The sequence below is a fragment of the Leucopleurus acutus genome, assembly GCF_964270905.1.
Source record: "Leucopleurus acutus genome assembly, chromosome: X".
NCBI classification, from domain to species: Eukaryota; Metazoa; Chordata; class Mammalia; order Artiodactyla; family Delphinidae; genus Leucopleurus; species Leucopleurus acutus.
Window position 1 is genome coordinate 41,601,024 of NC_139148.1, and position 60,979 is coordinate 41,662,002.

General features: G+C 47.4%; 3 protein-coding genes across 5 annotated transcripts; 2 read left to right on the top strand and 1 right to left on the bottom strand.

The window, feature by feature from the left end:
* Positions 1-3,278: 3,278 nt before the first annotated feature.
* ARAF (A-Raf proto-oncogene, serine/threonine kinase) lies at positions 3,279-13,549 on the top strand. Its single transcript, XM_082864893.1, has 16 exons — positions 3,279-3,345; positions 4,684-4,838; positions 4,978-5,081; positions 5,843-5,945; positions 6,035-6,189; positions 6,302-6,400; positions 7,800-7,941; positions 8,046-8,073; positions 8,153-8,298; positions 8,393-8,595; positions 10,319-10,495; positions 10,598-10,644; positions 11,184-11,302; positions 11,541-11,672; positions 12,669-12,803; positions 13,009-13,549. Exons 2-16 carry the CDS (start codon positions 4,743-4,745, stop codon positions 13,141-13,143), a joined length of 1,821 nt encoding a protein of 606 aa, XP_082721019.1. The 5' UTR covers positions 3,279-3,345; positions 4,684-4,742; the 3' UTR covers positions 13,144-13,549.
* Positions 13,550-14,495: 946 nt separating this feature from the next.
* On the bottom strand, positions 14,496-57,161 carry SYN1 (synapsin I; the record flags this gene model as incomplete). Of its 2 annotated transcripts, none has more annotated exons than XM_082864571.1 (13): positions 14,496-14,631; positions 15,592-16,183; positions 16,282-16,369; positions 16,724-16,870; positions 18,182-18,284; positions 18,373-18,447; positions 18,545-18,687; positions 19,976-20,038; positions 43,320-43,409; positions 43,581-43,737; positions 45,623-45,714; positions 45,818-45,875; positions 56,785-57,161. In XM_082864571.1, 13 exons carry the CDS (start codon positions 57,159-57,161, stop codon positions 14,496-14,498), a joined length of 2,121 nt encoding a protein of 706 aa, XP_082720697.1. The 2 variants fall into 2 exon arrangements, with proteins under 2 accessions (XP_082720697.1, XP_082720698.1); XM_082864572.1 differs by having other exon boundaries at positions 14,566-14,593.
* TIMP1 (TIMP metallopeptidase inhibitor 1) lies at positions 24,474-27,995 on the top strand. Of its 2 annotated transcripts, none has more exons than XM_082864158.1 (6): positions 24,474-24,528; positions 25,388-25,516; positions 26,265-26,344; positions 26,528-26,654; positions 26,906-27,030; positions 27,722-27,995. In XM_082864158.1, exons 2-6 carry the CDS (start codon positions 25,396-25,398, stop codon positions 27,890-27,892), a joined length of 624 nt encoding a protein of 207 aa, XP_082720284.1. In that variant the 5' UTR covers positions 24,474-24,528; positions 25,388-25,395; the 3' UTR covers positions 27,893-27,995. The 2 variants fall into 2 exon arrangements, with proteins under 2 accessions (XP_082720284.1, XP_082720285.1); XM_082864159.1 differs by having other exon boundaries at positions 24,509-24,528; positions 25,451-25,516.
* Positions 57,162-60,979: the final 3,818 nt, after the last annotated feature.

Consider the following 60,979-nt stretch of genomic DNA (forward strand, 5'->3'; position numbering starts at 1 on the left):
CAGTAAGGGCAGCCTGAACCTCAATTTGCTCAGCTGTAAAATGGGTAGCCTTACAACAGCAGTTGGTGAACACTTCAGGTTTTGAATGTTTCTCAGAATTTAAAATCAACACTAACAAAAATCAACAACGAGTTTAAAATCTTTTAAAAGTTTAAGGTGGATAATTTCGAGGGTGATGTCTGAAAACCATAATCAGCTAGTTTGGGTTTTAATTTTTGTTTTAATACATGGTGCTTCTGATGATTTTAATGTGATGATGATGATTAAAAACCCAAATTCCTTTAATGGCCTTCATGGCTTGTCAGGTACCTGTGAGGTACATGGCTGAAGTTGTGTTAGTTGGCATGGGTTTTGAGTGAGTCTATGAGTCTTTGGAGAGAACGGATTGCCTTTGAGTGAGCCTCGCCCCCCCCCAATCCCCCATCCCCCCGCCCCATCCTTCCTCTTCTCCACACAGCACTGTGCAGTGAGCTTACCCTGAGATTTTGCTCATCTTTTTATAAACGTTGTGCAAAGGAGTCAGAAATCTGTCTTCAAATACTGCTTAGAAATTAAAGTTTTTAATCAAATTAAATAATATTTAAATGAACTGAAATTTAAAATACACTCTCCCCATCCATGAAATTATTGTTTCTCCTGGTGAGCATTTTGGAGCCCCTCACTGAGCTCCAGCTGGAGTTGTTCCTTACCCCACGTGGCGCTAAGGTGGCCGCCAGGGCTCCTGCACTGGGAGACAGGCATGCCTGGTCCAGGGATCCAATTTCAGAATAGATAATTTGTTTTTTAAATCCTCTAATCAATAAGAATTCATAAGAAATCAAGTATTCAGAATTACGTTTGAAGCCATTTTTTGCCATGCATTTAAAAAATCAAGGTACATTTTACATACAATAAAATATGCCCATTTTCAGTATAGAGTTCAATGAATCTTGACAAATGCATAGAGAACGGCCCAATCAACCTTCAAAATTCCTTCATGCTCATCCCAGTCATTCTCCCCCAAGACAACAACTAGTTTGATTTCCTTCACTACAGATTATTTTTCCTGGCTTAGAATTTCATACAAATGGAAAAATTACAGTATTTCTATTTTGTGTCTGGCTTCTTTCACTCAACCTTGTGCTTATGAACTTCACAAACATATGAAGTAGTTTGTCCCTTTCATTTGCTAAGTAGTATTCCATGATCCCATTGTTGTGTTTCTTTGTCAATTCTTATGTTGTTGGACTCCTGGGATGTTTCCAGTTTTTTTGCTATCATGAAGAAAGCTAATGTGAACATTTGAGCACAAGTTTTTTGTGTGGACATATTGCGGTAGCATGCTATGGCTGGCTCACCAGAGCCAATTTTGCAAATCTCTTCTCAACTCTGGTTCTCTGACGTCATATTAGTACACAGTTTGAAATAAGCCATGATGGGAGTATTTACACCACAGTTGACAATCACTACAAATTAGAGCTTTTTCCCCCCCGGAGAGCTGGTTGGTAAACATTTACCAGCACACCATTGGACATACGTTTTCTTATTTTTTTTTTTTTGGAGTAAATACCTAGGAGTGAGATTGCTGGATTGCATGATATGTCTGTTTACTTTATATGAAGCTGCCAAACTGTTTTCAAAGTGGTGTAACATTTTACACTCCCAGTAGCAACATATGAAAGTTCCAGTTGCTCCACATTCTCATGAATACGTGGTATTGTCAGTCTTTTTAATTTTAGCCATTTAATGAAGATCTGAATAGAAGAGGGGTGATGGGAAATGGAGGTTATATGGCAGCCCAGTAAGCTGTACATTTGTCTCTCTCCTTATAGACAGAGAAAGTCCTCAGTAAATACAAGTTGAAGCATGTTGAGATCCCCTCACATAATGCCCTTTCCCTGATCTTTCCCATTTCATCGCAGAGGAATGCTGAGGCTCCTAATGGGAGAAGGTAGTCACTTCAAGCACAATAGGCCGCGTTCATACTGTTGGGGAATAATTAAAAATAAAATCTTGTGCCAACCCAGTGAATTCGCTCAACAAAGGTAGAAAAGAACGAAATAGTTTTATTGTCGAATAAGCATTAAACCAGCTCGTGATGTGCATCACAAGCAATTCACTGAACAGATTTCAGAGAAGGAAAGAAACCTCATCCTTTTATATAGCCAGGCAGATACAACCCATTGCATACATGTTCTTAAGACAGATGATAACTTGCCCTCAAGAGAACTTGACAGCACCATTTACTACACACAGGTCATCTCAAATTCCCTGGTAATCGGTGTAGCTATCTGCCTTTAGGCAAAGGAAGAATAAAACACATATCTCTTTGACAAGCAGGTGACGACTTGGAACCAGTCTCCTAGGTCAAATTCCTAGGGTCGTGGAGATAGGGCGCTATCTCTGCTGACGTTTACATTTCAAAGAGATGGCTCCCAGGCCCTCAAGAACAACATTCCTGAGTTGTAAAACTGGCAGGAGGCCTATTTAGCTTTTTTTTTTTTTAAAGAGTTACATATATCTTGAAGGTACAGAGAAAAAATTTACACGTTTTCTGAAGGAAATACTCCAAGGGAGGATGGAAAGTCTCTTTCACTTGTGACACCAGGAAAACTTCAACTTTTAAAAACTTTGTGTCTACCCTACGATACTTCCACCCTCTTCCCTGAGTTATGCCCTACTCCAGGTCCACAATTTCCCCTGACCTTCTACTATTAGTCTTTCAAAATCCTTATCAACTCCATTCCTAAAGGAAGCCTCCCCAAACAGCAGGCCGCTACTCCTAGAGCCACAGCCACGGCCACACTAGAGACTCGCTGTTATCAAAGGCTATGACTACAGTCTCTTAGAATTGGAAAACTTTGCAGATATTTGGTCTGATTCTAACCCATTTCAAAGACGGTAAAACTGAGACATAGGAAAATCCCAAATGGGTACTTAGGGCGCTGGGTCACACTGGAGCAAAAAGGACGCTTAAGGATCCTCCGCCCAAATTCGGGGATCCCTAAAGTCAGCCCCAGGTGACCAAAAAAAAAAAACAAAAAAACCACCCTGCTTGATTCCACTACGGCACGATTGGGGTTAAAGCCCATGGAACGCTGGTCTCCTCCCGACTGCGCCTGCGCGAGTCAGGACGTGCGAATTTGCCCTGGACCCTGACGTTTCAGGCAGCCCCTCCTAATGCGGAACACGACCCACATTCCGCCGGTCCTGCCTTGACAGGCATGACCCTAATCCAATAAGAATGGAGGGCTGAGTCCTCCGGAGCCAATAGCCAAAGCCCGAGGGGCGGTGGAGGCGGACTCTGTAAGGAAACAAGAAGACAGGCCCAAGATGGAGGCGGCGGCGGCTGTAGCGGCGTGACAGGTGAGGGCAGGCCCCGCAGGGTTAGGTTTCCGGAGAGACTGCTGGGCTCGGGTAGGGAGCCGGGACCGAAAGCTCAGCTCCAGGATGGCTGCGCCTGGGCCCCGATGCCCCCCGCCCGGAACCGGAGGAGTGGTTTGACCCGGGGTGAGACCATCTTCGACAACGCGGGGGGGGGGGGTAGACTGGAATAGGGGTGCAAGGCTGCGGGGGATGGTTTCGCCCGTCGCGTGGGCAGCGCGCCTGCGCAGAGCTGGAAGGCCCTCGGTGGGCGGGGTCAGGCCGAATGGGGCTTGGGTTGTGGTGTCTTGTCATGTGCAGTCCCTCTTAACCTCCTTAAGGTATCTGATGACCCTTGCTTACCGACAACGGGGAATGCGTGAAGACGAAGCTCACTTCTCGCTTTCCTTATTCTGGATCAATGTCTAGCCCACTTGGAGAATGTTTGAGGATTCCCCCATTCCTCCTCTTTAACCCTCCCCAGCCTCCTTCCATTATCACCAGTAATATAACTGCGACCCTTTCATTAGTTGTCAGGGAGAATTTTGGAGCGCCCTCCGCCCCACCCGCGCCTTACCCCCATTTATCTCACCTCAACCATGTCTGGTGATGCTCCATTACCCTCCTTTCCCCCATGACAGTGTCTGGTGACACCCATTATCCACTCTTCTACCCATTACAGTCCCTAGTGACCCCTGTTACATCTCCCCGCAGCGTAGTGTCTGCTGAGCCTCTATGAACTCCCCATCATAGTCTGGTGACTCCCATTAGCCACCTAACACAGTATCCATGAACCTACCATCATTACAGTTCAGGGCTTTGGGATGCCCACAGTGCCCTTACGAACACTGTTTGGTGCAATTCCCATTTCCCTCAAACTAAGGGCAGTATCTGATGATCCTCTGTTAGTTCCCCATCACCCTATCTGTGACTCACCCCACACCACAGCATCTGAACCCCCTTCTCCATTAGAAAGCCAGGGCAGCCTGTTCATGTCCATTACGTACCTGACAGGCCCCAGTGCAGTGCGTGCTGACTTCCCCGTTAGTCCCTAGCACGGAGACTTACGTGCTCCTGTGCCCTCCGGGACAGTGTGTGTACCTCTCACTATGTCCTACCCCCCACCCCACCCCGCCCTACGCAGTGAATCCGAGACCTTGGCACTTAAGTGTGAGACAGACAACAGGAGCGGCTGAGCAGAGGAGGAACTGGATCCCTTGGGCTGTGTGGAAATTAGGCTACAAGGGGTGACGTGGAGCTGGGAGATTGAATTTTTGTCCCCTGCCACTTTGCTTCCAGAGCATCATTATGGGACCTCTGAATTTTCCCTCTGTCTTCTAGGAGCCCCATGGCACCTGCCCAGCCCCACCTTAGCCCGTCTTGACAAAGTCCTAGGCTCCATGGAGCCACCACGGGGCCCCCCTGCCAACGGGGCCGAGCCATCCCGGGCGGTGGGCACCGTCAAAGTGTACCTGCCCAACAAGCAACGCACGGTGGTGAGTCTGACGGGAGCAAAACTGGCAAGGGGTAGGCATGGACCCGGTTGTAAATCTTGGATCAGAAAGGTGACAAGGGCTGGGAGAGTCAGCTGGGGACTCCACTGAGAGCTGACTCCTCACATCTACACACACACAGGTGACTGTCCGGGATGGCATGAGTGTTTACGACTCATTAGACAAGGCCCTCAAGGTGCGGGGACTCAATCAGGATTGCTGTGTGGTCTACCGGCTCATCAAGGGGTAAGTGTGGCACTGCCACCTCCAACTGGGCGCGCAGCCTTCCAGCCCCTCCTCAGAGTCATGGGACTCTCCACTCTGCTGTGCAGTCTCCGTTAGTCTTCCCTTCATTCGGTGACTCCGTGAGTGCATCCAGCTTTTGTCTCATTACTTCATTAGTTTATTGGCCTGTAAGGTCAGCAGCTCATTTTCGTCTTGCACCCCAAATCCTCACCGTGCTCCGTCATGTCCTCCCGGAATTCATCTGTTTCATCTGTCACTGTTTTATCAATTTGTCAGCCCTCTCCTTCCTCCGTTTCCTTGTTCTCTGTCTGCTGTGTGGGCCTCGCTGACCTTCCATTTATTCCTCTGTTTTAGAGTTCCTTAACTTTTTTGTATTCAATTCACGCATTGCTTTTTATTTGTTATTTCAGTGCCTCACCAGCTGCTTTGTTGGGGGCTTGCTCAGGACTTCTAAGATTTAGTTGTTTCTTCAGTCTCATTTGCTCCTCGTCTTGTGGCTAAGAGCATGGACTCTTCGCACTGTCCTGCCACTTACAATCCCTTGTGGCTCTGGACAAGTCATTTCATCCCCCTGAGCCTCAGTTTCCCCATATGTAAAATGAGGACAAGGATAGTACTAGTTCCTAGAGTTGCTGTACTGAGAATGAAACATGCCATCTATTATTGCATGGATAGCAAGCTTGGAGGGACTTTTGGGGGGTTCCCTTTTTCCCCATGGCCCCATCCACCCTCCCACTCACTCCCTTCCATGCCTTCTGCAGTCGAAAGACAGTCACCGCCTGGGACACAGCCATTGCACCCCTGGATGGCGAGGAGCTCATTGTGGAGGTCCTCGAAGACGTCCCCCTGACCATGCACAATTTTGTGAGTGCAGGGTAGAAAGTGGGGCAGACCGTGGGTGTGGTAGGAGGGTCCCTGACCAGGCCTCAATCTTCTCTACTCTGTGACAGCAGGTACGGAAGACGTTCTTCAGCCTGGCCTTTTGTGACTTCTGCCTTAAGTTTCTGTTCCATGGCTTCCGCTGCCAAACCTGTGGATACAAGTTCCACCAGCATTGTTCCTCCAAGGTCCCCACAGTCTGTGTTGACATGAGTACCAACCGCCGACAGTGAGCCTGGCCTGGGGTGGGCAGGGGGATGGGGAGGGCAGAGGCCCAGCCACAAGGCTCTTACGGACAGCTGACCCATGTTCCCTTGCTTTACACCCTGAATGCCCTCAAGGTTCTACCACAGTGTCCAGGATTTGTCCGGAGGCTCCAGACAGCATGAGGCTCCCTCGAACCACCCCCTGAATGAGCCACTCACCCCTCAGGGTCCCAGGTAGGGAACGCCTTAGCTGAAGGGCTGCTGTCAGAAGAAAAAGATCTGGAGGCCTCTGTAGAGTACAAGCCATACTTAATTCATTTGTTTACTCCATGAACATTTATTTAGCACCTACAAGTGTGAGTAAGGGCATGGAGCTCTGGGGCCTTGGGTGATTCCCCTAATCTCTCTGGGCCTTAGTTTTCTCATCTGTAAAGAGCAGATAATGACCACATAGGGTTCTGGTGAGGATTAAATGAGTTAAGACATGTCCAATGCTTAGAACAAGATCTGGTATAAAATAAGTTCTTATTAATTATAATATATATCTATATATATGCATCTAACTACTTAGTTAATTCTTCCATTATAACCATGCTCAAGCCTGTCCACTTTGAAATACATATTATTTTATCGTAAATTCCCTTTCAATTTCAATGTTGAAATATATTATTGCTCTAATATATCATGTTCATATGATATGCATTTTATATATCTATATTTTATAATGTCAATATTTATATGATATATTTATGCTGTTGTATTATGTGTTATGTTGATAATATTTTCATATAATGTAGAACATCAAACATTTTTATGTAATGTATGAAATAGTAAAGTTAGAGCATTATATTATTTTTAATTATGGGTATATGTGAATAAATTATCTATGAATAGCATTTCAGGATAGTGAAGGGACCATTAAGAAATATTTTTGTAACATTATAATATATTTAGTATATATCATGTATAACAGATGTGTATGTATAACATATAACATTATTATAATATGTGTAAAGCATTGTAATTTTAATATAGATAACATACTGTATGTTATATAATACATAATATATTTGAATAGTACATATAGTTATACAATATTATATATTGCTCTTCCCCCACTATCTGCATGGCTTGCTGTCCTTCCTTTAAGTCTTTGCTCAAATGTCACTTGCTCAGAGAAGCCTTTCCTGACATCACCAGGGACACTTCCTGTCTCCTTATGTTGCTTTAGTTTTTGCTTTATTGCACCTGTCACCATTGGACATATTAAATATTCTTTGTTTTTTATTTCTCTTTTTTCCTGCTGCAGTCAGCCCCATGAGGGCAAGAACCTTTATTTGTTTCTTTGGTTTTTTTTTAATTTTAAAATTTTAGTACAGTTCAAATCAGCATGCGTGTAGAACCTTTATTTGTTTCGTCCACAGTTTTATTTCCACTACCTAGAGTGGTATCTGGCACATGGCAGGCACTCAGTCAATGCTTCTTGAACAAATGCATAATAGTAATGACAGTGGACGTTTACTCTGTGTGAGCTAAACACACACTTAGGACGGGGCGGGGCGTGGGCGGTGGTGGCAGCTCTACTGGTTTTCTCATTCACTCGACAGTGATTTCACAGCCTTTCCCCTGCCAGCTCCTGCACCCAGCACCGCGACCCCAAGCACTTCCCCTTCCCTGCCCCGGCCAACGCCCCCCTCCAGCGCATCCGCTCCACATCCACCCCCAACGTCCACATGGTCAGCACCACGGCCCCCATGGACTCCGGCCTCATCCAGGTTGGTGTCGAGGCGGGAGGTCACAGGGGAGCACCGGGCAGAGGGGAGGGCCATTCCTGTTGTCTTCCATGTCCTCTCTCTGACGCCCAGCCCTCTTCTTCCAGCTCCCTGCCCAGAGTTTCAACACTGACGGTGAGCCCCCCGCTACCTGCACCCTGAGTCCCCCACCCCACCCCACCCGGCTCCACTCACATCCTCTCCGCAACTGCAGCTGCCGGGAATAGAGGTGGTGGCGATGGAACCCCCCGGGGGAGCCCCAGCCCAGCCAGCATGTCCTCGGGGAGGAAGTCCCCACATTCCAAGTCCCCGTCAGAGCAGCGGGAGCGGAAGTCCTTGGCCGATGACAAGAAGAAAGTGGTGAGCTCCAGGGGGCACCTTTGGTGGGGGCACTGCAGGCCGAGTGATGAGGGGTGTGGGCAGGCCCCTGAGATGCCGCCCTTGTGGCCCGCAGAAGAATCTGGGGTACCGGGACTCGGGCTATTACTGGGAGGTGCCACCCAGTGAGGTGCAGCTGCTGAAGAGGATCGGGACGGGCTCGTTTGGGACCGTGTTTCGTGGGCGGTGGCACGGCGATGTGGCCGTGAAGGTGCTCAAGGTGGCCCAACCCACAGCTGAGCAGGCCCAGGCCTTCAAGAACGAGATGCAGGTGCTCAGGTGAGATTGCTCGCGCGCAGGGATGGGGGCAGGGGCGGTGGGCACCGCCTTGGTGCCTCTCTGGGTAAAGGCCGTACTGAAGGCATTTCCTGCACATCCCCTGTGTTTGTGTGGTGTTATAACCATAATGGTAAGTTTCTTCTCTATCAGAGAAGCCCCTTTCCCCTCTGGGAAGGGGTATGTTTGGAGGACCTCTGGTCACATTGGTGTTTGTGTTTGTATAAATACTGATATTAATTAATGGCTCTGCCTCCAAAATGTGGGTCTTTTCAGTTGTCTGCTGTGAAATGGGTATCACCAGTGTTACTGTGGTACTTACATCAATAGCATAATGTGAGTTAACTGCATCACCAGGCAGCCTGGCGTCCTTGCCTCTCGTCTGCTTGTTCTGCATCATTAGTATATGTTTATTGTGTTGCCTTCTTGTTATTAATTATAACAATACTGTACTTTAAAGAACAGTATTAGAACTATAATCAGAACCATAATTTAATCATTGTTTGATTAATGATTGTGGTTGCTCTACCTAATATATCATTCATACTATATTAACTCATTTGTGCTAAGAAACCCTGGCGCTCCCTTTTTGCTACCCTAGTTCCTACCACTCCTGGGGTTGCCAGTGTGGGCTTTCCCCTCTGACAAGTGGCACAATTATGTTGCAGAGTTGACGTTATCATAATTCCTTGTGCTATTTTAATACTCATCCTCATAATGGATGCCACAGTAAGGAAATTTTCAGTCTCTGCTCCTCTCTATGAAATGGCAATGATTTGAGCGGGCTGTGAATTTGCGTTGTGTTCGTATTGAAACTATAACCTAACTGCTGTGAAGAATACTAACGCGCTGTGAGCAAAATTGCAGAGCGTTGTTGATGTTCTTTGCGTGTAAGTTACCATTGTAACTGCAGTTAATACTTCTATAAGGAATGAAAGTTTTCTTCTAAATGAGGGTGGCTCCATTCATACAGGACAGAGTTTCTGTCAGGTAACCTAGGTACCCAGTAGTGATAACAGCAAGGAGAGTGATATTTTCAGGGTGCTTGCTTGTGTTCAGCTGTTCTAATAAGCACCTTACAGGTTATTTACTCACATATTCCTCCCAACACCCCTGTCAGGTAGCTCACAGAATTATCACAGTTTTTCAGTTGAGGAAAATGAGGCACAGAGAAGTTAAGTGTCTTCCCTGAGATTGTACAGTGAGTACCCAGGGAAGCCTGGATTGGAACTTAGGATCTAATTTGAGTCCAAATCCCAAGCTCTTTACCTCTAAGCCTCTCATGGTTAACAGGATATAGTCACACATCACTGATATTTTTACCCAGCATTTATCAATATTATGTTGATATATCACTGATGAAGGTTGGCATTCCACTTTCTCATCTCAAATGGTCACAGGCTCAGGTCATGGTCAGGGTCAGAGGTATGGCAGGTATTGATGATTAAGACACTCCTGGTCAGTAGAGGGTGAGGGGTAATCTCTCCCTCCTGCTTTTGTTGGGAGACTTGGATGAGGAAGCCCAGGACATAAGCGCCCAGCGTGGAATCATAGCCCAGCAAACATGTCTCACAACTTCATTGAATCTGGCCATAGTCTGGCCCTGAGCCTCCTGAAAGCCAGGGTGGGAATGATGGCAGAAGGCAGCAGTGAACAGCGCCATTCCCAATGCTCAGGAAGTTGCTGTTTACCCTCCCTGCCCTGATACCTTCTGCCCTGCCTGCAGGAAGACACGTCACGTCAACATCTTGCTGTTCATGGGCTTCATGACCCGGCCGGGATTTGCTATCATCACACAGTGGTGCGAGGGCTCCAGTCTCTACCACCACCTGCACGTGGCCGACACACGCTTCGACATGGTCCAGCTCATTGATGTGGCCCGGCAGACTGCCCAGGGCATGGAGTGAGCGTCCTGGCCCGGGGACTAGGGAGGGGGCTGGGGGATCTGGGGGTGGGGAGATGAGGTAGCCCCCAGACAGTCTGACACCTGCTTGTACCCCAACAGCTACCTCCATGCCAAGAACATCATCCACCGAGATCTCAAGTCTAACAGTATCTACATGTCCCTCTCTGAGGGCTGGGCTTGGGTGGGGGGCATCAAACAGGATGAGGGCTTAGAGGGATGGCTCTTGTGGGAGGCTTTCTGGGGGCAAACAGGGAGGGGCACATGTGGCATTTCCCTTTGCCAGGTGCCAGAGCTGTGGCTGGTGAGGGGCCTTTAATGGGAGTCTCTTGGTCAGGAGTCAGGGTTTTGACTGGTTCAGGTGCTGTTCTTCGGGACTCTGGCCAGGGTCTGAGGAGCGGCAGCTGTGGAGGGCGTTAGGGGGAGCTCCTGACCAGTGTCACAGGCATGGTGAGTGTGGGTGCCATTAGAGGAGCTTCCTAGTCAGGAGTCACAGGAGGGCCAAGTGTAGGGGGCATTCATTGGAGCTCCCCACCCAAGTCAAGGTTGTGGCTAGTTTGTGTGACATTGCAGGGCTTCTGGTCAGGGTTAGAGGCATGACTGGCGTGGAGGTGTCAACGAGAGCCTCCCAGTCAGGGCGAGAAGCCTGGCTATTGGGAGTCCCTGTAGTGGCCCTTGACCCTGGCGGACATCTTCCTACACGAGGGGCTCACGGTGAAGATCGGGGACTTCGGCCTGGCCACAGTGAAGACGCGGTGGAGTGGGGCCCAGCCTTTGGAGCAGCCTTCGGGCTCTGTGCTATGGATGGTGAGTTGGGCCAGGCTGGACTGGGGGCATATAGGGACATGGGCTGCTGGGCTAGGATGTGGGAGGCCGAGTGGGGCCGGGGATGCCTGCACCCCGAGGTGTGGGTGTCTGGACTGCTCATGCTTCACCCCGTGTGGGTGGCTCTGAGTTACACCCAGTGTGGCTGGTGGGCCCAGGGCCTATGGGCCAGTCATTTGCTGACCTCCACATTCCTCCTGCCCGGTCCGGCCTACTGAAGGCAGCTGAGGTGATCCGTATGCAGGACCCGAACCCCTACAGCTTCCAGTCGGATGTCTACGCCTATGGGGTTGTGCTCTACGAGCTCATGACCGGCTCGCTGCCTTACAGCCACATTGGCAGCCGTGACCAGGTGAGCCCCATGCCTTACACCTGCTATCTCCCAGGCCAAGGTATCCCCTCAGCCTCCAAACCTCAGCTCTCCACCTTTGCATAGACCAAGAACACCACACTTCCCCCAGAAACCCCAGGTTTTCTGAGCTGAGGATTCCCAGATTCCTCTGTGTCTTCCGTAACCAGAATTCCCTCCTTCACCCACATCTACTCCTCTGGGTCCTCAAAGTCCAGAATCTCCTGAATCCCTTATACCCAGAATCCCCCTAGGCCCCCAAAAGCCCAGAAGCCCTCTGGATCCCTAGACACACACAGTCCTCTGGCCTGGTTACTCAAACACTCCAAAGTCCCCAAAGCCCAGAATCCCATTTCTCCCAGAAACAATCCCTTTGTACTTCTGGAATCCTCACAGATACCTACAACCATTCAGGCCTTAGGTATCTGTCAGACTTCAGGGCCCTTGCATCCACAGTACTCTAGGCCCCAGACATTTCTCCAGGTTCAAGGCCTGGGATCTCCCAGACCCTCAGAAACCCAGGATCCTGTAGGCTTCACGTACCAATAGTCTTTGGGTCTTGAGCACTCACAGTCGTACAGACCACGTGGACCCATAGTCCTGTAGGCCCCAGACCTCTACAGAAATACAGACTACTGAGAGCTAGAATCCTTTAGCTTCCTCCAGACGCAGAACTTCATGTTTCCCCCAGACTCAGTACTTTCTAGGCCCCTAAGCCCCCTAGAAACCTGTGGACCCATAATCATCTGGGCCCCGGACACCTACAGTCCTTGACTTCCCCCAAGCTTAAATCCTTCTGTTTCGTAAGCAGAGAATCCTTCTAAGTCCTCAGAGACCCAGAATCTTTAGATCCACAAGATACCCACAATCTTCTGGGCCCCAATACCCAGAATACCCCAGTTCTCCTAAAAGGAGCCCTCCAGGTCCCTCAAGACCCAGAATTACCTGGGCTTCCCAGCCCAGACCCCCAGATCACCCCATTCCTGTCCCCCCTCCCAGATTATCTTTATGGTGGGCCGTGGCTATCTGTCCCCGGACCTCAGCAAAATCTCCAGCAACTGCCCCAAGGCCATGAGGCGCCTGCTGTCTGACTGCCTCAAGTTCCAGCGGGAGGAGCGGCCCCTCTTCCCCCAGGTGGGCCGAGGAGGAGGGCTGGACACCCTGGGGAGGGAGCCTCTGAGGAGAAGGACTCTGAGGTGTGAATGTGAACTGTGTTGTGTTCAAGGCTCCGAGGTGTACAATGTGTGTGAGTGTGCGCTTCCCCATTAGGCTGGGGTCTGGGGGTGTCGGGGTGCCCATGCGGATCTGGACACCCTTCCTCACCCGCCCCTGCCCCCAGATCCTGGCCACGATTGAGCTGCTGCAGCGGTCACTCCCCAAGATTGAGCGGAGTGCCTCCGAACCCTCCTTGCACCGTACCCAGGCTGATGAGTTGCCTGCCTGCCTACTCAGCGCAGCCCGCCTTGTGCCTTAGGTCCCACCCCCAGCCACCAGGGAGCCAATCTCAACCTGCCACGCCAAGGAGCCCTGCCCACCAACCAATCAATGTCTGTCTCTGCCCCGTTACTGCCTCAGGATCCCCCATCCCTGCCCTGGGAGATGAGGGGGTGCCCATGTACTTTTCAAGTTCCTCTGGAATTGGGGGACCCTCGAAGACCGAGACCCCTGCCTCCTCCATAATTCGGTTTCCTCTTGGCTTTGGCGATACTTCTAAATTCGGGAGCTCCTCCATCTCCAACGGCTGGGATTTGTGGCAGGGATTCCACTCAGAACCTCTCTGGAATTTGTGCCTGATGTGCCTTCCACTGGATTTTGGGGTCCCCAGCACCCCATGTGGATTTGGGGGGTCCCCTCTGTCTCCCACCATTCAAGGACTCCCCTCTTTCTTCACCAAGAAGCACAGAATTCTGCTGGGCCTTTGCTTGTTTATTTTTCTTCCCGACTCTTCTCATGGGGTTCAGAGCCGCTGAGGGGTGAGGGTGAGTCCAGGCAAGGGTTGGAGGTTGGGGGGAGGTGCGGACCACACAAACAGCACCACTGCACGCATCACCACAGGCGGCACGATGAACGAGGACCACATATGCCAAGCACGGCACGAGAGGAGGCCACGTCAGTCACAGACACAGACATCACTGCAAAGGTGGGGAAGTGGGGGACCACTGGCCTGTGTGCAAAGGATTCTGGGAGGATGGGTGGAGTTTGCATATTTAAGACAGCTGTCAGGAGAGTGGGGCAGAGGTCCCTGGGGAACTGAGGGGTCCTAGCAGTGGGAGGAGCTCCCAGTGTGTTGAGTGGGGTTGGTTGGGGGGGGTGAAGGGAAATCCTTGGGGAGCTGGGTGGGGGCAGTCGAAGAGGTGGATCTCCAGAGATGGGAGATCCATAGAAAGGGTCTCAAAGGTAGGGGTTTCTTAAGGATTTGGGAAATTTTGATGGGGAACAAGGTGTGCTTGAGAGCTCTGGTACCAGGAGTGGGGTTTTCCAGGAATTTCAGGGCTCCGGGAGGGGTTGCCTGGTGTTTGGGAGAGCTTCCAGAAAGGAAAATGCACTCTGAGGGCACCAGGAGTGGAGGTCTTCAGGGATTTGGAGGTTCTAGAACTGAGAAGTAGGTCTCAGTTTTTGAAAGGACTTGGGAATTCTAAACGTGAGAACTGGATTTAGGACCGGGAGTGAGGTTTCCCCAGGGACTTGGGCATTCTGAGGAGTGAGAAGAGGGATCTTGGCGATCCAGGAGAGGGCTTCTCAAGGGATGAGATTCCAAAAGTGAGAAATAGATTCAGGGCCCAGACAGGGGTTGCCCAGGGATTTGGGGGCTCTCAGGGTGGGGTGTCAGTCGGAGAAGAGGCTGGCGAAAGACTTCCTCAGGCTGCGGATGGTCTCAGCTTTCACCTCGTCCTGGCTAAGGCTGGGCCTGGGCGGGGCTGGCTCTGGAAGGTTGAAGGCATTGGTCAGAGACTGGGATTTGCTAGAGAGAAACAAGGTGGAGGCGTGGGAGGAAGGGGAGAGAGGAAGGGAGGAGGGGGAGAGAAACACAACGTTACCCCAGGCCCGGCCCCAGCCCTGCCCCTCTGGTCCTGGGGCTGTGCCTGTGACCCTCCCACCCCCCAGCACGGGCCTGGACCCTGGAGGGATTCTCAGGACGAATGGAGGAGCCCTGGGCCAGGCTGGGAGGACTTGGATCCAAGGTGAAGAAGCCTGGGATTGATGGGAAGAGTTCTGGGCTGAATCTTCTCTTATAATTCTAGGCTAGATTGGGAGGAGTTTGATATAAAGGTGACGATGGGCAGGGAGGTTTCCAGTCTAAGGGTGAGGAGTCCAGAAAAGGGGGTGGTGGTGCTTGGACCAAGGACAGGCTGGAAGGGGCAAATCTAAGGGGGAGCAGTTGGGTGGGGCAGGACGGACTTCTGAGCTAAGAGAGGAGGTCTGGAATGGACCAGAAGAGGCAGAGAGGATGGCGTGATTTGGGAGGAGACTGAGACGGGCTAGAAGGGAGCCTAGACTGTAGGAAAAGCATGAGGACGACTGGGAAGAGTGAAGTAACATAGGAGGACTGTGGATTGGGCCGGGAGGAGTTTGTGGGTTCGGCTGGGGGAAATCAGGTAGAGCACGAGGAGGATGGGTTTGGCAGGGAAGTACTGAAGGAGGGTCAGCAAGGCGCCTGGGGTGGGCCGAGAGGAGCTGGGCTGGGGGGCTTTCCCAGGGCCTACTGGGAGGATTCTGCACTTCAGAGGGGGTTTCTCTGGGATGGAGGGCAGGAGCCTCTGTGAACTGGGAGGGGTCTGGCCCAGACTGGAACTGGAGAGAGAGCTCTCAGGAGCCATGTACAGGACCTGGGTCTGAGGAGCCTGGGAGCTGGGGCTGCCCTCCAGGTGCAGGAGCGCATTCTGTGAGCAGCAAGGCGAGGGCTGCTGTGGGGTCCCCTTACTTGAGCTGGGGGTGTGGGGGTCCCCCGGCAGCGGCAGTGGCAGGTGGTGGCACATCCTGGCTGGGTTTCTGGGCCAGTTGTGGCTTGGTGGGACGTCCAGCGGGGCCAGAGCCACTGGGTCGCGGCTGCTGCGTGGTGGGTGGCCCAGTGCGGGGCATGGGACCCGCCTGGCTGGCCTGGCGTGTGGGGCCGGCAGGGCCTGGGGGCTTCTGGGGTGGGCCCTGGCGCTGCTGACCACCTGGTGGAGCCCCTGAGGCCTTTGGCGGAGCCTGACCAGAGGCCGATGTCTGACGAGTAGCCTGTGGGGGGCCTGCCTGGCGCTGGGGAGAGGGGGAGGCGGGTGGGCGGGCTGCTGGAGGTGCCCCGGGGCCTCCCGCCACTGGCCGGGATTGGCGGCCTTGACCCTGGGGCAGCGGTGTGGCCTGGGACGCAGGCTGCTGGGGCGCTGATGTGGGACTCGGAAGGCGCTGGGGCAGGGGGCTGCCAGCTGGGGGTCCAAGGCCCGAAAGGTGCTGTTGGCCCTGCGGGGTCGGGCGCTGCTGCAACGGGGGTCCCTGGCGTTGGGGGCCTGGGCCCGGCTGTGGAGGGCCGCCTGAGGGACAGAGAGAAAGTGCACACGTGAGAGCAAGCAAGTGAGAGGTGGGGGGCTGCCGGCGGGGTCGGGGCCGAGGAAGCTGGCCCCTCACTTACCCTGTGGCGGGGGTCGTTGCTGAGCTGGGGGCCCCGCGGGCTGCTGGGAGGTCTGGCGGCCCAAGGGCAGGGCCCCTGGGGATGGAGTCTGCGGCAGAGGAGTGGAGCAGGAGAGGTTAAAAATAGTTACCAGCCGGTGGAACATCAGCCAATCAGAATGACATGGGTTCCCTGTGTGCTGGGTGTTGCCGCATTTGTGGCTGAGCTGAGGGGATGGCAGGTTGTGGGGTGCGGGACTCATTCCCAGGGGAGGGGTCAGGAGGCACTCAGGGAAGTCACGGTAGCAGCTATTTATCATTTTTTAAAATAGTTGGTAACTGCTGCGACACGGGTGCGTCATGGCGATGCCCTTAGCCTTCTGATTATCAGCTCTGTGACACAGTATGACCAAGGGCTGGCCTGCCCACCACTAGCCTCCAAGGGCCAGAGCCAGGGGCCTGACCTGGCTGTGGGAGCCCCTGCCGGGAGAGGCATCCCGCTGCCGCTGCCGGGGCAGGACCTGGGCCATCTTGTTGACCACAAGCTCTACGATGAGTTGCTTGTCTTCATCCTGGTGGTCACCGATGAGCGGCATGGAGGAGCCCACCACCTGGGGGAGGAGAAGGGATCCAGTGAGGAGAAAAGCAGGAAGTGCACGGGAGGGTGACGATGACGAAGTGCTGTAAGTTGGGAAAAGGTATGACTGGCGGCTGCCCAGGAAACCAGCTTCAGTATGAGAAGCACCTATTACGCAGTGTGGGGAAGGCTTGTCTTTTACAAGATACCTTACAGCTTAGGACATACTAGCAGGGGTGAGCTAATGAAGGCCTACCGGCCAAATCCGGCCCAGCACCTGTTTCTGTGCAGCCCCAGGCCCTGGAGCTAAGGATGGGTTTTACATTTTTTAATGATTGAAAAAAAAATCAAAAGATTTCATGACGTGAAAATTACATGAAATTTAAATTTCATTGTCCATAAACCAAGTTTCATGGGAACACAGCCACCCTTACTTTCTTGCCATATTGTCTGTGGCTGCTCTTGCAGATTGAGGAGCTGCAGTAGAGACTGTATGGCCCACAAAGCCTAAAATACGCACCGTCTGGCCTCGACAGAAAACGTTTGCCAATCCCTGCTTTATAGTTTGCTAGGTGCTCTGTGTTTTACAAAGAACTCTGTGGTTTACATGGTACTTTACAGTTTACAAAGCTCCTTGCCCTTTACAAAGGACTGTTACATATATGGTGTGTTTAGACTTTGGAAAGTGCTTTGCAAAGGGCACCACTGTTTACAAGATGCTTTACCATGTATAAAGTGCTACCATTTACCATGCACTCAGAAGTTTTAAGGTATTTTACAGTTTGCAAATTGCTTTACTGTTTACCGGGGACACTGCTGCTTATAAAGAGCTTTAGAATTTTGAAAGCGCTTTGCTTCAATAACGAGGATTTCCCAGTTTACAGAGCTCCTCTTTAAAATAATTTTATAAAGTACTTTGCTGTTCACCAAGCAGTACCTTCCTAAGGTTCTTTACAGTTTACAGAATGCTTTAGTATCAACCGCCACTCTCTATAAAGTTCTTTATAGCTTACAAAGTACTTTGCTGTTGGCCAAGTACAAATTCACAGAACACTTTAAAGATTACTAAGTGCTTGGTCACTCACCAGAGTGTCTCAGTTCACAGAGGACGTTATACCTTAACAAGTGTTTTGCCCTTCACTAAAGATGTCCAAGTTCACAGAGCAGTTTAGAATTTATTAAGTATTTTGCCATTTGCCAGGGATGTCCTGGTTCACAAGGCACTTTACAGTTTTACATTTTGCCGTTCGCTGAGGGCTTTCTAGGCCCTGGCGTGCTTCACAGTGTTGCTGCCCTGCACCTGCTCCCCCCTCTGTGCCCCCACAAAATTCTGGGGTGCTCCTACCTCAATGATGTGATCCCTTCCGTCCTTGCCATGCAGTGCTTCCACTGCGCAGATGTCCAGTCCCCCAAAGATCTCTGAGCACGTGTCCACCCACAGCTTGTACCTGCCAAGACACAAGGCAAGGCAGCCCGTCAGTGCCTGGTCTGGGCGGCCACACTTCTACCGCCCACCCCCGAGTTCAGGCCGCCCACCTGTCAGACATGGCAATCTGCTCAAGCATCGCAGAGCCGGTGTTGGTCTTCCAGTTTCCTGACACTGACGTCCTCCTGGAGAGTAAGAGGAGACAGGAGAGAGGCTTGGGGGGCCTGGGCTGCACAAGGCAGGGCAGGGGACCCCTACCCAGGCCTTGGTCTCCTTACGCACATGTAGGCCTTGTAGTTCTGCCCAATCTTCTGGACGCGCACATCGTATTTGGCATCAATGAAGGGCTCGGCAGTGGCATATGTCTTGGTCAGTGCCACGACACTTGCGATGTCCTGGAAGTCGTGCTGGTTGTCCACCTTGACCTGTGGGAGTGGGGTGGGGAGCAGGGCCCGGTCAGGAGGGGGCGGCAGTTGGGGTGCCTTAGGGCAAATGACACAGGTGAGGTGAGTGCACAGAAGTTCGGTGGACACCCCAAGGCACTCAAGCATGCATTAATTCTGGGTCTCCTGGTTTTTACATGTACACACAGACACCAAATTGGGTGTCTACAACTCTGTGAACACACAAAACCCGATTTTTAGACTTGTTTACTTTAAATGGTTAAGTTGTATGGTATGTGAATTATATCTCAATAAAGCTGTGGGAAAAATTGTGTGTATATACAGTATATGCATGTGGGCACCCATACAAAATCAATTGTACACACAATATATAAACATACAGAAGCATGGGCACACTCAAACATACAAATTACAAGCCTTCTTTCTATGGACATACAGACAAAATCGGATGGACAGCATACAGGACCCCGAGACCCTTGAATGTAAAAGATGACGTAGTGTGTGTTCAACGCAGAGGCCTGCCTATATACAGACACAGTGCTGGATACACTAACAAAATAACAGGACACACAAAACTGGCTGAAAATGGAAAATTGGGCCACCAAAATGTAAGAATATGAGGAAAAATACAAATAGATAAAGGACACACAATTATACAGCATTATTGTGTGCACTGAATACACAATATACTTCTAACAGGCATACCTTCTCGGAGATACTGTGGGTTCAGTTCCAGACCACCGCAATAAAGCGAAGGTCACAATAAAGCAAGTCACACAAATTTTTTGGTTTCCCAGTGCGTATAAAAGTTATGTTTATACTGTAATCTGTTAAGTGTGCAATACATCTAAGTGTCTAAGAAAAACAATGTACATACCTTAATTTAAAAATACTTTATTGCTAAAAGATGCTAACCATCATCTGACAACGCAGGGTTGTCACGAACCTTCAGTTTGTAAAAAAAAAAATGTAGTATCGGGCTTCCCTGGTGGCGCAGTGGTTGAGAGTCCGCCTGCCGATGCAGGGGACACGGGTTCGTGTCCCGGTCCGGGAAGATACCACATGCTGTGGAGCGGCTGGGCCCGTGAGCCATGGCCGCTGAGCCTGCGCGTCCAGAGCCTGTGCTCCGGACCGGGAGAGGCCACAACAGTGAGAGCAGCAAAAAAAAAAAAAAAAAAAAAGTAGTATCTGTGAAGCGCAATAAAGCGAAGTGCTATAAAACGAGGTATGCCTGTACTTATATCCGCACGATGCCAGGAACATGCATCATTTACAAGCACGCACATACAAAGCCCACCCGGGGACTTACCTTACCCATCCCAGAGTGTGCGTGCCCCATCTTCACAACCACAGGGTACGTTGTGCTGCTGAGCTGGTAGGGTGGAAAGGGAGAGCATGGTCAGGGCAGGAGGGCTGACAGCCATGGCTGGGGGTGGTGCTGAGGGGAGCCCATCCAGTGGGAGCCACACTGAGAGGGATTTTCCCAGAAGAGGTGGGTCAGAGACAGCCAGCCACCAGCTGGGGGTCACACGATACCCCGGAGCCCAGAATTGAACCCAGAGCCCTGCCTGCCTATCCCTTCCTCCACCACCCACAAGTCCCAGAATTCCTGCCTCTGCTTTCCTGGGAAGAGGCGTGGGATAGGGGTGGGGGACTTTTCCAGAAAAGGGAAAGTTTGTTTTTACAGTGAATGGATGACAGAGAAGTGAGTGTGTGCATGTGCGTGCGTGGGGGTGTAGTGGCGAGCATGTAGCAACTGGACCCCTCAGCCGGGCCTTGTGTGTGTCTCCTCCACACACATACACAACCCAGAGACACACAAACCCTCAGAACTCAGATCTACACAGCCAAACCCAGAGTTTCCCACACATGCTGAGACCCACGCGATGGAAAGATCCACCACCGACACCGGTTCCGGAGCATGCCTTGCTGTGTGGCTGCACGGAGACCCTCACAGCCAGCCAGCCAGCCCAGCAGCACACACTCAACACTCGTAGACGCACAATCAACACTTTTGGGCAGAGACATACACACAGCCCTCCTCCTCTCACCCAAATCCACGTAACAGAGGGACACACAACACGAAGGTTATCCATGCAACACAGAGACGAACAACCCTCAGAGGCATAGCCACAGAATGCAGAGGCACACACAACTCTGACAGGCACACACAACAGAAATGGGCACATATTCAGCACTGACAGATACACATGCAATGCTCCTAGGCATACACACAACAAACAGAAGGACCCACACCACATGGACAGGTATACACACTTCCAGGTATTCACACTTCTAGGTATTCACAAAACCACCGAGACCCACAACACAGAGACTCATACTCCTGGGCACACGTAAAGTGTATGTAGGGACGCACACACAAAAAACGTGCCTTGCCATATATACAGATGGAGAGGCGTGCACACGACCAGAGACACCCACAGCCTCCTAATTACATGGACAACACCCCGGGGTGTGTACATGCACACACACTCACATTCAGGCATGGGGATACCTCAAGTCTCCCCCAACCCTGGGAGGAGTAGAGGGGGCCTAGTTGGCCGACCCCAGCGCCACCATACACGGATGAACATGCAGGGCTTCACCCTCCCTCCTCTGTGCGGACAGGGGTGACAGGGTAGAGGATGGCATCCCCAGAGGGGCTGCTGGGGGCGGTGGTGGTTCTCAGTTCCCGACAGGCACAGGAAGCCCGCAGGGTCAGGGTGACCAATTGGCCTTCAGGCCTCACCCTCCCTCTGCACGCCCCCCCACCCTCCTCATTTCTCAAATGACTGGCGTCAGGATGGGGCGCTGAGAGGCACTGAGTTGTTACCGGGATGCTCTGATTAGCATTCCAGGGAAACCAGGCTGAAATGGCAGGTGACGTAACACAGGCACACACACAGCTCACAGAGGTGACAGCGCATCCTCAATTCCATTCGCAGCCCAGACCTGTTTTACATGGGCAGGCACAACTCCAGAAGCAGCACAAAACATACTGGGTTTGGGACTTCCCCGGTGCCGCAGTGGTTAGTCATCCGCCTGCCAATGCAGGGGACACGGGTTCAAGCCCTGTTCCGGGGAGATCCCACATTGCCGCGGAGCAACTAAGCCCCGTGTGCCACAACTACTGAGCCCACGTGCCACAACTACTGAGCCCGTGTGCCACAACTACTGAGCCTGCGTCCACAACTACTGAAGCCCGTGCGCCTAGAGCCCATGCTCCGCAACAAGAGAAGCTACCACAATGAGAAGCCCCATGCACCGCAACGAAGTGTAGCCCCCGCTCGCTGCAACTAGAGAAAGCCCGCGCGCAGCAGCGAAGACCCAATGCAGCGAAAAATAATAAATAAATAATACAATTAAAAAAAAAACACTAACAAAAAAACCATACTGGGCTCAGGTACACTCAAGTACACACACACACACACACACCACAGAGGGGCACACACCACCTAAAGGCACACACGCAACCCTCAGAGGCAGAGACACAGCAGGAAACTGTGTGCAAGCACACATGCACACCGCCCCCCGCCCCAAGGTTTTTAGGCTCTTTTCACAAACCTTCCTTGTTTTCTCTGGACCTGAGCCTGAACACAACACTGTGTATATGTGTATGCGTGTGCCCACACATGTGTGCATGCAGTGAGCTCTGAATACTGGGATCCCCTGGCCAACCCGAGGTTTGAACCTTGGCCTCTCCTCTTCCTAAGGCCATGTTCAACCCCAGGCAGGTCACTTAACCCTCTCTGGGCCTCAGTTTCCTGATCTGTATAAAGGGTACAATCAGGCCCAAGCACTTGGTGTGTGTGGGGACTGCCAGGTGTCTGCTGTGCACACCCAGCTGGACCCCACGCCCCCCAAACCCATCCAGCTCGCCAGGTGGCCATACAGCCGGACACCCATCCATGAAACCCCACCAGTTTCAAAACCTGCACAATAACCCGGGTCCACATAACCCCTCACATGTAGACAGTGGGCAAAACTCTGTGCTGACTCAGGTTTCAAAGTCATGATGCTGCAGCAGGACTTCCCCTTTGCACCCACCACCAACTTAGCCCCTGTCTCATTCACTCTCATTCCCCACTTTCACAATCAGCTTCTCCAGATTCCTGGTTTACTTCTCTTCCCCCTTACCTGGTCCTGCCCGCCCCCCCCAAAAGAGTCACTTCTTCACTCTCCTTCCTGGGGAGATCACTTGACCCCTTTGTGTATCTCATTTTCCTCATTGGTATAATGAGAACATGAACAGTCTCTAACTCACAGATGCTGTGAGGAACACATTAGTTATTAGTTATTTTGGGCAAAATGCTTAGCACAGTATCTGGCACACAGGAAGCCTCCATCCTCAAAAGGTGTTGGGTACTATTATTATTATTGGTTTAATATCCCTAGGTTAGCCAATATTAATTAACAAGGAGGTAATCGGGATTGACTGACAGATAAAGTACTTCCAAAGATTTTAGAGCTGTGTTTGATGCATAGTAATAGTAAGCACTTCATAGTGCTGGCGGTAGTTTCTGTTGTGGTGGTAGTGTTGGTGGTGATGGTTGTGCTAACCACTCTGAGTTAATCAAGCTTAATTAGCAAGGGGGTAATGGGGATTGGATGAGAGAACTACACAAAGGCTTCAGGGCACAGTACACAGTAAGCGCTCCATAAGTGGCTCCTATCATCACTACCGTCATCATTATTATTATTGGCCTGTCCTCCCTGACCTAACCAAGGATGTTAATCGGCCCTCAGAGCCCTTTCCCAGGACCCCAGGGAAGATTCAGGCAGCATCTGGAAGCTGGTGGACAGAGATTGCCTCACGCTGACCCCCACCAGGGGCGTGGGAGGGTTGGTGGGGAAGGGGCAGGGCAGGATGGGAGGGGATCAGTTTTCTACTGACTCACTGGCCTCTTTCACCACCATTCAACTCCCCCACCCCAATGCTCATTCATTCACCAGCAATCTCCCCGCTTGCCAGGACTGTGCCCAGCCTGGGTTAAGATCCTGGTGCCAGTTAGCCTAGGTTCAAATCCCAGCCATGCCCTGTGGTCCTGGGAAAGTTCTTCAATTCCTCTATGCCTCGTCTGGGAAATGGGAATAATACTGATAACCATCTCAGAGGCTTATCGTAAGCTTTAAGTGAGATAAATTATGCCGAGTGCCGCCCCGGTACACAGTTGGTGCTATATAAATGCTGACTATTTGCCTGTGTTTTTTTTTTTTGAGAAGGGGTAAGACCCAGGCTCTGGCTCCATCCAGGCCTCCTGAATTCCAATCCCAGTTCTGCCACTTATTAACTGTGACCTTGGATAAATCACTTAACCTCTCTGTGCCTCAGTTTCCCCACCTTGTATCCTTCCTCCATTCACCTGCCCTATCTCCCTTCACTGCTTCTACTTGTTTGCTCTCTGCCGCTCACCACCCCCCCCCCAAAACAGTAGGTGCACAAGAAATTCTTATTGAAGGAATGAACTAATTTGGGCTTTAGCCATGGGGATTTTCGGGAATGTGGGCGATCGGATAGATTTTGGAGTCTTTAGGGAATTGCACTGGGTCGAATCCGGCCTGTAAGCCCTCCGTAAGACCGCCTGGAGGGACTGGTGCCTGACGTGGAGATGGGGGAGGGGGATGGTCAGGGCGAGGCTCAGGGGGAGGGAGAGGAGGAGGGTGCATCTCCTTTTCGGCAGCCCAGGGCCCGCCCCTTGGCCTCCACGGATGGTGGGCGGATGAGTAATGCATCCAGGAAGCCTGGAGGCCTGTGGTTTCCTACCAGCTGCCACCCCGCCCCTCGCTTGGATATTTATCCTCCGCTGCTCCGGCCCTGCCGCCATCGCCGAAGACCCAGCGCCCAGAGAGGCTACACCAGAGGTAGGCAGGGGCTTGGGCGGCCCGCAGGGCCTGGAACTGGGCTGGAGCTTTCCTGCTTGATGATACTCGGCTGCTCAGCCTGGCCAGCGGGTACCGGGAGCCTAGGCTGGTCCAGGGGAAGAGGGTGGGGGGCTGGAACTGCTCCCCCAATCCCGACACTCCAAATTCCTTTGAACCCTTGACATCCATCCTCAGCTCCCCGAAAGCCATGAGCCCCTAACATCAGATGCCTCCCAAGCTGCCAACTCCTCTAAATTCCCTCCCTGTCCCCCAGCAACCCAAACCCCTGATGCTCCCTAAACTCCCCCAGCCTCCCAATCCCCAGCCTCCCAAATCTCTAAACTCAAAGCTTCCTCTGAACCCAAATCCCTCAGGCACTCCCACTCCCTTAAGCCCCCAAACTCCATCAACTCCTTAAATCCCCAACCTCCTCCAAATTCCTCAACTTCCCTCAACTCCCCCACCTCTTCCACCTCTCAATATGCGCAACCCCCAAACTCCCAGCCTCCCTGAAAACTCCTCCAGCTCCCCAAAGCCCAAATTCCTCAGCCCCCCACTTTCCGACTTCTTCAACACTCTTAAATTCTCAAACTCCCCAGCCCCCTTATTCCCCAAACGCTACAGCCCCATAACTCCCCCACTCATCTAGTCCCCTAAATCCCTCAAACTCCACAACTCCTAAACTCTCCTGACTCCCTACCCCCCTAGACTCCCCTGGGCTCTCAAATCCCCAAGCCCCTTAAAATCCCCAAACTCCCCAACCCGGTGTGTGTGTGGGTAGAATGGCGTGGGAGGCCTGCCCAGGTACATGGATCGGCTGAGCTGGGGGCCCTCTGAACCCTCCTCCCCACCGCCACAGAACGCACCATGGCCCCCTTTGCACCACTGGCCTCTGGCATCCTGTTGCTGCTGTGGCTGACAGCCCCCAGCCGAGCCTGTACCTGCGTCCCACCCCACCCACAGATGGCCTTCTGCAACTCCGACCTCGGTGAGTGTATCCGCCCTACCCACACACTCTGGGCTTCGGTTTCCCTCTCAGTCCAGTGGGGTTCACAATGGTGCCTACCTCTAGAACAATTCCACTCAGCCCCACACTGACTCTGCTTTAGCCACTCTGCCACCCTCACACTTTCTTGATTACTCAAGGCCCAATCCCACCTCAGGGCCTTTGTACTGTCTACTTCCTCTGCCTGGTATACCCGTCCCCTCAGGTATCCACATGGGGATATCCAAATGTCACCTTCTCAGGGTGGCCTTCCCTGACCACCCTGTTCAAAACTTGAGCCCCTGTCCCCTACTACTCCTGATCCCCTCACCCAGCTCTGAAGTTCCCCATCACAATACCATCTAACTTCCTATATACTTATTTTGCTTGTGTTTAGTCTCTCTTCTCCTGGCTAGAATGTGAGCTCCACAAGGAACGGATTTCTGTGTTTTGTTCACTGTTATGTCCCTGACACCAAGAACAGTGCCTGGCACAGAGCAGGCACACCAAAATATTTGTTGAGTGAACGAACACATGATGAATATGTGAAAAAAGGCTTGAAGCAGTGCTTGGCTAACAGTAGGCACCAACATACAGATGAAGCAATTAACAAATGCATAAGTCACTAGGGTGCTGTCAGGCATTCAGCAATCCCTATTTAAGTATGTGCTTTGCTAGTATTATCATTGTGATTATTCTTATTGGCTCATGCAGTCCCTTTTACTCATTTTTTTCCCCTGTTCTCCTGCAGTCATCAGGGCCAAGTTTGTGGGGACTGCAGAAGTCAACCAGACCACCTCATACCAGCGTTACGAGATCAAGATGACCAAGGTATCCCTCCTGCCCCTTCCCGCAGCAGTTCCTAAAATCTTCCTCCCTGTCAAAATAAAAGCCTTTGGCCACTGGTTTGGCGAGGAAATTAGCTGTGATATCAGAGTGCTATACGACTTCAGGGAAGAATGTGGAGTGGGAGGATTATGTCAGTAAAAGATTCTTCCCCTCATCCATTGACAGATGTTCAAAGGGTTCAACGCCTTGGGGGATGCCTCTGACATCCGGTTCATCTACACCGCCGCCACAGAGAGCGTCTGCGGATACTCCCACAGGTCCCAGAACCGCAGTGAGGAGTTTCTCATAGCTGGTGAGGCCCCGCCCCATCGCCCTGTGCCACGCCACCCCTCCGCTGCTGCCTGGCAACTGCAAGAGGGAGGGGAGGCTCTGTGGGAATGGTCCCAGTTGAAATGGGGACCGCCCCAATTTCAGCCTATCAGAAGGCTGGGGCTTTGCCCAGCGGGGTCTGTGGTCCTGGGACACCAATCTGGCGCCACTCTGTCCCTGGCCCAGCCAATCAGAATCTGCCTGTTGACCCCCCCCCCGCCCCCACCCACGCAGGACAACTGTTGAACGGGAACCTGTACATCACCACCTGCAGTTTCGTGGCTCCTTGGAACAGTCTGAGCTCTGCTCAGCGCCGGGGCTTCACCAAGACCTATGCTGCTGGCTGTAAGGAATGCACAGTGAGTCCCTGGACATTGCCCGCCGCCTGGAGAGCAGTCCTTGGGGTCTTCCCCAAACCATGGCTTGTTTTTGGTTCCCTCTGACTATTCCTTGTCCCTATGGCTGCTTCCCAAACCCTAGGGATGTCCTTGATCTCTCTTGCTGTTCCCTCAAATCTGAGACTGTTCCCCTGGACATTCTGCTTGTTCCTTCGCCCTGTGTCTGATACCTGGGAATCCGCTGTTTCCTGGACTTTCTGGCTGCTTCCTGTCCCTCTGACTCCCCCTTGTGACTGCTCGGCCACTCTGTTCCAAGACTGCTCCCTGATGGCCCTGAATGTCCTCTGACCCCAGTGACTATCTCTGAGCCCCACGTCTCCTTATGCTTAAGTTTCCTGCCCACCGATTGTTCCCTGCTACTGCCAGCTGTTCCCTATCCAATGGGACAGGTCCCCAGGAGACCTGCCTGACTGTTCCCCCAACACCATTCCGGGAAGCTGATCATTTCCCTGGATTGCTGTCACCTCCTCAAGCCCAATGACTGTTCCCCACAATGGGAGGGAGTGTTCTTGAGTCTGTACCCAGGTGGGGTGACACCAGGTCTCCCCAGCAGCTCCAAGTTAAAATCTGAGGAGCAGAAAGTTATCCTCTGGAGGGGAGGTAGGGGCAGGAGGAGAAGCCCTCAGAGATGTGTCTCCCTCCCCTCCTCCAGGTGTTTCCCTGTTCATCCATCCCCTGCAAACTGCAGAGTGACACTCATTGCTTGTGGACGGACCAGCTCCTCACAGGCTCTGACAAGGGCTTCCAGAGCCGCCACCTTGCCTGCCTGCCCCGGGAGCCAGGGTTGTGCACCTGGCAGTCCTTGCGGCCCCGGATGGCCTGAATCCTGCCCCCAGCAGAAGCTGAAGCCTGCACAGTGTTCACCCCCATTCCCACTCCCGCCTTTCTTTCTCCAAGACAATGCAATAAAGAACTACCACTCAGCAGGCAGTGTCCCTGTGTAGTGTCTGGGAACAAACCTATGTCAGACGACCTGGTGGGAGCACCCTGGGACCAATGTTGAGGGGGTGTGGCATGGGGTCCAGCTCCATGGGTAGCCTGGGGGCTGGCCCTACCCTCACCCAACCTTCAGTACTTCTCCCTGAAAAATGGGTCTCACAGTCCCTACCCAGAATCCTTCCGAGGTCTGTGCTAGGGTTGGAGGATGATTAATGGGTGCATTCATTCATTGGGTATTTGGGGGGGGGGTCAAAACACATGAAACTCTCATAACAATAACTTCCTGTGTAAGATTACTAACAGTGATTTTAATTTCTAGACTGGCAGTGTAGTGTAGTGGTTAAGAGCCTAAACATAGAGCCAGGTCATTTGCAGTCAAATCCTGCCCCTTCCATATACTAGCTCTGAGACCTTGGGGAGATCATATTACCTCTTTATGCCTCAGTTTCCATATCTGTAAAGTTGGTATAAAACGAATGCCTAACTCCTAGGGACAATGTAACTTTATGTGTAAAGTGCCTGGAACTGTGTTAGGCACATAGCACTTACAAGTATTAGTTAGTAGTAGTAAGATAAATGTAATTTAATGTGTAACTTTAGTAGTGATCATTCTTCTCACTAATGATTATTTACAATATTGAAAATTACATTAAATGTCAGGAATGATAATTTACAATATTGGAAATGATGTATAATATCAGTAGTAATAATTGAATGCACCCTGGAAACCTTAGTTTAACTCGTGATCCTGATAATCTCCCCCACAGATGTTACAAATATTTAATATGCTCATTTGTTTTTTCTTATTACTATGAAACTTTTACACTGCTTCCCAGTGTGCAACTCACCCCACTTAAAAATACCAACATTTAAAAAGACTTCTGAGGACAACCCCTTCCCCAGTGATAACATTCCCCACTATAAAGTCCTCACTGTGGACATATCACCACATTTATAAATCTCTATTGTTGCCAAAACTACAGGTGACAAATCTCTAAGCCCTTGGTAAATGTTTCCTTTGAAAAGTCCCCTCTCTTCATTGTACAAATACCTCTTTCACAAATACCCCACTAACAAATACCTCTGTTGAGCTACCCTCTTTATTCATCAATATCCCATTGACATATCTCCATTGAAGACCCCCCATTGACAAATATCCCCATTCACAAATACCCAGCAGTAATCTATCACCCACTCATGGACCCCAGTGACAAATATCTCTCTTCATCATTACCTAATCCATTGGCATATCTCCTATGACCACTCAGTTGACAAATCTCTCTATTCATAAATACCTTTCTATGACATAATTCTCATTGACAACCTCTATTGACAAATCTTCCCATGTATTCTACTGGCATATCTCCCCATTCAGACATGCCCATCAAAATGCTCTCATTGTCAATCTTCCTATTCAGAAATACCCACCATTGATATCTACCTCATTGATAAGCCCACTTTAAAACCTTTCCATTCATAAAACCCCATCCATCCATATAGCTCCTCTTGATTGACTCCCCCCATTGACATATTTCCCCATCCTTAGATATCTCTAGTTGGAAAATCTCCCTGCTGGAACAGCTCCCAATATATTACCCTATATGTTGAAACATCTCTCCACACCCCCCAATGACAGATGAAGAGGTAGATTTCTATACGAACAACCCTTCCTTTTTATCAATACTGACACCTACGTCTCACTCTCCAGCCTTGGACACTTACTATGCCAGTAGTGGTGAAATCTGAGGACCAACCCCAGTTATACTGTAGAGCGCCCACCAAAGGAAATGATTAGGGCACAAGTTCTCTCTGGATGTAGGGGTGAAGGTGGAGTTTAAAAAAGAGATTAGTTGAAAGTCTGCATGAGAAGCTGTGAGAACCCCAGACACACCCCAAATACCAATCCCCACTCCAATAGAAGGCTGAAGACATGATCTCTTATAAGAGTAAAATAGAGGGTTCAAATGGGCAGGAATGCCCAGGCCGCACCTCCCTGTTGTTGACTATTTATCCACCACTGAGCTTGGGCCTCCTGCTGAACCTCTGTGGAGAGCTACAGCTCTGATGAATGGACGTGGGGCCATTGGTACCAGAGGCCCAGTCTCAGTGTCCTTTCCCCGCCACCACACCATGGGGCCTCCCCTGACCCCAGGCCCCTGGAAAGTAGTAGTGTTAATTAAATGTTCCCTGAATCTTCTCTTGATTGGGGGTGAGCTGGGCCAGGGAAAAGTCATGCTTCAACTCCCCCCACCCCTACTGTGTCTCCAGGTCCTTGCCATGAGTTCCGACTTCCTGCTGGTCCCTGCTTTGCTCCTGGCTCTGTCCCTGACCACCCTTGGGCTGGCCCTCATACTGTTTATTGTAACTCAGACGTGGGTAAGTCTGGGTAGACCTCAGAGAAGCCTCCGACGCAGGGACTCACAGTGAGGTTCCAGAAGGGTGGATAAAGCCCCTTGAGGTGGTTGAACCTGGATGGTAGCTGCTCTGCAAACCCTTTTTTCCCAAGAGTCTTGGGGACAGGGAAAATCTTGAATGTTTGAACCCCAAGGGGTCCCCTGACACATTTCTCCCACCCTTAGTCCTTGTGGCTTAATTCCTGGGTCTTCTCACTGAGACCATGAGGCATTATGAGTTCAAGTAACCAGGGCTCCCTGCTCACCTCTTCCCTGTACCCACCTCCCCACCAAAATACAAGCCCCTACCTTGCTCTGACTGAGGGAATAGGGTGGGTCTTTGAGATCCAAAATCTAATGATGCGATACTAAGACCCAGCCCCTCACCCCATAAATGCTCCTCAGTCCCAGTGTCCCTCTCTCTTTTCCCCCCTCACAGACAATCAACATTCTGAAAGGGGTCCTGAAACTCTAGGTCATGAAAGTACCCAAATATAAAGAGCAATGTGGTTGTATCTATCTACACACCCACCAAGAACAGTGGTGGTGACATCCATGGGGAGAAGTTTTCTTCTATCTCAGGTCAGCCAGCCTGCGTGGACTCCTCATCCTCAGACTTCTGGCTCTGTCCCAGCCCTGGAACAAAGTGTCCCTCCCTGGGGCATTCTTCCACCAAATACACCCAACTTCAGGATACTGTGCTCCTGATTTCAGCCAACCACAGCAAATTCTGTCCCTGACCCATAATGCCCTGGATCTTTGGGACTGACCACCTGGGGATCACAATCTGTCTCAGCCAAATGACATCTGGTCCACACTTTACTGACCATCAGGATATGGCATCCATCCCCTCTAGGCTCTTTGAGGGTTGGGAATCTGCACTGAGTTGTGTAGCCTTGGAAGGGGCTCGGGGAGGAGTATATCAGGAAGGTATCTTGAATATCTACAGGTAAGGATGCCCGGGCCTTGAGTGTGCCCCTCAGGTATGCCTGCAGCCACAGCTCCACCCTGTTCTTTCTGCTCCCTGTTCCTGTTTGCTGGTCCCTACTTCCTCTCCTGATCTCCTTCCCCTGCTCCTTCTCTGTGTTCTATCCCTCCCCCCGCTGCTGTGCCCTCTTCTCGCTCTCTTCTTTCCTCTCTGCTCCCCACTCCTCTTTGTTTCCTCGCTGTTTGCTATTCCCTTTCATGGGTCCCTGGCTCCCCTGCCTATCCTTAGCGTCTGTGGCCCTTCTCTTCCAGGAGCAGAAGCTATGAGGAGAAGCGAGTGGAGGAGTGCCCTGCCCAACCACCCCCAGGTGCCTCCCTGCCAACCCCGCAAAGCCACATACCTGAGTCCCAACCTTGCACAGTGTCCGTGGAGGGACCTCTGTTTATCTGAGCACTGGCAAGAAGAACATGAAGCCATGAACTTGGCTGCCTTCCCCGGTGACCTGATATCTGCTATTGAATCTTCCTGTACAACAGCCTCTGGCCTTGGACCCAGACTTCTCTTCAGCCACAGTGGGCTGGGGACGCTTCACCTCCTTCAACATCACAAACAAATCTAAGCCCATCAACCTCCCCCCACCACCCCCTCAAGCCTCCCAAAGACCACCAGCTTCTAACTGTGCTAGGGATCTATCTGGTTTGTGTTGTGTTTCTTGATCTGGGTGCAGAAGACAGGAGTGTGTTCACTTTGTGAAAATTCAATGAACTGTACACTTATGATATGTCCCCTTTTCCAAACTTGTTATACCTCAATGAAATTGGCCCCTCAAAACAAAACCCCATAAGCTACAAGAATATACTGTACAGCACAGAGAATATAGCCAATATTTTATAATAACTGTAAATGGAGTATAATCAATAAAATTGTGAATCACTATGTTCCACACCTGAAACTAATATAATATTGTAAGTCAACTATACTTCAATAACAAAATAATAAGTTAAAAAAAGAAAGGAAAGAAAAAGAAACCCCCACCTTCTTGACATATCTCCCTCGCTCTTTACTTCATTTGCTCCCTCACTCCTGCTCTCTCTCTTTTCACACAATCCCCACATCCATGACCCTGTTGATTCTCACCCCAAGGCACCCTCTCTTTCCTCATAGCACAGGGACCATGAATCCTGGGCCCAGAGAGGGGTCTGGATCCAGAGAGACCTTGGTGTTGGACTCCACCCGTCGCATCATGAACCCTCTGCAAATATTTGCTGAGCCACAAATCACCCGGAGTGTAGGTAGCAAGGGAAGGGAAGTCCCATAGCTATTCCCATAGCACCCCACCCTCTAGGTCTGCATGACCAAGTTGATGTAAGTAGATCACCAGGCTAGGAAAGTCGGGGTGAAAAGAAGTCAAACTGTGCTTCACAAGATCTTCCCTGTGCCCCACCCCTGACTGGTGACTATTTAGACACATTGAGCTGAGTATCCCTGAGGATTCCTGGTGGTCTCCAAACTGGATGGGAGTAGATGGGGTAGGGGGGCCAGAGTCCTGATATGTGTCTTCCAGCTTCAAAGTACGGGGTGGCGCAAGACTGCTCCCACAAATCCAGGCCTAGCTTTTGCCCCTCCATGCTGCACAGTGGGGTTGGGGACAAAAGAGGAAACAGGGGAGGCAAGCTGGCCTGTGGGAAGTCTAATGCTTCTGCCACCACTCGCCACCATTACCCACCATTAACTTTGTCTTCTTCCTGGCCTCTGAAGTCCTGTTCTTTCTGTCCCTTGACAAAAATAGCCTCTGCACAGCTACAGACAGCCAGGAGGTGCATCTGCCCTACTAGATATCAGGAATTAATGAGAAAATATAGTTATTAAGACAGTACTGCACTGGAACAGGTATAGAGAAAGTGACCGACGGAGTAGAACAGAGAGTCCTGAACTTGCCCCACACATATATAGGATTTTAGGATATGATGGAGGTGGCATACCAGATCAGTGGGGAAAAAAGCGTTGCCTATAAGGAAAAAGATGAAACTGGATCCCTACCTATCTCACACTGTATGTGAAAATCAATTTCAAGGAACACATGTAATAAAGATGTTTGGAAGAGTGCTACTTGATTGCTACATTGAGAACAGTGTAATGTAAGTGAATGGATGTGATGACCCCTCTGTAATGCATGTAGAGAAGCGTTAAAGAAAAAATGTAATAAAGATGTTTGTAAGAATGCTAAAAAGAAACAGAAAAAGAAAATCAACTTCAGATGGATGAAGAACTTAAATGTCAAAAACAAAGCTTGCCACTTTTATCATCTACTAAATTTCCATATGTACATGGATCTAAATCTGGGTTTTTAATTTTTCTTCTTTTACTCTGTTAGTCTATCTATTCATGTGTCAGCATCATATTGTTTAAATTAGAAAAGCTTCATAAAATGTTTGCTGGCAAATGCATTAAACTCCTTGTAGGCTGGTAGGGCTAGTCCCCTCTCATAGCTCTTCTTTTTCAGGGTTTTCCTGGCTATTCTTGCATGTTTTCTTTTCCATATGAACTCTACTATCAACTTGTCCAGCTCCAGATAACAGCTTATAGGTATATTTTGGGGGATCACATTATATTTATAAATTAAAAATAGAGACCTAAGAAGGGGAACTGACATCTGTATGATGTTAATTAATCCTATCCACAAATAAGGAATGCCTTTCCAGTTGTGTAAGTCTACCTTTGAGTCTTTCAGGAGTGTTTTAAACTTTTCCTCATATAAGTTTGCACACCCCTTGCTAAATTTATCCTGAAATACTTTATCATCTTTTTTGTTGTTACCTTAAATGGGGTTTTCTCTTCTATCTGGTTGTTTGTGTATATGAAAACTACTGATTTCTGTATGTTGACTTTATATTCTGCTATGTTATTAAGTTATTTTATTGTTTGAATTTGTTATTGGTTCTCTGGGGGATTTCCAGATATACTATCATATCATCTATTAACAGAGACATTTTTACATCCTCTTTACCCATTCTTGCATCTATAATTGCTTTGCCTAGTCTAACTGCATTGGTCTAATACCTCTAAGTATTGTACAATGTTGAAAAGGAATGGAGACAGTGGGCACCTTGCTTTGTTCCTCACCTTAGTGGAAATGCTTTCAATGTTGTCCTATTAAGTTGATAATAACTTTCAGATTGAAGTATACAAATTTCATTATGTTAAGAAGGCATGAGTTGATTTCTATTTTTGAATGATTTTATCATAATGGGTGCTGAACTTTGTTAAAGGCTTTTAAAATATCTATGGAAATGATCATATGATTTTCTCCTCAGATCTATTAATATGTTGTATTATATTAATACATTACCTATAACAAACCATCCTCGCATTCCAAGAAGGAAACTTACTTACACAGTTATGCTATCTTATTTTCTTAATTTAGTTCTGGATTTGTTTGCTAATATTTTATTTAGGATTTTTGCATTGATATTTATGATTGAAAATGGTCTATGCTTTTCTTTTTGTGTTATCAATGTTATAATTGCTTTAGAAAAATAATGTGGAAGTTTCTCTTCATTTTCTGTTCTTTGTAACAATTTATGTGGCATTGGGATTAACTGGTTTGTAACAGTTTGGTAGAATTCCCCTGTGAAACCATCTGGGCCTGATGCTTTTTTAGGGGGTAGTTCCTTAATAACTTTATTGCTTTTATGGAAATTGACCTGTTAAGCTCAAATGGGGTCGATTTTGGTAAACTGTGTTTCCCTAGAAAATTATCCATTTCCTGTAGGTTTAAAATTTTATCTATGTATGCCTTTTATTTTAACTTTTGGAATCATGCTAACATATTACATTTAAATGCATAAAATTAAGTCAGTATAGATGGGAAAAAACCTAAAATTTAATATAAAGGGAAACAAACTATATTTGAAATAACATGAGTAATATAACCATGTTGAATGACAAAATGAACTAGACCATGTAACATTTGAATACAGTACTTTGTATATCCTCATCTAAAGACATAAAAAGGGCAAACAAATCTCAAGCTATACCTTACTACAGTTGTTTTTCACAGTGGTACGGGTGTTGAAATTCTAAAAATACTTTCTGTGTATTGTAGGATTGAGCAAATGAGTAAATATATTGATGATGCTGGAAGCTAGGGTTCTCAATGTTAGAGAAGAGAAATATAAATATAGAAAGGGGGAAGGCTAGAAGGAACCCTATGTTGTGTCGGATTAGAATTGAAAGTATCGGGGATCCCAGCTCAAAGAGAAGAAACTCCTCCCAATTCCCTGGTCCAACTGATTGCTGATCACCAGGATCCTGTGAGTTTCTGCCCAGAATGAAAAAAACAGTTTTCATCAGATACACCACACTAATACTGGTAGGAATGCTTCCCTCCTGCTGTTCCAGTGACTTGCTGATCTGCGCCCTTTCTCCTTCAGTGGAGCCAACCTGCACAGTGAGACAATGTGGTGAGGCACCTCCTGTGGATAAAAGGCGTGTAAATCCAGACCCTTCTCCCTCCATTTTCCTGCGTGTGATCTTGAACCAGTCAAGGGCGACCCTCTCTCCATGACTTCTGTTCCTCTCAGGCTCACATCCCCCCGTCTCCCAGAGATGCAGGAAGGAGGAAAGTGTGTGAAGTAAACTCTGAAGAAGTCCCAGATGAAGTGACACAGCCAGGAAATTTCAGACTAACAAAACTCTGGGGGAATTTCATGACATTGGAAACACAAAGGATCCAATGTGGAAGGCTGATCCAAACTTGGCAAGGAGGATGACAATTTACAAAGCATAGAAATAATGTAGGCTCCCTGTCATCAGGTATGCCATGAAAAGAAGGCAGTCACTGCTCACACTACTGTTGATAAGTTTATTATAAAGAAATAAAACAATTTAATTCTAAAAAAAAAATAGAAAGTATCAGGGGAATTCCCTGGCAGTTCAGTGGTTAGGACTTGGTGCTTTCACTGCTGGGGGCCCAGGTTTGATCCCTGGTTGGGGAACTAAGATCCCACAAGCCGTATGGTGTAGCCAAAAAAAACCCCCAAAAAGTATCAGTATGAACACATTTCATATAATTTCATATATATGTATATATAAAATTTCATATATATATATTTCATATATATATAATGAAATTTCCTAAGCTCTGCACAATGAGAGGATCTAGAAGCAAGGACATTCCAGTAGCAATGAGTACATCTAGCTCCCAGATCCTGGCTTTGAAATACCGTTATCCTAGGGTTGTGAAAGAACAAGATATGCCTGGAGGTGACGTTGGCCGAAATGCCAAGTAAGGGCCTATAAAAATCCTCTCCTCCATAAAAGCAATGAGAATATTGGTAAAAATTGCCACAATCAACTTTATCAGAACTCTGGAAACTGACCAGAGGTTTACAATAATTCAGGAAGCATTTATTGAAGAAAAAGGCTGAATCTCACTAAGAACAGTAAGTTTTGTGGCATTTGAACTTTTCCTGTTCCCATTCTCTTCTTCCCACTTCCACAACAGATTTTAAAATCAACACCCTTGCAATTCTGATGAAAACACAGCAGGCTGGCTAGCAGCCAATGGAGGAAGCAGAACAGGGTAGGAGTTCCTCCAAAGCCCCATTCCCAGAAACTATCTTTATTTGACCTGTATGGCACTTCCCCAGAAAACTCCATTCACAGGACTTGTCTATTTGACCTGACTCAGAATTCACCTGGTGTGAACAGTTTTTCTTGGGGGTGCTTTTCAAAAATAATCAGCAGCAATTGTTTAACACAGCAGCTGTTTGAGGCAACGACTACAGTTAAGACAATCAACAAGCTGGCCAAAACTTAACAGAAAAATCTGAGTAATAAGATGTTCATAGGAGGTTTTGAAAAGTTCTGACATATTCCTAGGAATCTAGAAAGCCATAAATATGCATAATGCTGTGTGCATGCCTAGGATCTCTGGCTGACCTTGAGGCTCTGCACAAGCAGGAAGTAAAGGTTAAGGCAAAGTTGTAAACAGCCTGCCTGAACATTGAAGGCATGCCCCAACGTGCCCTCAGAGCTCATCAGCAAAGGCTGGGAGACTTACTAGATCCAAGTGTTTAAAGAAATATCTGTCCAATCATTAGTTGACCACTAAGCTAATAAAGTAGAGACTTCAATGACCATATATGACAAAGAATATAAACTTTACAGAATTAGTTCAAGAAAGTCCCTAAAAAAACCCCCAAAGGAAAACAAAAGCAAACCTTGGGGAGGAGGGGGAATCTGATTTCCAGAGTTGTCGCATTATATTATTTAAGATATTCAGTTTTCAACTAAAATTTATAAGACATGCGAAGAAACAATAAAGTATGACCCAAACACAGAAAAATAAAGCAGTCAGTAGACACTGTCCCTGAGGAAGTCCAGATGTTGGAATTAATAGACTATAAATCAACTACTTGGAAGATTTTCAAAGAACTAAAGGAAACCATGTCTAAATATCTAAATGAAAGTATAAGAATGGTGTTCTAACAAACAGAAACTATCAATAAAGAGATAAAAATTATAAAATAATAGAAATTCTGGAATTGAAAAACACAATAACTGAAATGAAAAATTCATTACAGGGGCTCAACAGTAGATTTGAGCTGGCAGAGGAAAGAATCAGTGAATTTGAAGATAGGCCGACTAAGATTATCCAATCTGAGGAGCAGAAAGAAAACAATAACCAAAATGACTGGAGCCTCAGGGGCCTGTGAAACACCACAAGCATGTCAACACACACATATTGGGAGTCCTAAAAGGAGAGAGAAAAGAGAAAAGTGAAATAAAGAATATTTGAAGGAATAATGGCTGAAAACCTCCCAAATCTGAAGAAAAAGATTAATCTGTACATCCAAGAAGCTCACTGAACCTCAAATAGGATAAACTCATAGAGATCTACATCTAGGCGCATCATAAACAAACCTATAAAAGTGAAAGACAAAGAGAGAATCTTGAAAGTAGTAAGAGAGAAGTGACTTTTCACATACAAAGGATCTTCAGTAGGACTGACAGCTGATTTCTCATCAGAAACCTTGGAGGCCAGAAGGCAGTGGGACAACTTATTCAAAGCACTGAAAGAAAAAGACTCTCAACTAAGAATTCTACATCTTTCAAAACTATATTTCAAAAATGAAGGAAAAGTTAAGACATTCACAGATAAGCAAAAACTTAGATAATCTGTCACTAGCACACTTCTCCTACAAGAAATACTAAGAGAATCCTTCAGGCTGAAATGAAATGACACTAAACAGTAACTCACATACACATGAAGAAATAAAGAGCACCTGTAAAGGTAACTACATAGATAAATATAAAAGACAGTGTGAATGCATTTTTTATTTGTAATGCTTTTTTCCTCCTATCTGATTTAAAAGATAACTGTATCAAGCAATAATTATAAGTCTATATTCATGGGCATATGATGTGTAAAGATGTAATTTGTATGACAATAATAGCACAAAGGCAGAGTGAGGGAATAGAGCTATAAAAAGGCAAAGATTTTTTTAATACTATTGAAATTAAATTGGTTTTAATTAAAATGAGAGTGGTATAAATTAAAATGTTAATTGTAATCCCCAGGGAAACTACAAAGAAAATAATTTTTTAAAAAACATGGAAAAAGAAACAACAAGAGAATTAAAATGGCACACAGGAAAATATCTATTTAACACAAAAGTATGCATTAATGGAGGAATACAGGAACACAAAAGGCATAAGAAATATAGAAAACAAATAGCAAAATTACAAGCATAAATTCTACCTTATCAGTAATTACATTAAGTGTAAATTAATTAAACACTCCAATTAATAGGCAGAGATAGGCAAAATAGATGAAAAACATGACATAATTATATGCTGTCTATAGGAGACACACTTTAGATTCAAAGATACAAATAAGTTGAAGGTAAATGAATGGAAAAAGATTTACCATGCAAATAGTAACCCAAAGAAAGCTGGAATGGCTATACTAACATCAGATAAAATAGACTTTAAAACAAAAATTGTTACTAGAGATAAGAAAGGACATTTTATACTGATAAAAGGGTCATTTCATCAAGAAGATATAACAATTGTCAACATATATGCTAACAACAAAGCCCCAAATACATGAAACAAAAAAAAACAGGCAGAACTGAAGGGAAGAAATAGACAGTTCAATAATAATTGTTGGGACTCTCCTGGTGGCACAGTGGTTAAGAATCTGCCTGCCAATACAGGGGACACAGGTTCAATCCCTGGTCCAGGAAGATCCCACGTGCCATGGAGCAACTAAGCTCGTGCACCACGACTACTGAGCCTGCACTCTAGAGCCCATGAGCCACAACTACTAAGCACATGCACTGCAACTACTGAAGCCCGTGTGCCTAGAGCCCGTGTTCTGCAACAAGAGAAGCCACTGCAATGAGAAGCCCACGCACCACAATGAAGAGTAGCTCCCGCTCGCTGCAACTAGAGAAAGCCCATGCACAGCAACAAAGACCCAATGTAGCCAAAAAAAAAAAGCAAAAAAACAATAATTGTTGGAGATTTCAATACTTCACTTTAAATAATGGATAAAACAACTAGACAGAGGATAAACAAGGAAAGAGAAGACCCAAACAACACTATAAACCAACTAGACCTAACAGACATCTATAGAACATTCCATCCTACAACAGCAGCATAAATATTCTTCTCAAGTGTACATAGAACATTCTCGAGGACAGACTATATGTTAAGCCACAAAACAAATCTCAATAATGTAAAAGAGCTGAAACATACAAAGTATGTTCTCTGACCACAACTGAATGAAATTAGAAACCAATAACAGAAGGAAATTTGGGAAATTCACAAATATGTGGAAAGTAAACAACACACTCCTAAATAACCAATGGGTCAAAGAAGAACTCACCATGAAAATTAGAAGCTACTTTGAGATGAATGAAAATGAAGACAACATACAAAAATTGCTTAGAGGGAAATTTTAGCTGTAAACATCTACATTTAAAAATAAGAAAGATATCAAATCAATAACCTAATCTTCTTAAGAAACTATACAAAAACAAACACCAGAGAAAGCAGAAGGAAAGAAGTAATAAAGATTAGAGTGGAAATAAATGAAGTTGAGAATAGAAAAACAATAGAGAAAATCAATGAAACCAAAAGTTGGTTCTTTGAGAAGATCAACAAAATAAGCAAACTTTTAGACTAAGATTTTATTTTATTTATTTATTTATTTTTTAAACTAAGATTTTAAAACAGAGAAAACTAATTACTAAAATCAGGAATGAAAGAGACATAACTACCGACCTTAAAGAAATAAAAAGGATTATAAGAGAACACTATGAACAATTCTATGCCAACAAATTAGAAAACCTAGTTGAAATGGACAAATTTCTAGGAAGGCACAAACTTCCAAAACTAATTCAAGAAGAAATGGAAAATCTGAATAGACCTACAATAAGTGAAGAGATTGAATTAGTATTTAAAAAAACAAAAGAACTTCCTACAAAGAAATACCCAGGACCAGATGTCTTCACCAGTGAAGTATGCCGAACATTTAAAATAAAATTAACACTAGGGACTTTCCTGGAGGTCCAGTGGTTAAGACTCCATGCTTCCACTGCAGGGGGCGCGGGTTTGATCCCTGGTCAGGGAATTAAGATCCCACATGAGCACGGCACAGCAAAAAAATAAAAAAAATTTAAAAATTAAAAATAAAATAAACACTAATCTTTCATTAACTCTTCCTACAAATAGAAGAGGAGGGAACACTGTCCATTTCATTCTATGAGGCTACTATCACCCTGATACCAAAACCAGACAAAGACATCATAAGAAAACTACAGATCAATATCCCTTATGATTATTGATACCATAATTTTCAACAAAATACTAACTGAATCCCATAGCATATAAAAAGGATTATATGTCAGACCAAGTGGGATCTGGCCGAAGAATGCAAGTGTGACTCAATTTGCATGAAAATCAATTAATGTAATACACCATATTCATAGAATAAAGGACAAAAAGCCGTATCATATCAATAAACATAGAAAAAGCATTTGACAGAGTCCAGCATCCTTCCATGATAAAAACACTTCAACAAATAAAGAATAGAAGGGAACTTCATCAACACTTAGGTAGCAGTTAATAAATGTCAGACGCACTGTTGTAACCACTTTATGTTCATTAAATAATTTAATTCTCACATTAACTCTGTAAGGCAGGAACTATTATTAGCCATATTTTACAGATGGGAAAACTGAGGCACAGAGCATTTAACTAACATTTCTTATGTTCGGAAGCTAATAAGTTGTGGAGCTAGGATTACAATACAGAAATTCTGACTACAGTGTCCATGTTCTTAACCATAGTCAGCTATACTGTCTCTCAGTAAATGTAAAATAATAATAATGATAAACAAACTTGGTTTCCTAAGAACTAATGATTTGATCTTCATCTGTTAGTAAACTTAATTCATAGTACTGTTGACTTATATCAGTGACCATAATTTGTAATACTTGTAAGAATTTTTAACATTAGTACCAATGTTTATTTAAGTTGGTAAAGCTGGGTCAATATTGATATTTAATTGTAATTTAATTCATAAAACTGGTGATGTTTATTTATATAAGTAAACATAATTTGTAACATTGTAAAAACCTTGTCAAATTAGTTATAAAACTTGATGGCATTGGTAATGGTGATTCAATTTCTTTTTTTTTCCAATTTCTATTTGTAACTAAAACCTGATTCATAACTGTGGTACTCATAACTTATACTAGTAAACATAACTTTAATATTAGTAATTATTTATGATATCAATTGGATGTTAACCATATTAATAATGATTTCTGTTAGTAACTGTAGGATAGCTCAAAACATAGGTACTCAATTTATATTAGTAATCTTAATTTGTAACATTGGCAGTAATTTGTAACAGTACTTTACAATGTTTGTACTAATAGTTTAATTTCTTTTAGTAATTATAACTTAATTCACAACATAGGCACTAATCATTTATATTGATGATCTTAATTTGTAACACTGTAATAAACTGTAATCTTAGTTGTAATATTTGATGATATTAGTAATGGTAATACAATTTTTATTATTAAGTATAATATAATTCAAAACAGGGACTTATAATTTATATTAGAGCATAATTTATAATATTGATAATAATTTGTAATAATAGTTATAATCTTCAATGATACTAGTAATAATTACTCAAATTCTATTAGGAACTATAATTTAATTCATAACATTGGCACTCACAATTTTTTATCAATAACAGTAATTTGTAATACTGGTTATAATTTATAATATTAGTGATTATATTTGTGGTAAAAGTAGCCAACAATCCAATTTTCTATTTGTATACAATCTAATTTTTAACATTGCTACTGATAATTTTTATTGGCAATCCTAATTTGAAACACTGTTAACATTTCTATCAGGAGGAATATTTGGTAACGTTAGTAACAATGACTTGATTTGTATATGTAACATAATCTGATGTGCATCATTTTTTTTGTCTTTATTGAATTTGTTACAATATTGCTTCTGTTTTATGTTTTGGTATTTTGGCCGTGAGGCATGTGGGATCTTAGAATTATGGAACGCTTCATGAATTTGCGTGTCATCCTTGCGCAGGGGCCATGCTAATCTTCTCTGTACTGTTCCAATTTTAGTATATGTGCTGCCGAAGTGAGCACCATAATCTGAATCATTACATTAATTCTGTTAATTTACACTAGAAATCAGTTTTTTAATACTGGTGAGAATAGATACTATAACAGGATCAATGATTTAATCACACTTGTAACTACACAGTAAATTCCTGGTAGTAATAAACCGTATCACGAAGCAACGTCACCCTCCATGTGCATGTGCCGGCTGCACTCTCTGATAGCATACTACTGGTAATACATCCATTGGCAATACTATTGCAATAGGCATGATGCTTTTCCCTCCAGCTCACTCCCTTTCCCCAGACTCACCATCTCTTTGTGATTGGGGTAGAAGGTCTGATCGATTAGAGGGAATTCCTCTGTCCCCAGTTTCTTGTGCAGTCGAACCATCTGAGCGAACTATGAGAGGCAGGAGAGACGGGTCAGCAAGTCCCTTTACCTGGAGGGAGTCTCCAAGCTGGGACTCCAAGCTTCCAAACTTCCTCCGTTCCCCCAGATCACAGTGGTTTCAAGCTCCCGCATGCATGTATGAGCTGTTCCCTCTGCCAGTAGCACCCTTCTGTCACTTACCACCCAGGGCTTGTCACAGAAGTTGTAGACAGAATGCAAAGAGTTAACGCTGGGGATTCCGGCATACTGCAGCCCAATGACCAAACTGCGGTAGTCTCCATTCCGTGCCATGCTGAAGGCATGCTGGCGGATCAGCACGAAGTCTGGTTTCAGAGACCTGGGGTGGCAAGGGTAGAGTGTAGATGGTCCTCCCAGAAGCTCCCCACCACCTTTAGAATAAAGGTCAAGTCTTGAAATCTCCACAGCTCCTAGAAACTACACAGTGGTTTCTCACCTCAGCCACATACACAAGCTGTTCCCTCCACCACATGTGCCCTTCCTACACTTTCCTCATCTGGTGGCCCTCTTAAGCCTTTCCTGCCTGCTCCTCTCCTCACCAAGGTGAGCTTGCAACTTGCCCGCTCAGCTCTCACAGCTCCCAGTCACAATCTCTCAGACTACTTCTGTCCACGAAGGATGCTGCCCAGAATAAATTCCAGCCTCAGGGCCTCTACATGGGCTATTCCCTCTGCCTGAAACGCTTCCTCCCTAGATTTCTACATGCCCCACTCCTCCACCTCCTTCAAGTCTTTCCTCAAATGTCTCTCACACTACTGGTCTACCCCCAACCAAACTGCAGACCCTTCCCCAATCCCTTCACCAATCCCTATATCCCTTTGCTGATATTTTTTCTGAGCACTTTGACATTTCCTTCTTTATTTGTTTATTGTGTGTATCCCACAGTAGAATGTAAGCTTCACGAGAGCAGAGGGGTTTTTTTGTTTGTTTTTTTTGCGGTACGCGGTCCTCTCACTGTTGCGGCCTCTCCCGTTGCGGAGCACAGGCTCCGGACGCGAAGGCTCAGCGGCCATGGCTCACGGACCCAGCCGCTCCGCGGCATGTGGGATCTCCCCAGACTGGGGCACGAACCCGTGTCCCCTGCATCGGCAGGCGGACTCTCAACCACTGCGCCAACAGGGAAGCCCCGAGCAGAGGGTTTTTATTTTGTCTTTTTTGGGGTCTGTTTTGTTCACTGCCAGGACCTCAGTATGTACAACAGCTCCTGGCACACAATAGATACTCAATAAATATTTGTTGAATGTAAAATGCTGAGAGCAGCACCTGGCATGCAGTAGATGCTCAAGAAATGTTTATTGAATTAATATTTGGTTGGCCAAAAAGTTCGTTTGGATTTTTCTGTAAGATGTTATGGAAGAACACGAATGAACATTTTGGCCAATCCAATAACTGAAAAGTTTGGTTTGTGGTCTTCTGGGATCCTTGGCTCTTCTCCACAAGAGAAGCTGTCTCCTTACATTCTGTGCCTAAGTTCTTTTTCTAAAAATTGGAATATAATTGGCACGTTATATGTCAATTCTTCTATAAGTTTAAGGTGTATAACATGTTGATTTGATACATTTATATATTATAATATGATTGCCATTGTAGCATTAGTTAGTACCTCCACCATGTCACATAATTATTTCTTTTTTCATGGTGGGAATAATTAAGATCTGGTCTTTTAGCAGGTTTGCTGATTATGATACAATATTGTTGTCTGTATCCACCGTACTGTGGATTAGATCTCTAGGATTTATTTATCTACCAGTTGCAAGTTTGTACTCTTAAACAACATCTCTCCTATTCTTCCACCCCACCCCCCAGCCTCTGGCAATCACCTTTCTACTCTCTGTCTCTATTAGTTTGGCTCTTTCAGATTCCACATATAAGTGATAGCATACAGTATTCCTCTTTCTCTGTCTGATTTATCTCACTTAGCATAATGTCCTCAAGATCCATCCATGTTGTCACAAATGGCAGGATTTCCTTCTTTCTCATGGCTGAATAACATCCCATTGTGTGTGTGTGTGTGTGTGTGTGTGTGTGTGTGTGTGTATCACTTCTTTATCCATTCATCTGTTGATGGATACTTAGGTTGGCTATTGCGATGTGCCTAAGTTCTTGCTCACAGAAGGATGGGAGGGGAGGTGGGGACTCTCCCTCAGCTCTAAGGGAGCCCTTATGCCTCCCCCATAATACCAAGGTAACCTTTTTACACTCACCGCACAACCTTCACCCCATTCCGAAGAACTTCCATGTCCACAGAGAATCCACCATTGGCATGAGCCACGAGGTTGAGATCAGAGAATTCAGCCTGGGAAGGAAAAAAAATCAGGGATTCACGCACATCACACAAAAAAGACCACTCAGTTCGCAGTCTGGACAGTTGACCCCCATGTCCACCTGCCCCAACTAACCTGTTCTACTTTAATGTCAATTTCTCCATGGATCTTTTTCCCTTTGAAGTATTTCGCCCTGAAGAGGAAAAGCAGAGCACATCCGTCAATGCTCCAATCTCAGGAAGACGAAACCCAGGCTGGTCCTTTGACCCCTTTGCCCCTCCAGTGCCACTAGAGAAACTATAATGTGATTTATAATTGTTGAAATACTTTGAAAAACCTAACAGTTCTTTGTGAACAATGAAGTCTGTTGTAATCCTTGTGGAGGTATGTAAATGTCAAAGGAGATTGCAAACTATAAAACAAGTTCTTAAAACACAGAGAGCAGGCATTTCCCAAAGTATGGTCTGCTTGTCACACTGCTATCTGAAAAGCTTTGCAAAACAAGGAGTGCTTTGTAAAGTGTAACATACTTTGAAATTGCATGGAAGTTTGTAAATGGTAAAGAACCTTAGGGGGTATATATATATGGAGTGTGCCCAGGTATGTGTCAGCACCTATGTCTGCTTGTGTGGCTTGAAGCATCTCTCTGCTCTCTAGCCCTTTCCCAAGGAAGAACACATTCACCACGTGTGGTTGTGCACTGAGAGGGACACAGCAGCCATGAGTGGGCAGCTGCATTAGAAAAGGAGGAGCAGATTGAAGGGTGCAGGCTGGTGGGGGTTCTACAGAAGCCAGAGTCAGCCATGATGAGGGTGAGGAGGAATGCAGCTGAGGATGAGGGGAAGCCACAGGATCGGAGAGGCGTAGGAACAGCAGTAGATACATCACGAACTGCTAAGTCACTGTCCCTGGACCCATTCCCATATGGGCTTCTCCCCCAGGCCCAGGATTCCTTCCTGACAGACTTCTCCACAGACAGAAGCTCATCCCCAATCAGGTTTCCCATAGAAGAAGGCTGAGGGGAGGAGCCACTCCTGGGATTGCCTACATGCACACAATCAGGATCTCTGATATACACAGCACAACCGGCCCTAGTGATTTCACTGACATACCCCTAAGACCCCAAGCACAGCTATTTTCTCCTCTCTCTCCCTCTTCCCTCCTACCCCCTACTCCATCACTGACACTGTCCCCTCACAGATGTTGGAAGAGAATCTCTTAGACCTGTGCATTTTTCATTTAGAAAATGATGATGATCATATGATATCGCTTATATGTGGAATCTAAAAAAATAGTACAAATGAACTTATTTACAAAACAGAAATAGACTCACAGATGTAGAAAACAAACTTATGGTTACCAGGGGGAAAGGGGGGAGGGATAAATTGGGAATTTGGGATTGACATATACACGCTACTATATATAAAATAGATAACTAGTAAGGACCTACTGTATAGCACAAGGAACTCTACTCAGTACTCTGTAATGACCTATATGGGAAAAGAATCTAAAAAAGAGTGTATATATGTATATGTAAAACTGATTCACTTTGCTGTACACCTGAAACGAACACAACATTGTAAATCAACTATACTCCAATAAAAAATTTTTTTAAAAAAATTAAAAAATTAGATGAATGGAAAAATAAATAAATAAATAAATAAAAGTGATATATATATCTATATCACTTTCTGACCATATATGTAGTGGATACTGTGGTATATATATATGATATATATCACTTTTTTAAAAAACTTTTTTAACTTTTTTGACCATAAATGTAGTGGATACTGTGGTGTTCTGCTCAGATCTCCTCTTCAGGGTCAATGCACCCTGAATATCAGCTGTTGAAAGATCACAGCTGTGTCCCCTTGGGAATTGTCTTCTGTCACAGGGAACTTCCTTGGCCAAGGTTATACTTACCTACTGGCAGCCCATGGCTGATATGTGGTCTGTGAGTGAGTACAAAGGCCAGCCTCTTTGCCTCAATATAGGCTGACTCTGAAGGACCATCCTAGCTCTAGAGCTCCCCCTTAGGATCAGCTGAGGCCTTGGATGCAACCGCATTGGGGACCCACTTCTCCCTCTGCTCAACCTTGCCCTCCTTACAGGTGCTGATTCCAAAGGCACTCCCCGATAAGCCTGTGCGTGCAATTCTCTGTCTCAAAATCTGTTTTCAGAGACCCCAATCTAAAACAGTGGGCCAGAGAAGTCAAACTACAAAGAAGACTCTACTGCCTTTCTGGAGCCGGGCCACCCAGCAGCCAGCAGGCAATAACGAAGCATCATTTGTGGGGGTGGAGCACAATAGTCCCTGATGTGCTGTAGCAACACAAAGTGCCCTGTGACATGTCTGCGCTGTGGTGCAAGCAGGATGCCACTTGAACCATATGATCTGGCAAACCCTATGATACTAGAGATGTCTGTAGTGAGAAAAGATGCAGTGTGGAGTTGATTCTCCTGAGTGGGAGAATTATAGTGCAGGCCTATGGGGTTTTGAAGCAGAAGTAACTTTAACTGATGGTGGACTGTAATGAGATACTAGTGGAAGGGAATGCACTAGCTGGTGAAATATTCCTGGTACTAGAGAGGTGTGAGGGAAATGGTAACCAGACTTGGGTGACTATTCGCTAAACACCCTTGATTAGCTGAAGAAAGATATGACATGCTCAGTGTGAATAATCACCAATTCAAAGCAAAATGTAAAAGGCAGAAGACCTCCTTGGCTGTACTTAAGGAAACCCCAATCTTCTGCAACCAGAGGGCAGACAGAGGAGAAGATCAGACTTAGGACTTAACTGTAAGTGTAGTCGAACTTCAGAGAAGGTTGAATTCTCAGGCCCAGTACATCTCCTATGCCATGCTCAGGGCCCTAAAAGGACAGGAGTGGAGCCCTGAGATTGTGATGGGGATATCTGGGAAGATGCGTGTAACACCTTGAACTTACAGATTCACCTGAACCCACTGGGTCTGCTGGAGTAGCCCATTCCTTGTTAGAATACAGAAACTTCCCTTTGCTTGAAAATAATGCAGAGGCCTCGAACGAAGCATGTGTCTTATAAAACAATTCTTACCCCTTTCAGAATCAACTTCCCTTCCCCTCTCGGCAACCAGATCAATAACCAGGGTCAAATCCTAGCACAACCTGACTGGAGAGGTTCTAAGCTTGCAAAGGAAGGAAAGGAATGATACACAGAAGCTGAAGAATCTGGCTAACATGTATCAGCAGGAGCTGGGAAAGCATGCCTGAGCCTGGATGCTGAGGACAATGGACCAAGGGAGTGAAGCATGAACTTGGAGCACTCTCCCAGGACACAGAACTTAAAACCGTGGCAACGACTCCAGGAAATGTTGCTGATACAATTTTGGATGACTTGTGGTAGCTTGGAAAAAACAGTGGCCCACACCAAGTGAAGCAGAAATACCAGACTTCCATGGCAGATTGTGGAGGAAAGGATCAAAGGGCTCAGAGGAGCAGATGTGTTAGAGTAGATACACTACTTAAGTCTGGAAAACCAACCAGCTGACTCTATTCTATGGGAGGGCCCAGAGGATATACCCGACTTACAAAGTGAGGAATATGTTGGTGAGAGTGGCACCAGCCATGTTGAGAAGCACAGTGGACATAAGGTCATAAATGAAGTCCTGGCCCAGGTCCTGCTCACAGTGGGTACGTTGGGTCCACAGGTCCACCTAGTGGTCACTTCCCCAGCTCACAAATACATAATTGGAATGGACATATCTGTAGTTTTCAGAACCCTACACGAGTTCCTTGGCCTGCCGGGGCAGAGCTATGGTAGTGGGGAAGTTCAAATGGATGCCTCGGAAATTATACCCACCTCCCCTGATCAAAACTGTAAATCAAAGACAATATTGTATCTATCCTAGGGGTGATGCTGGAAATTAGTGCTCCTCTGAAAGAGCTAAAGGACCCAGGGTTGTTAGTCCCATAATATCTCCACTGAATTAACTAGTTTGGGCCCTGAGGAGGCTGGATGGATCCTAAAGAATGTAGACTACTGTGAGCTCAACCAAGTAGTAGCCTTGATTGAAGCTGCTGTACTGGTCATGCTGTCATTGCTGGAGCAAATTAAAGGATCTCAGGTACAGCAGGTGGGCACTGATTTAGTGAATGACTGCTTTTCTATCCTGATCAGAAGAGAGGATCAGAGACATTTCACACTCATATGGGACTGACCACAATATATATTGATGGTCTTGCCATAGGGCTATGTTATCTTTCTCACCCTATGTCATCATATAGTCCAAGAGGACATGGACCACCTGTACATCCCAGAGAATATCACACTGGACTACTATATCGATTACATCATATTGATTGGCCAAGATGAGCAAGAGATGGTTAGCACATTGCCTTGATAAGACACATGCACTCCAGAGGGTGGGAGATAAACCCTGAAAAGACTCAGGGTCCTGCCACATTAGTGCGATTTTTAGGGATTCAGTGGGCCAAGGTATGCCAGGACAGCCCCTCCAAATAATCGCGCAAAGCATTGCATCTTGCACCTTCTGCCATGAGGAAGGCCTCTTCAGGTCCAGAGGAGAGGTCTCTTTAGGTTCTGGAGGCAGCGTATTCCACACCTGGAAATGCTGTTCCGATCCATATTTCAGGTGACACGTAAGGCTGCCAGCCCTGAGCAGGTCCAGGCTGTAGTGTGAGCAGTCTTGCCACTCAGGGCATATGATCTGACAGATCCTACAGTACTGGATAGTGGGGAAAATGTAGTGTGGAGCTTATGGGATGCCTGAGTGGGAGGCCCCTGGGGTTCTGGAGCAAGGCCATGCCATCTGCAGCAGAGAATTACACAGCTTTTGAGAAACAAATCCTGGTGCAGTACTGGGCCCTGAGAGAGACAGAATGCTTGACCGTGGGGTACCAAGGAACCACGTATCCTGGTGCCTATTATGAGCTGGGTCCTGCCAGGCCCACCAAGTAATGAAGTCAGATGGGCCCAGGAGCCAGGATCGACCCCAGCAGGACCATGCAAGCTGCCTGAGCAAGTAACCCGGATGCCCGTGTCATCCACACTGTTGTGTTAGTGCCTCCCTCAGCTCACTAAGGGAACACCTTACAACCAGCAGATGAAGGAAGAAAAAGCCTAAGCTTGGTTCACAAATGGGTTGGCTTGGTACGTGGGTGGAAGCCAAAAATGGACAGTGACGATGCTATAGCCCCACTTGGAGTGGTCTTGAAAAACAGTGGCAAAGCTCCCAATGGGCAGAGCTTTGGGCTGTGCACCTGGTCATCTATTTTGTGGGGGAAGAGAAGTGGCCCAAGATTCGAATACATATTCACTGATGGGCAGTGGTAAATGGCTTGGCTGATCAGACAGAGGCCTTGAATGAACAATATTGGAAGATCAGGAAGAGGAGGTCTGGGACACCGAAATGTGGGTGGACGTACGGGAGTGGAGATGAAACAGAGTGAGGATTGAAGATCTTTGTATTGTGTGTTAATACCCACCAGATAGCATCCACCCTGGAAGTGGCACTAAGCAACCAGGTAGACAGAATGACTCAGCCAAATGACGTCAGCCAGCTTCTAGAATCAGCCAGTGCTGGCAGATGGGCACACGTATGAAGTGGCAAGGGTAACAGAGACAGAGGCAGCATGTGAGGCCTATGGCATTATTGCTGAATGTCCAACCTGCCAGCACCAGAGACCAATATTGAGTCCCTGACACAGCACCATCCCTCAAGAAGACCAACCGGCCACTCCATGGCGAACTGACTACACTGGGCTCCTTCCACTCGGGAAAGAGTAATGACTGATTTTGACTGGAATACTCTATATATGGGTTTGCCCTTCCTGACTACAGGACCTTAGCCAGCATCCCTGTCCAAGGGCTTACATAATATTTGATCCACCAGTATGGGATCCCGCATAACATTGCATCAAACTGAAGGACACACTTTACAGCAAAGGAGGTGCAAAAGTAAGCCCACGACCATGGAATCAACTGATGACATTATATACCGCACCACCCAGAAGCTGCTGGCCTGATAGAGTGAAAGAACAACCTGGTGTAGCCACAGCTAAGACCTAAGCTTACAGGTGATACTGTGCAGGAATGGGATACCATCCTCCAAAACAGTGTACACGCTAAATCTGTTGTTTGTGCTGTGCTCTTTAGAGGTAGAATACACCGGTCTGGGGACTTGGAGGTGAAAGTAGGAGTGGCCCAGCTTACCATCAATTCCAGTGATCCACTTTTGGAATGTGTGCTTCCTGTTCACTCAGGGTTCTGCAAGGTTAGAGGTCCTGGTTTTCTAAGGGGGAACACTGCTACCAGGGGACACAGCAAGAATCCCATTACCTTCTAAGCCTTGACTGCTACCTGGACACTTCAGGCTTCTCATGCCAACGGAACGGAACACGAGTCACTGTCTTGGCAGGGGCACGTGACCCTAATCATCAGGAGGAGATAGGGCTGCTGTTACACAGTGGGGGCAGGGAGGAATACGTTTGGCCCCCAGGTGATTTGCTTGGGCATCTGTCGGTACTCCTTGCTTAACATTGATGGCAAATGGACGAGTACAGCAGCCACAGCCTGAGGGGATGGGGACCAAGAGCTCAGGGATCCCTCAAGGATGAGGGAATGGATCACTCACCAGATACGCCACTGAGACCAAGGGGGGGGTGCTAGCCGAGGGTGAGGGGAATCTAGAATGTGAGGTAGAGGAAGGAAACAATGCATCATTTACTTATGCCACATTTATCAACTATGGCAGTGGAGGCTGTAGTTTGTCCAACTAACTGTGCTCTTTCAAGTGTCCCCCAGAAAACAAGATCAATTAGAATCCTGGAAACGCTGTTCCCAGATGGGTGAACTTACTTCTAAAAAGCAAGTGAATCTGAGCAGTCCAGGGGGTAGGCTGTGCGCTCCACCCAGATCTTCACACTCCTCCTTCTTGTCACATCTGTCCCCCAGCTTCTGGGAATACCTGCTGCTGAAGGCTCACAGTGCTGTCCATCCCTGGGAACTGCCCTCTGCAGCAGGGACTCACCTTCCGCAAGATTATGCCTCCTCCCAGAGGGCAGCCTGCAGCCAATGACTGACTGATGCAGGACTACAAAAGCCTGGCCACCCCATCTCAACTGGGACAACTCTGAAGTGTCATCCCAGCTCCAGAGCTCCCCAGATGATCAGCTGGGACAACTGTTGTGAAGCATCAGAGCTCAGCCTTTCCTTCTGCCAAATCCTGCTTCCCCCACTCCTCCCCTGCAACAGGTGTTATTCCCAAGAGCTCTCTCCGATCAATCTGCACACAAATATCAGAGTCTCAGGGTCTGCTTCCAGGAAAGTCTAAGAAAAGAAGCCACAAGAAGAAATATATAACCCACCATATACATATTTACATAATAACCCATCCTATATATGTAATATATATTATATAAGACATATAATGTACAGAAAATTTAATATAGGATGTCTTATATAACATATTGCATATTATATATTATGTGTTACATTACCTAGAATGTGTATAAATATGCATATATTAGAATGAAAGTTTCAGTAAATAGTTACCTTTAGTATTTGCAATGGAGTCTGATATTTCCTATTCTATTCCATTTCATGAAGAAAAACATACACATATATATGTATTATATACTATAAACTCATTATATAACAAATGTATTAGAGAATATACATAATATATATGGTATACATTATTGATTACATTTCTTATTGGAGTAACAGTTTCAGTTTCACTAAATATTAATTGTGCTTACTATGTGCAATATACTCTTACTATTTTCATGTATCAATATTATTATTTATCATAGTTCTACTTTCATTTCATGAAGAAAATGAAATGCTGGTCACAAGCCAAGAGGTGACCCACAGCCGAAAAAACACTGGACTAAATTATCTGTAAAAAGAGGTGACAAGTCTCAACTGAGTCTGCAACTTTAAACCACACAGGACTCAAGACCCAGGAAGGAATGAGAGTGGTGAGGTTTGGTGGGAAAGGCATCAGACTGTACTTAGGTGTACAATCCATTACAGAGTTTGCACAACTCCTCCTTTATTCCAGGCTGAAATCCCTAAGCTTGCGTGGTTCTGAATGTCTGCAAGTTGGTGATGCAGAGGTCTCTGTTCCTCACACTGAACCTGGCGTACACAGGCTCTCTCCCTTTGCCCATCCCACCCCACCTATAGCAGACACTAAATAAATGGTTGCTAGGTTGACTGGAAGAAAAGACTGGAGTGGCTGCTGGGATAAAGGAGGGCTTTTGGGATACAGAAGTGGAAGGGAAGAATTGTTCACAGAATTCAGCAGATGCTCAATAAATGCTCGCTAGACAAGTTAGAAGAAAAAAGTGGAAAACACTGGAGTTGTTTGATGGAACGAAGGAAAAGGCAGCAAAGGACCTGCCTGGAGGGTCGAAGTGAAGAAGGGAAGTCAAAAGGAGGGTGGTTACCAATATACAGCAGGGGCTTCATTAAGGTTTGTTGACTTCAATAGAGCAAATTTAGCCAGGAAGATGGCATCTGTGTGAGTGGGTGTTAGTGAAGGAATTACAACACGTGTTCAATAAATGCTTTATGGATTGAGGGAGAAGAGAGTGGAGGAGTCTGCTGCAGGGAGGGGAATGTCGTTGTTTGAACGGGACACAGTAAAAGAGTGATAAATGCTTTTTGGATTAATTGGGGGAAAAGGGCAGTTGGGAAGATGGCTACTATGTGGGGGAGGGAACCTAGCCAGAAAATAGTAGGTACACATCATGAGCTTTCGGTTGTGTCGTGTGAAAGGCAGGATGGAGATTGTCGAAGGGGGAGTTAGGGCTACAGGAGGGGGAGAAGAAGCACTGAATATGGGGTTCTCAGAAGTATACAGTAAGTGTTCATTAAAAGATTGTTGGGGCTGAGTGGAGGAGAAAGTATGGAGAATACAGCTGGTGGTTGGGATTAGAAGGAAAGGGAACTGAGGAGGGTTCATCCTAGTATATAGTAGTGCTTAGTAAATGCCTCCCATACTCTTACACATGGAAAGTATGCAATAAATATCTGTAGAATGAATAAACAGAGAGAGCTCTGAATAGAGCCAAAGGCTTCTGGGTAAGGGCTCCTGGGGAGAGGGGTGACTAACCAGTAAAGAGGTGGTACTCAATAAATTCAGGCTGAAAGAGACCCCTGGAGAGAGAGCTCTTGAGACAAGGGAAGGAACTTCCAAGCTTGGCAAGAGGAAGTTGTGAATGGCTCTTATATAGTAGGTGCTCAGTAAGTGTTTACTGGCTTAAATAGAAAAAAAGGCCCTTTGGGGTATAGACTTAAGATTGGGAGAGGGAATCCTAGCGATACTGAAGGGAGTGGGAAAAGGGTAACCCTTCTAAATTTGGTTCTAGATTTATTGAAGGAAAGGACCCTGGGGAGAGGCTTTATGATTGGCACAGGTTATGCTAGGAGTAAAGAAGGGGAATCTACTTCCTACGCACGACAGGTACTGCATACGTGCTCACTGGACCCACTGGAAGAAAGGCACTTTGGGGAGGAGGTGTGACTATAGAACACACAGAAGGCACTCCATCAATGCTCACAGGAGCTATTAGAAGAAAAGGCCTTTGGGGGAAGGTGATTTAGAATCGAGCACCTGGCAGACAATGACTAAATGCTCACTGGATCCATTAAAAGAAAAGGTCTTTGGGGAAGGGGGGGTGGCTAGAGATGGGCATATCATCATTGGATTCATTGGAGGAAAAGTCTTTGGGGGAAGGGGAATGGGGATACAGTAACTTGATTTATGTAAGCTTGATTCTCCATTCTTGGGAGGAAAGGCTTTTATGGAGAAGGCACAGAATCAGGCACACAGTGGGTGTGCCACAAATGCTCCAGGAGTGATTTTTTAAAAAGGTCTTTGGAAAGAAAGATTGAAACGGTGCACGCAGTAAGTGCAGATATATGATCACTATTAATTGGAGGCAAAGACCTTTATGGAGAAGGTCTAAGGTTGGGTCATGCAGATGGTGCTCAATATATACAGACTGAAGCCACTGGAGGAAAAGGCATTGGGAAAAGGGTCTGGGGTGAGGTAAAAAGCAGGCACTCAATAATTGCTTGCTGAATACAATGAAGGAAAGAGCCTTTAGAGAAGGCTCACACCTTTAGATCAGGCAGTTGATAAATGCTAAGTGGGTCCACCAAAGGAAAGGTCTTTGAAGAAGTAGCTTGAGAACAGGGGATAAGGGAGGCACTCAAATGAATGCTTTCTAGATCCGTTGTAGGAAAAGGATTTGGAGCAGAGAGTCTGAAGATTAGCCCCACACAGAAGGTTCAAAAATGCTCATAGAACTCATTTGAGGAAAATATGTTTGAGGAAGGGGCTTGGGGTGGGGCATACACCAGGCACTTAATACATGCTTCCTAGATCCTTTGGAGAAATAGGCTCTTAGAGAGGGGGACTGAGTTGGGGCACACAGAAGGCATTCAATAAAGGCTCACAGGATCCATTAAAGGCAAAGCTTTGGGCGAGAATCTGGGATGGGATACACAGCAGGCACTCAATCAGTGTTTAGTGAATAGTTTAAAAGGTTTTTGAGGTGAGGGCTGGGTTGCAGGCACATAGCGCACTCTGGATACATGCTCACAAGATCAGAGAAGGCCTTAGGGCAAGGACCGAGGGGGACAAGACACATATCAAGCTCTCAACGAATGTTCACAAAATTCACGTAAGCCAAAGGCCTTGAGGAAGGGCTCCCACTGAGGCACACTCCAGGTACTTGATAAATGCTCACAAGATCCATTAGAGGACAAGACCTTTGGGCACGGGTTCGGGGTGCAGGGCACATCGGGCTCTTGATTGCTCACAGGATATACTGAAGTCAAGGCTTTTGGGAAGGAGGCACACAGCAGGCGCCCGATAACTGCTCCCTGTATAGATCTAGAAGGTCTGGGTGGGGGGAGGGGGGAGGCAAGGGCGGGGCACACATGAAGCGCTTCGCATAATAATTTAAAGGAAAAGGGTTTGGGCGAGGGGGCCAGGCACGGGGCACACAAGCGGCGCTCGATAATTGCTCATGATGGAATGATCTGGGGACCCAGAACCGCGGGGGGATGTCCACAGCAGTGGCTTACCAGTCGGTGTGGGGCTCGTCGATTACCAGCAGCACCCTGGCGGCAGCGCCCCCACGGCCTGCGCCCCCAGAGCCGCCGCCCACTTGCTCGCTGAAGGTGGCGGCCGCGGCCGCCGTGGTCTGCTTGACCGCATTGGACAGCGACGAGAAGAAGCCACCGCCCCCAGAGGACCCGGGGCTAGGGGCAGCCGGAGAGGCCACGGGGGCTGCCGATGAGGCCCTCTCAGCAGTGGCGGTCGCAGGACCGGGCGTGGCTCCCGGGCTGGGGGCAGCGGGCGGCGGCGGGGGCGGCTGCGGGCGCTGCAGGTCTGTCATGTACCCATTTGGCAGATTGGCCATGAAGTTGCTGTCCGACAGGCGGCGCCGCAGGTAGTTCATGGCTGCGACGCGGGGCAGGGGGTCCTAGGAGCAGTCTGGTCAGGACCGCGGGGGCGGACCGCGCGGGGCCCAGGAGCACAGCTGTGCTCTCAGGCACGACGCGACTCTTCCGCTGCCCGCTGCAGACTGAGGCAGAGCTGAGTCGCCGCCGCCGCCGCAGCGCGGATGGTCGCGCCCGTGACCCCCTCTTTCGCGCCCCGCGTGGTGCAGTCCGGCTGGGCCGGTGGCGGCGCGGACGCGACCAAGGCGACTGGGAAGGGGAGTTTGCGGAGGAGCGGCGAGTGACGTCAGCGCGCCTTCAGGGCTGGGGTGGCGGTGGCGCGCGCCGGCAGGCGGGGGCGAAGGCACTGTCCGTGGTGCTGAAGGCGTCATTGCGCAAGCGCCACGCCGCATCCTGTCTCCCCTCCCCCGCCTCCGATTAGGGATGCGCAATTTGGGGAGTGGGGGCGGGGTGGGTGTTTGTCCGGAGGGTCCGGGTGGGTGCGTCAGGCATGCCCCCACCCCGCCTCATCCTGGTCTTCACACGCACTCGCACTCACACACAGGACCCTCCGCAGATACTCGATTTCCAGTGTTGATATTCACCACAGGAGGCATTTGGCGGGGTGGGAAGACCCGGAGACTCAAAAGTAGAGAAATAACCCCCTCACGGCGAGGGTTGGGGGTCACATGCAGTACTCCGCGAGATCAGTTTCCCACGTCCACATAGGCTCAGCTAGGCAGAGAGATGCATGCGGGGGTGGTGTAGACAGCATCAGACAGGGGGACGTGGACACTTGTGGGGAGTACATACGCTTGCCCTGGGCGGGGGGCTGGAGGCATACAGGGAATGCCACATATGTGGAGAAACATAGACACACACAAAAGTAAGGAAACATACGGAGGCATGTGCAGAGAGAGAACACACCTATCTAGGTATCTATACAGACACACAAGCCCAGGGTAACAGTCATGGACATGCATGCATACATGCATGCAAATACGCCTAAACACGCACACAGGCACCACTCGGACACACGGAGACCCAGGGAAACTCACATGAGCATGCACACCGAGACAAAACACACCCACAGACAATCATGGACAAACCTAGATCTCCACACAGACACATTTCCTGAAGCTCTAGCCTTGATGTGTGTTCACCTCCCCACCTCACCCCCCTACACACACACTTGGCCTATAGGTCCCCATCCGTTTGCCCTGGACACAGTCAAAAACCACGATAATAACCATCTGGCATTGTCAGTGTCCAAGGCCATCTTCCTCTGCACCAGAGAACTTTCCACAGACAGAGGCAGACCCATCCTAGGGTATGCAAACTGTAGGTGCCAAATAGTGTTTGCCACGTGAGCAAATGATCCTTGTAGGTTGAGCAGAGGTGGGCTGTGGAAGCTCCTGTAAGATCCTGACTACAATGAAAACACAAATCCATTTAAAAATAATCATTTGTTGACCGATTGTACCCAACCCTCACTACAATACTATGCGGCGGGTAATATGATTTCCATTTTACAGATGGAATCCACGAACTCCAATTCATTCCCAAAGGGTCATGCTCACTTTGTGATCCATACATTTGTTATTTTCTTTTAAGAATGTGCCAGAAAGAGGTGTCAGTGTGGCTGGAACAAAGTGAGTGAGGGAGATTGTGGCAGGAGATGGGGTCAGAGAGGTTAGCAGGGACCAGATGGAGCAGGGCCTTGTGGGCCATGGTGAGCGATAATGGTGGACCAAGTGAGGTGGAAGAAGATATGGCAAGAAGTAGGCAGATTTAGAGTCCCTTGTGCCATCAGGATTTTCAAGTGAATCATCCACTTATTCATTTATACATTCTTCATTCATTAAAGCTTTGGCCTGTTTAAACAAGGTCATGGTGTGAGGTCTGGAGTCGGAGAGCCTGGGTTCAAACTGGGCCTCCACTATACTCTTAAGAAAGTAACTTACCGGCCTCTGAAACTTGGCTTCCTCATCTGTAAAAATGATCACCCGACCCAACTCTAAGAGGGTGGGGGTGGGGGAGTGCTGTGACCTCTGCCAGGAATGTCCTTTCCTTCTCTCTCTCAAGGATCATCTTTTGCCTAGGTCTCCAGGAAGTCCCCTCTTCCCTTAGGCTCTCACAGTCCACTGTCTCTGTTCCCTCCTCCATCGCAGCCAGCTTCAGTCCACTTGCAGGCCTCTGCTTTGGCCATTCCTTCCCCCTCTCATGGATACCCTCTCTGGCATCCCATATCCCAGTGTTCCCCAAATGGGGAGCTCTCCAGAAACTGGGTATCTCCCAACATTTTGAAGTATGTGCTCCCCAGTTTTTGCTCAGAAACACAAGCAAACAAGCTCTGCTGGGCCCGTGGTGCCCTCTCTGGGGGATGGGAGCAGCTGCAGGTCTACAGATCTTTCTGGCTCCTCTGGGAGTGAGAAGTTGGGCTCCTTAGGAATCTGTCTCCAGTCTGCCTCTTCCCAGTAGCCCCATTGCCAGGTTCCTAGTACTCATGTCCCCCAGTGTCATTCCCTTTCTCCAGGTGGCTCATTTTCCAGAAATTAATTTTTTTGTAGACTGTTTCGCAGAAGAACGAAGATTCCCCCGACCCCCACCCAAGGAGTGTCTCAACTCCCTGAGGCAGAGGTAAGGCTCCTCTGTACTGGCTTCATCTTCTCCAACAGGAAGGCACATACAGAAGGGGCTCCAAGAATGTGTTTCTTTGTTGTGCATTGGTAAGCAATGACTCTGAAACACACACTTGACATATGTTCGTAATCAGTATTGTACCCATGTTTATAACTCACACATACATATTCATGCCACTTTAATGAGCATGCACACACACCCACACTCCTATAACTTACACATTGTTATGTGCACACGGTTGTAACTTCACACGCACTCCACATACACTTAATTCCTGCACAGACCCATAGGTCTGCATATCACACATTCACAGAGATATGTGCCTCATAAAGCACACATAGAGCCAAATTTCCACTTTCTTAGAAACACATATTTTTCTCATACCCTGGCAGTAGCACCGGAACCCCTCACTTAGGCTCATTCCTTCCAAGATAACCGAATATCCATCGATTTCATCTTCACCCCAATCCATCAGTTGACCCATTTTACACGAGGGAAAATCGACCCAGAGAAGTGAGCGCCCTGACAGACTCCGGGTGTCACAGATTTCCCATCTGAAGCTTCCCACATAGAGGTGCCCCTCCACTCATAGGACAAAGTCCTAAACTCTGCTCCTGACATGGTGTTTCAAAAACGTCCAGCCCACTACCTATCTGTGCCTGTTTCCTCCTTGGTAAAATGAGGATAATAATATTGACCTCATATGTTCATTGTGGATTAAATGAATTCATGCTCTGGAAAGTCTTAAAACACTACCAGGCACACAGCCTGGGTTTGTTCCCTTCACTGTGGAGACACATACGGCTCTGACTCTTCTTCCCCATCCCCCATGATGTCCAGCGCTATTGTTAGTATACAGTAGGCGTTGGTAAGTGTTGAATAAAATGTTCGAATGAAAGGATCACCCATTCTAGTCTGTTCCCTTGCTTAGATGTCCTCCCCTTCTACCAGCCCTCCTCCACCCGATGCCCAGACTTAGCTCTAGTATACAGTAGATGCTAATAAGTGTTGAATGAATGAACAAATCCTAAAGGAATGTGTCTGAGTGTCTTGGGGGGCTCCTCCTGGCAGATGCTGACTCTAGCTTCTCCTTGCCCCTGTCCCAGCTCAAAGCACCTCGTAGGCACTTCCTCGGTCCGCCCCCCGCCTCGCGGGAGCTATTTGTCGCCGCTAATTGCAGCGTTGGAGCTGGGCT

Coding starts and splice junctions, on each gene's coding strand:
- ARAF (XM_082864893.1), top strand. CDS start 4,743: ATGGAGCCACCACGGGGCCCCCCTGCCAACGGGGCCGAGCCATCCCGG. Junction 4,839..4,977: donor CCAACAAGCAACGCACGGTG/GTGAGTCTGACG, acceptor ACACACACACAG/GTGACTGTCCGGGATGGCAT. Junction 5,082..5,842: donor GTCTACCGGCTCATCAAGGG/GTAAGTGTGGCA, acceptor TGCCTTCTGCAG/TCGAAAGACAGTCACCGCCT.
- TIMP1 (XM_082864158.1), top strand. CDS start 25,396: ATGGCCCCCTTTGCACCACTGGCCTCTGGCATCCTGTTGCTGCTGTGG. Junction 26,655..26,905: donor TGAGGAGTTTCTCATAGCTG/GTGAGGCCCCGC, acceptor CCACCCACGCAG/GACAACTGTTGAACGGGAAC. Junction 27,031..27,721: donor CTGGCTGTAAGGAATGCACA/GTGAGTCCCTGG, acceptor CCCCTCCTCCAG/GTGTTTCCCTGTTCATCCAT.